The sequence below is a fragment of the Alosa pseudoharengus genome, unplaced genomic scaffold (genome assembly GCF_046254945.1).
Source record: "Alosa pseudoharengus isolate Yale_2024_CS ecotype anadromous, Long Island Sound unplaced genomic scaffold, YU_APseudo_1.1 YU_APseudo_1.1_scf_16, whole genome shotgun sequence".
In the NCBI taxonomy this organism is placed as follows: Eukaryota; Metazoa; Chordata; class Actinopteri; order Clupeiformes; family Clupeidae; genus Alosa; species Alosa pseudoharengus.
The window spans coordinates 26,202,758-26,274,846 of NW_027468630.1; the positions used below are offsets into that span (position 1 = coordinate 26,202,758).

The 72,089-nt window shown below is 41.1% G+C and overlaps 1 protein-coding gene and 3 long non-coding RNA genes across 4 annotated transcripts; all 4 read right to left on the reverse strand.

Annotated features, from left to right (window-relative positions):
• Nucleotides 1–1,074: 1,074 nt before the first annotated feature.
• LOC143125819 (uncharacterized) lies at nt 1,075–12,003 on the reverse strand. Its single transcript, XR_012987324.1, has 7 exons — nt 11,960–12,003; nt 11,062–11,125; nt 10,493–10,837; nt 10,336–10,401; nt 3,144–3,257; nt 3,006–3,058; nt 1,075–2,425 (listed from the first exon to the last, which is right to left on the reverse strand). It is a non-coding gene; the product is annotated as an uncharacterized LOC143125819 (long non-coding RNA).
• Nucleotides 12,004–15,411: 3,408 nt separating this feature from the next.
• Nucleotides 15,412–19,487, reverse strand: LOC143126290 (uncharacterized). Its single transcript, XR_012987444.1, has 3 exons — nt 19,476–19,487; nt 16,678–16,745; nt 15,412–16,000 (listed from the first exon to the last, which is right to left on the reverse strand). It is a non-coding gene; the product is annotated as an uncharacterized LOC143126290 (long non-coding RNA).
• Nucleotides 19,488–32,094: 12,607 nt separating this feature from the next.
• On the reverse strand, nt 32,095–43,905 carry LOC143126291 (uncharacterized). Its single transcript, XR_012987445.1, has 4 exons — nt 43,768–43,905; nt 41,733–41,862; nt 33,173–33,240; nt 32,095–33,062 (listed from the first exon to the last, which is right to left on the reverse strand). It is a non-coding gene; the product is annotated as an uncharacterized LOC143126291 (long non-coding RNA).
• A 1,489-nt stretch (nt 43,906–45,394) lies between these two features.
• Nucleotides 45,395–45,839, reverse strand: LOC143126294 (ribonuclease-like 3). Its single transcript, XM_076288187.1, has one exon. It carries the CDS (start codon nt 45,719–45,721, stop codon nt 45,395–45,397), a length of 327 nt encoding a protein of 108 aa, XP_076144302.1. The 5' UTR covers nt 45,722–45,839.
• Nucleotides 45,840–72,089: the final 26,250 nt, after the last annotated feature.

Consider the following 72,089-nt stretch of genomic DNA (forward strand, 5'->3'; position numbering starts at 1 on the left):
TTGTCCAGAATTCAAAGTAAAAATGTATTGAGACAAGGTAGCATCCCATCAGGGTTATCTCAGCATAGTATACTAGCCTATAATATACAAACCATAACTCATAAGAAACACTTAATTAACTAAGTGCATGCTGATCAGATAGGCTATCCCTATAGGCTATCCCCTCTGGAAAGACCCAAGACTATAATTTTACACAGTGTAGCCTAGTGCTAGTCAGATACCTTGAGTCTCACATTTTTAAAGTCTCAATGTGTCCATTAGTTTACACAGAATTCACTAGAAGTCATTATTTAAGGGGTTATTATTCAAAATTTTCTTCCGGGGGAGCATGCCAGCGGACCCCCATAGCCTTCCTGTGTGTGACACAGGGCTAAGCCTGCAATGTTTCAAATATCTGGCTCCGCCCCTGTCTATTACTATTAGCCTTTTTCAGGTGGCAGTATGACCACTTTAAACTGTTAATTTTTGGAGGGTGAAAGGGGATTTGGCATATATGGGTAGTGTATCTGTATTGGAGACAGTGTTTTTCTTGTGTGATGTTACCACCCAAATACAGTAAAGAATGAGTAGGGGAAATCATATTTAATGATAACATTTTATCATAACTATGCTTCCTACCTTCCAGTGTACACTTTTAGAAGAAAGAGAGCTATGGAATGTTCTATATATATTTTTTTGAACACCTGGAACGTGTCTTACAGAACATGTAGTCTATACAGAAAACCTGAGACTGTTATATCCTTATTCCATGCACACACAATCAGTGCTATTCAATCAAACATGACTTACCAGAGGCAGAATTAAGCGGACAATAAACTCACACACTTGAGCATACTATAACACAATGGCTGCCCCAGAACAGTAAGTGAATTCACCATCTTACAGGTTGGTACATCAGAGTCCTGCACGGGTCCATTTGTTTAGACCCGCCCCCGCCTGCACCCGAGAAGTTCAGCACCAGATCTGACCCGTCACCTGTGGTGATATTAAAATTAAATCCGCACCCGCCCGGACCCGTTAATATTTTGCCTGTTACCCGACCCGTGCCCGCGATAAATCACACACAAGCTAAAATCATTCAAATGAATGTGCTTTATTTTTACATTTTGCGTCAGGGATAAACCTTACAACAATGAAACATAGCCCAAACCTTGCTGCATCAGAACATTATTCTACATAAAATGGACCTGTTAATGAAACAAAGAGAACAAGAAAAAAACAACCTGAGCCTGCCACTAGCCAACTTTACCTTGACTTCATCCATTGTAGCCTACTCTCTTGCGCTCCAACTACGAGACGGTTATATTGTTTAATGTTTTCACACATAGATGCATCACACAAATAATTCAAAAGTCGCAGTAGCCTACTGATGTGATGGGTCAAGTGTCGTATCGTTGACTAAAACACATATTTGCGATGTGGTAATGGTAATTTAGATATACAAATATTTCACATATTTTTTTTTTTCAATGATGTTTTATTTCTATAGTTTTGGTTCTCATCGTATCCGCCCGCAAGGAGTTATTTTCCCGCCCGCATACCCGCCCGTAAATTTTAGGGACGTCATAATTTACCCGTTTTAGCAACTTTTCTGCGGGTACCCGACCCGTTGCAGGACTCTGTGTTACATCACATTGTGATTACAATTATTGCCTTTATTCAAATGTATTTATTAAATTTTTAGTCCTCTGTGGTAATGTACAAAAACAAGCACATTGCATAATAAGGCATCAAACTTAACTTATTATACAATAATACAAATGTTACAAGATTCAATAGTAAATATACAAAGAGGGAAGCTCATAGAAAATACTAATTCATCATCAGATAGCCAGTGCACAGGCTGTTACAACTCTATGTTATCAAATATGAGGAATATTCTTTTGCTATAAACAGCAAAAGAAACATTTTCCCGCTTTTCTGGGCAGAGCTGTTCTAGAAAATTATCATTCTACTACTCACTTGCTACCACAACCTAATAAAAAAAATTTGCGGAGTCCTGGACGTTACCCTTAATTACATAGATCTGGATCTAGCTATAACAGGGTTAAAAGTGCACTACTTGGCAGAAGACAGACTACATCTGAAAAAAATAAATGACAAAACTATCTAAAAAACAAAAATGCATATTTAGATCGGGCCCAAAGAAGGGTCCCTTTGTAAACGTGGGACCGGTTCCCTCAGCACCCATATCACAACCCCCCTCCCTCCCCTATTTACCTGAACAGCACAGCTGTAATCAATAATACATTTCATCATGATGAAATGTCTCACTACATGAGGTACCAGTCTTCAGTCTTTGCTTTCTTTTGCTTTTGACATCAGAGTAAACAACTTCTGGTTTTAACTCCTTGTCCTTTTTTCCCTTATTTTTTCTTTTTGAAAAATCCAAAGCAGCATAGTTCATTCTCTCAGCATCACTTTCCTGTTAATTCCAAATACACTGTCATCATACAGTACATTATCTTTCTACATAACTACTAAATGTACTGTTATAAAATGTTCTTCATGGGGAAAGCCCATGGTGCAGTTGAAAATGTACATCACAAAGCCTTATTTCATAGTTGCTGTTAATACATGTAGGTACACATATGTTTGTATAGGGTAACACAGTGATTTTATAGCGTCATTTAATTTATACATTCAGGAGACGCTTTTTATTCATCGAGACTTACATACAGTATGTCAATTATATAAAAAGAGCCACTGTCTCCAGAGCGACTTGGGGTTAAGTGCCTTGCTCAAGGCCATAACGGTGGAATCTGGGTATTGAACCCACAACTTTTCTGGCTACTGCATGCTAGCCCAGTTCCTTAACCACTACGCTACCACTGCACTGTTGTGTATGGTACAACTCAGTGCTTCTGAGATATTTTGACAATTTTTGCAAGGTGATGAAATGTACACTATTGTGATAAGCTTTGTCTTTTCATTGGTCTGTTTGGGTTGTTATAAACACTGCCATGAATATTACATTTCTTTTTACAAATAATTATTTGACTTACCCGAGTTTCCTTTACCACAGTGTTGTTACAGTGCATTTGCTTTTGAGCTCTCTCTGTTAAACAAACAAACACATATAAATTTGATAACAAAATGGCCTCTAACCCCTGACATATGCAATAGATGAATAGAGTCCTTACCTTTGCAGTGTTCACATGAAGGTCTTCTCAATTGGGAAGCAATAAAAAATGCCATCACAGCAACACATACACTTAATGCCACTCCCAACCCAACCACATAACCCATCAGGGTCTCTAGAAATGGCAAAATACAAACATGAAGGAGACAGTTTAAAAATATGGAATTACTCATATATATTTTATTTTCAATGGTTGTTTCATTGCAAATGGCAGCATTTCTTCATGTAAATTCCATATCATGTTAAACAAGAAGATACAACATGTGTTTTTTTCTTTTCCCTTGGAAATAAAAGGTGATAATTATGACCTTTTATGATTTTATGATTCCCCCCCCCCCCCCTGTCATCTACTACATTTTTGGTCAACGATACCCGGGACACCGAACCACCGGGGCACATGAAATTTGGTGGGTAGGTAGCCCCACTAGACTTTTACGGAAAAATTTTGTTTGGTCCCCGGGGGCCACTCCCCCCCCCCCCCTCCCCGCGCTGGGCCCCCGAAACCCCAAATATGCAGTTTTTCCTAAATAACTACCTGAACCGTGGCACCGAGGATGAAGACATTTTTATGGTATGTTGTTCTCAAGGGCCCACATCAACCTAGCCCATAATCACTCATTTGTGATTTGCACCCCCCCCCCGGTAAAAAATGAAAATGCAATATCATTCTGCTTTAATCGCCCCTCTCTTCAGTTAAGATGTTTAGAACTGCACCAAATTTTATTTGTATGATTAACCTGACATTCTCTGGGGGTATGCCAAGTTTTGTAGAATTTCATCCATGGGGGGGTCTAAAAAAATTAAGTTATGTGTACAATTAGTGACTGTACACTCATTGGCCTGTAGATGGTGGTGCACACATATACACACGCACACATGAATAAACAGGCACGCACATACCATCAGTATCGGCAATTACAACGGGCGATACATAATTACAAATTCAATAGGATTAAAGGAAAACCAAATATTCATCATAATAATTTGGCTGCATTCCCAGTATGCGTCACGTAGTCGTTTGTCCACCAGATGGCGCATCGTTGCAGTGAGACGTAATTTTGTTGGAAGTTAATCTAAAGTGGGTTGGAAAGACACTACGCTTCCTACAAGGACAAGACTGTAGTTCACCGCAGAGAACGTCTGGGTAGGATGATTTCTGCATGACATGAAATTCCCATTTCTTCTTGAAGCCGAAATAAATCTGAGAATGTTTATGGGACATGCTTGGTTTTTACTGCAGGTAGGCTACGGTAATCTTAAATTATATCAATAGCCTAGAGTAGGTCAAATAATGTTACCGTTAGCATTGGTTGAGTGATGGAGGCCAATTTGATTACTGATGTATTTGTAGAAAACCATGCGGTTATAGGCTACCAAGAAAATTGATAACAGCACTAATTGCATCTTTCGACTGTCATCTCATTTGCTTATGACCATAACCTAGGCTACTAACAGGAGCTAAGTGAGTTAGCCACAACACGTTCGCTACGTGATGGTTTTTTAATGGAAAATATATAGGCTACCTGAGAGATAACCTGTCTATGATGCATCCTAAACACCGGGCTGGGACATTTAGCTCAAAGTCTCAAAAAGCATCTGAGTCAACATTCATTCTCAAACACCCATATACAGTAGGCTACTTCAGGGGTTCCCAAACTTTTCAACCCGCGACCCCCAAAATAACCGTGCCAGAGACTGGCGACCCCCACTATCCCTGGATGTGACTCAAAAAATAAAATAAAATGTGCGCACCGGCCATACGCACTAGGCTTATCCAAACACGGGCTTAACGACAACACAAAAGAACAGAGCAGCCTGTTATGATTTTACATATAGAACTTTACTATATGATAAAAGCAGAATACCTTAGTCAAAAAATAATATCCATGAGTGCACATTATTGCTGTCATGTGCAAACTTTAGGGACCGTTCGTTATTTATAAACGGGGTCACCGGAGGAAAATAGGGGAGGGTCATGTCTTTTTATTCTTTGTTGAGGGGAGGGTCACCTAACTTTTTTTTGTCTAGGAGGGAGGGTCATCCATCTTTTGTATTAATGAAAACAGCAAAAAATCAAAGTGGCTTTGATTGTTGATTTCTGTCGCCATATAACGTTCTCTTTCGTTCCATAGCTCTGTCAACATTGAACAATGCAAATAAGGGAGATTTCCCGGGTTTCTCACGCAAAATACGGAAAATGTCAACATTCGTCCCCATTAACGTTGGAAGGGTTGGAGCAACAAAGTAGCCTACTTTATTCACGCCTAACAGCCTATATCCATTTGGTCAACTTTATCCAGCCCTAAAAAAGCTAAATTTAACTTTGGTTTACTTGTAGTTTACCGTGTAGCCTAACTTTAAACAGTGTGCATGCTTAACACAAAGCATACTTGTGCTTCATTCATCCACACATCCAGCTCCTAACGTTTTGACAAGCATTTCTACCAATTGACCTTGTTCCTGCCAATCTCTAGCTTTGCTGTCTCCATCCTTTCTGTTTTTGTTGTTTGCAAAAAATATATAGTATTTATTGGTAACCAGCAACAAGTGAAATTTGTTAATCGCTGTCATCCTCTCTCCTGCCAACAAAAATGTGTTAGGCTACGGCCGAACACTGCAAGCGCTAATGAATCTTGCTCTCACGACAACCACGTCGTTAACTTAAATAGGCCTAGGTTAACATCACTCTGAGTTCGCATTCAAGCAAGCAAAACGATGATTTGAATACATCTGTTTCACTGGAAGGGCAAGGGGTAACAACAGGACAACACAGAGACAGGCCAGAATGCAGGACTTATGAGTATTACAGTAATATGGGATATTCTACGGGAAAATATTAAAACGGCAAGACAGCAGGGAAACGTTAAAATGATAAACCCGGAAAAAGTTGGCATGTTAGGTATTTTTCGGTCCCTGTGATTATTTGTGAAATTGTGCAAACGGCCTTTTCAAGTCATTTGAGAAGGAAGGAGTGTAGCAAGCTCCCAAATTGACGCTCGTCTGAGAAATTGAGTTTTGGATAATGTTCAGCTTCGGCAGCTTTACAATGACTGAGGAAGCCAGAGACGAGTCCATAGCAACAAGTTCATGTGTTGAATTAGTTATTACCCAGTGTGCTTTGTTGAATGGTCTCAATGCTTTATTGTTTTATTTCATGTGAATACTTACTAGAGGAGTAACTTTTCAAGTAGGCTAATGCAGTTGCAGGAAGTGTGCATTTAGTTTCCATGCTTATTGTGTTTCCACAACAATGTTAGGGAGTAAATCTACTGAAATGGCCACCATCTTGGTGAAGTGTGATGTGTAAGATCAGAAAGCAGAGGTTGATTTTAGGACGGTAGCATAAGTTGATGTGTTACCATAGCATGTCAGAGCGTGGGTGGAACACGTTGACAATTGGCCGGGGAGGGTCATGTCATTTTTGAAAATGCTGCTGGAGGGTTGTTGAAAATTATATTGCAGGTAGGGGAGGGTCATGCAACTTTTGATCGAAGCACTCAAAATCCCTCCGGTGATCCCGTTTATAAATAACGAACGGTCCCTCACTTTAATTTCCATTTTAAAGCAACACCAAAGCACTTTTCCTGTCGCACACACGATTGTTTATCCAGCACTGGCTTTGGAAATAACGATGTCTACAGACAAGGTAGAGTACGTTGCATGATTTTATGAAAGTATAATGTATTGCGACATCAGAAGCAAGTCAAATTTGTAGTTTCTTATGTCTCATTCCATCGAACTACAGATCCGCTACCCGATCTGGCAAACTTGCATAGTGCGGTTATAGCCGATAGAGGGTCGCGAAGAGAATGCAGAAGTCCCGTTCACCCTGTTACGAGTTGATGATTTTGGAAACAGTATTTTAATGTACAAAAAATTCTTTGGTGTTGCTTTAACAGAAGAATATCTCAGTCAGGGTAATATCCACTAACTGTTGTAAACATATATTGTTGCTGCGCAAATTTACATTTTGGCAACTACGTTTCAGCGTTAATCTCATCTAATGAGATGGATGCGGGCTATGCGCGGAACACAGCAAGTCCATTCTTGGTTTAATTGTGGAGATGGCCACACGGAGATCATCCTCCACATTTAGACGCGATCTGTATTTGTTTTTAATATATGTCAGTGCAAAGAACGGCGTCAGTACGTCCATCGCGGCCTTGGATAGCTATGGATATTCCCTCTCGACTGAAATCCAGAACTCAGCAAGCGTCTTGGAATTAAAATCTGTCTTTAAAGTGCGGTCACATGACAGCTCAACCAGTGCGTCCTCCATGCCGGCTGACAGATGACTTGTGGTGGTTACAGTGAATGGTGATCTTATCCAGTCAGAATTTTTCAGAATTTTTTTTTTCCAAATTTATTTGATTTATGGAAATCATTTCGCGACCCACCCCTCGCCGTCCCGCGACCCCCACTTTGGGAACCCCTGGGCTACTTCAATCCTCTATTTTCAAAGGTGATTCAAGTAAGGAAGAGCATGGCTCAAAGTGAACTAACAAGGACTGAAACTACATAAATTCGTCAAAGTGAATAATTTGTGTCAACTCGCCGCAATGTAGATTTATTAACGCACCCGTGATCTACATCTCCATTTAAACCAAATGTTTTAGAGCGCACGTTGAGAGATGTATCCAGGGCAGGGCTGTACCTACACATATTTGTTGCACGTGCTACAAAAATAATCCTTTACGATGGATGATTTAGTACCAACATTATACCGGTCCAATACAGTTTTGCCTATGGCTATACCGTGAGACTGAGACGTTTTTTGTTTGTTCGAAGTGCGTGTTTAGGGTGTGAGAGGGGAGTCAATGTGCTTTGATTCCAGCTTGGTAGTAGTAGTCTATGCGATCCAGTGTGTGGATATCTCAATTGCAAAATTAAACAATATTTCTATCTACCATGGACTAGGCTGGGTGAACTCAGACTGATCTGAGAAATTAATCCATGCTTTTGTCACCTCAAGGATTGATTATTGCAATGCTCTATACGCTGGCTGCAATAACACCTGTCTAAAGAGCTTACAGCTTATACAAAATGCAGCTGCTCGCACACTCACTAGAACTAAAAAATATGAACATATTTCCCCTATCGTGGCATCTCTACACTGGCTGCCTGTTAAAAGTCGCATTGACTTAAAAATATTACTTCTAACATACAAAGCCATTGGCCAGGCACCAGAATATATTAAAGATCTCCTAGTCCCATATAACCCACCCAGACCGCTACGATCACAGAATACTGGCCTTCTTGTAATTCCAAGAATCTCAAAAACTACAGTAGGAGGCAGAGCTTTCAGCTATCGCGCACCCCTCCTCTGGAATAATCTTCCTACCTCAATTCGACCAGCAGACACCCTCTCTATTTTTAAGTCTAGACTTAAAACATACCTCTTTACTGCCTCCCATAGTTAGGTATGGTGCGGTGTGGAACTTCACCCACCTCAGGGATTTTTGGAATGGACCACCCTGCTGAGTCCTCGTGTGACTGGCACCCCAGTCGCGCGTGCGATGGTGGTCACTGACCATACCTGCGCTGGTGCCGACTACCCCTCACCATGCCTTAGTTATGCTGCTATAGCATAGTGCTGTCATGGATTTGTCATGTGTCACGCCGTACAACCCCCCCCTCTCCTCTCTCCCCTTCTCTCTCTCTCAACTCTCCCTCTCTTGCCTATTCTCACTATGATATACTGTAACAATATATAGTACCACTGATTACTTATTGACATTAACCATTTTGATTTTCAGTAATACTAACCCACTCTACATCTCTCTTTCTTTCCCCTTACTGTACCTCACTTGTGAGGTATATCATCACCAGTCATCAACCATCCATGTGTTGGCCCTCCTTTCACCCATCTCACCTGTCACAAGTCCCATCCTCGACTGCCCTATTACTGTCCCCCTATCTGGATTCCTGGCCGGTACAGCCTAGCGACCCATCACCTGCCTATGACAATTCTGCCCGGATTCCTGGCCTGTCTGCCGACCCACCACATGCCCCTTGACAACTCCCTTCCACTGGACAAATCCAACGCTGGACTATTTGAACTTTCTGTCACTAAATCAGGATTAATGAATTATCAAACCAGATACGTACTGTAATCACCCCACCTCTTGTAACTTTCAGCTCAAGTGCTTTTTAACACCATGTCTTATTCTCTACACCTGACTATCATATGCATTTGTCATGTATACAGACCTTACTGTCCTGTATTGACCCTAGGCAGATGGGTCAGGCCCTTGAGTCGTGGATCTGCTCGAGGTTTCTTCCTATATGCATCTCCAATTCTAGGGAGTTTTTCCTCGCCCCTGTTACCCATGGGCCTCTCTCTTTCTTTTCTTTTCTTCCTTTCTTTCCTTTTTCTCTGATTGCCTACATTCTGTAAAGCGCCATGATACATGTGTAATGTTTTGGCGCTCTATAAGCACAATAAATTGAAATTGAATTGAATCTGCCGGCAATTCCTTTTCAATTTCTTAAACGATTGAGCTTGGTCTGGCGAAAGCCAGACTAACCATGGACCTCATAGTTGCAAAATGCAAGGGAACATGAATCAGCATATTATTTGCACAAACAATAACGGACAGTAGCTCTTCAACTGTTTTAGACTACTGGTATTTAATTTGTGCATTGACAATAAAGCTGAATATCATATGAACTAGATGACTAAACTTATGCATGTAGAAGAAGAAACATTCACAAAAATCCATGACATGACCTCTCTTCGAAAGCTGTTGAAAACTGCATGGAACTGACAGGGATTGTTTTGTTTAATAATAAATAAATACATTATGCTGCTACCCTCTGCTTTTCCCAAATACAAGTTGCAATGGATGGACTGTGAAGAACTGCCCTACTTGTGATTGTTTAGATATTTTAAAGGTTTTATAACAATGCTACAAATTTTTTGGCAAGTGCTACAAATCTATTCACCTTTGCAGCGCCAGCAGGCTACTTTGTGTGCGGCCCGCAAACACACATTCCAAATAAGCATACACAAAAGTTTCAAGAGTGGGGGATGGAGTAGAAGATGGAGACAAATTCATTAATATAATTTATTTTTCGCGTAATGGATGTACAGGACTGGGCGGCGGTCATATTTTCTACCGCTATGCAGTACATCTAGTTTTTCATCATGACATACAGTAGTCAACAATTAAAGTGTCAGAACTAGTATTCACCTTTTTCAGCAGATATTTTACAAGCTGTGGTGTTGTCTGTGCTCTCTTGAAGCCTTGATTCACTTTCTGTAAAGTAACACCAGAATCATAACAACATCATCCACAACAACAACAACAACAATAATAATAATAATAATAATAATAATAATAATAATACCTTCATAATTCATAAGTGTCCCACTGCCAAACTTCACAACAAGTCTTGAACAATAGCCACAGTAATAAATGCCTGAATCTGAATCTTGAAAATCATAAATTTGCAAATTATATTTTCCATTTTCATTTATCGCTTTGAATCGTTGTTCACTGAAACCATCATATTGTGCAAAAGTTGTTGAATGGGGAAAAGTTCCCAGGACGTATTGGAGCTCTTTTGGTTGTTTCATCCTAATCCAGAAAATAGATTGAATGTCTGCAGATGTTACATTTATTTTGCATTTGAGAGTCACATTCTCTCCAGTCTTAGCTATTAATCTGGTATCTGACTGATGTGGTGTTCCATCTGAAGGAGAAACAGACCACACACACACACACACACACACACACACACACACATTTTAGTTCTGTTTGTGAAACCTTTTTCCCTAATTAATATGATGACTATATACTGTATGGTATGTGCCTGTGCCACACATAATCCACATAAAATAGATAAAGTATACAGAAAAAAATACAAAAATACAATGTATTGAATGTAATAAGATTTTGTGTAAGATATTGTCTCACCTGTATATACATAAATGATCAGTAACAGGAGTATGTACGGGAAGATCATCTTTCCTGTGTTAATCTGTATACACAGACTGAAAGTTAAGCCATTTTATTTGAAAGAGCATATATACATACAACATACATTTTGTGTTCTATGTGTTCTTTTAACATACTGGGTACCCCTTTAGAGTCATTTGTCAATGTGAGGGCATAGACTTTAGTGATGCCCTGCAAGTTGCAAAAATAATGCTTAAAGGAAGAGCCTCGGAGTCTCAGAGAAGTGGAGAAAAGGTTCATGTGTCCCACATGATAAACCTATGGTACATGCAATAGAAGGCGCTGCAATACCAGTGATAATGATTGAGACACTATTGGCCATAACTGTCCTGATATATTGCTGCTTTGTCAGAAAAAAAACAGGTCTGTTTGGAGTGCTACTGTACAGGGTGTGAGTCCTTTTCGGTGCTCTTCGGTGCAGGGATTCCAGATTTAATAAAAAGACAAATCCGAGGCACTCAAGGATGCATTAAAAAATATTTTCTTATTTGGCTACTTAAACATACCTATGCGTTTTGGCCAAACTGGCCTTTATCAGGGCAATTTGATATTGCTGCTTTGATACATTTGTGCATGTAACTTATTTAAATATTTATAAGCAATTAAATACTTCATATGACCGCTCATGCTATTTAGGAAGTTATTTACAATAGGAAATCCTATTTGGTGTGTCTATACTAATCTAATTGAATTCACAGGATACAGTAACCATGAAATAACTGGAAGATGTGAAAAAAAAAAAAAATCATTATTGACTTCAGCACAGTCACCACAAATACCATGATTACAAGCGTTGAATTTAGTCCCTGACATATTTCTCAACATGTGAGATCCATCACAAAATGCTTTTTCTTACCTGCACTCACTTAGTTGATCAGTATCAAAATCGCACTGTGTGATTACTGCGGAAAGAAATGAGAGATGTGCTGGGTGGTGCTATTTATGATCACGTGCAATGACGTGGAAATATCACCCTTTTTTGTGTGGTTTGATATAAACCACAATGGAAGCTTTAACCACCCACATCACCATTTCTGTTTCAAGCTCTTTTATCCTCTTTTGAAGACCTCTCACAGTTTAGTGACTCATATGATAGTATGTCATTCATTTTGTTTATCTCTATTGTAAAACAAAGTGGTATTACAGGTATAAGGTATGTGACTCCCTTAAATGCGAGACATATTCCCTTTGGGCCAATAAATGTTGTTGTTTTATCATTTATTCAAAGTCACATGTTCAAAGAAGGTGACTGCGGGCCCTGCAGGCCTCTCTGTGTTGTTTTCTTTTCATCCTGTGGTCACATCATTTCCTAGAAATGAGCTCTGCACTGAGGCCTTGGTAGAGCAGCACTGCATGCCTATGGCCTGCTCTTCCTGTCCCATATTCACAAACCCAAGGGGCTTGAGTTTTGAAACATGTCCACATGCATATATCAGACCACATCTTTAAACCAGGAAACAGTGCCCCTGTAGAGTAGGTCTGTTAGGAATGGCCATGTAGAAGATTAGGTTACTGATCCAAAATGTGGATGATTTGAATTGGACTAACCTATTAGCAATGGCCCATGCAGTATACATTGAGTCGACTTGGTAAAGGTGAACCCGAATTGTACTCCGAAAAACTACAATATCCCTTGAGCAAGTGGAAACTTTGAAGGATGCAATGGTATGTGTAACATAATTGTGGGACATGTCTGACGTTTTATTTGAGTTGAACACTACAAATGTATCAGATCAACAAATGTAAAGCACACACTGAGCATGTTTGCTTGGAGGGGACACATCAACATAATCTCATAGGATGAGCAGCTGAAGTGGGATACTTACTTATGTTTGAAGAAGGTACTGTACAATGTGACTAAGTGATCAGGTTTGCCATCAGGTTTCAGCACCTGATCATATCAAACTGCATGTAGGCATTACTACTGTCATCAATATTAGCATTTCATAATTGTGTCATTGTCACTGAGCTTAATGCTACTGATAAATAAGTTTTGACCTGCTGTGTATAACAGGAGGCATTAGCATGTATGAAATGAACAGTCGCAGGTCCATCCTCTTCAATCCACATGATTACATGGCTCTCTTCATAATGCTGAAGAATGCTCTATTCACTTGAATGGGCCTTCCCAACGTTCGGTGGTCTGCTATTTCTTGATAACAGACCGTTGCTAAGTATAACAGACCGCTGTCAAGGAAAATGAGTTTTGTGCTTCTAATTCACGTCTTTCATATCACTACACAAGGAGTGGAACTTCATTGAAAAGTGAAAGCAGACGGTTGATCAGCTGTGTTCTAAAGAATGTTTGATTCAAGTTCAGCGTGTGCTGTTGCAAACTATTTGTTTGTCATCAAAAGCTACGATGAAACGGCAACAAATAGGCCAGGGATTCCCAAACTGTGGTACGCGTATACCCCCGGTGGTACGCGAGCTGCTTCTAGGGGGTACGCGAGATGAAAAGGGCTATGGCGGAAGTTTAAATTTTTTGTCCATTTTAAATCTTTTGTAATTAATTCATGAATAAATACATTATTTCGAATCAGGTCATAATGATATGGAAACATGAAATTAAAGGATATCATTTATAAACTCTGTATGTGTTCATCAAAAAAAGGGCAGCTTATTACACATGACGCCTGGAATAATGCGTTACTTTTGAATGCGTTGGATGGTCCATGGGGGGAAAGTTTCGCGGATATAACAGGTTTTTGAAAACAACAAAAACAGAAAGGAGGGAAGGAGCAAAGCTAGGAGTTATTTCAGATGGGCAAGAAAGGTAACATTAAGCTATAGGCTTTACATTTAACAAACTAAAGGTAGCCTATAAGTTTAGCCTTTCTAGGCTGTATAGCCTAATGTTGTCCAAACGAATACATCCTTGTCATGCGTTGTTGTAGGCCTATTACAAGATATTGTATGTGGATGTAGTTAGGCTACTATGCAGGCTAATTTTCATAGTTTTTTAACTGACCAAATGCACGCACCTAAAACCGGGAAACGGAACGTTTTTATGTGTTTATGTGTTGGATGGTGGGGGTACGCGAGCCGAGTCGGAATGTAGGCGGTGGTAAGCTGGGGGGAAGTTTGGGAACCGCTGAATAAGCTATAGCCTACGCTATGTAGGCTAAAGAGTCGTATAGTGGGGAGTTTATTGTTTCGTTTTGGCAAGTAGCCGTGTAATAAGCGGGATAATGTATAGAACGCCGGTCATTATCGGGAAATAGGTACAGTCCCAGATAGCAAAGGGGCGTTGAATCCACGTTTGTTTGAAGCGGCGGAGGTTGATTCAACGTGGATTCAACGCCCCTGTGCTATCAGGGGTAGCCCTGTTGGGACCTATGTATGGACGACACGGTGGTCTGTTCACAGAAGTTAATGCACGGTCGAGGTTGTAAAACGGCCCCGACGCGAAGCGGGTTTAAACCTCGTAGTGCATTAACTTCTGTGAACAGACCACCGTGGAGTCCATTATCCCGCTTATTCCACTGTTGCCACTTGCGTTGTGTTCATTTCCTGTTACAATTTAAACGTTTTAATCGCTAAAACTGTCTTGTTTGTAGAACTAATTTCTTCCGACACATATCAACTAATTTCTCAACTCACAGGACAAACTGCCTTTACTAGTTCTAAATGGATGGTTGCTACCATAGACTGTATAGAACTTAGTTCTATACAGTCTATGGTTGCTACGGCCAAAGGCCAGTCGTTAGTTCTATCTCTCCCGTTGTCAAGCGGGCGTATCCCAAGATTCTGATGAACTTCAGCTTTGAAACATCGCTATTTTACTTAGCCTGCTGTCATCCATCTAGCTAAAAGCCACCTTCGTCATATGCTACAATGTTGCAATGTTCTGAACGTCTGCATTTTACAGCTCGGATGCAACGTGACAGTTCATTTAAACTTCACAACGAGTTTGGCGAATTTATATACAAGTGTGATACGGCCAAAAAATGGATCTACTTCATAGGTGTGCAGATAACATACGGTTAATGGTCGTTCTAAATTACGTAGGACAATTCGCTTATATCACCTAACTGCCATTATGAGCGAAAGCGAGGCTTGGGTTGGTAGTAACATGGGCGTGGCTTCGGTGGAGGCGAGAAAACACTGAGCTGTCACTGTCTGACAAGCAGCACGGTCATGGACATATGCTGGACCGAAAACTTACAGCTGGCCCCCCCAATAACTGCTGGACAAGTCGAAACTTGGGCAGATGAAGGGCATCCCATCCCTGGAAGTGTCCAAAAAAAGGGATACAGCAACTTTATCGAGGGGTATATTCATGACATTAAAGGTAATTAGCCTCACTGTTCCTCAGCCACGTGGTTCTAGTCCTGATACTCCATACAGGGAGGGGGGATTCAGTCCATTAGCAAGTAGGGTGGAATTCTTCATGATGCAAAATACCTGTAGAAAGTCTTATATGTATCTACTGATGTAAAGGTCATTGACAATGGGTAGATTGCTGCCAATACTCTGTACTGTTGTAACCACCTGATGCAGTACACCACAGGAAGTGAGGATGTGCTCCACAACACAGCTGTACATGGAAGCAAGAACTAAGGTGTCAAGGCCAGCATGATTCAGCCTCCTAAGGAAGTAGACAAACAAGGCGGGCCTTGTTTACATGCTGGCTGTCTTGTTGCTTGTGGAAGGACACCACATTATCAGCTCCTTTGATGTAGAGAGAGGGGATCTTGGGGGATTGAAGGATGATTGTGTTAATGGTGCAACTGATGAGCAGTCATTCATTGGAATCCTTGCTCTCCAAACATGCCAGAGTCAGGAGAACCACAGATGAGCAGAAATTAGTACTGGAACACTTATTTCTGTAGGTGTTCTGTTGGAGTCATATAATGTAATGCAACCCAAACATCAGGATATCAGGAGCAAGGATCTGTGAAAACATAAGTAGAGGGGACAAATTTAAAATAAGTCTAGAAAACATTAGGACAAATTTATACATGGTTCTATTTTGTATATTGGCAAACGAAAGGCACATATGATACGTTTTAAGCTCCAACTCAAAGGCAAAGAAATTTCACCTAACCAAACCATATATTTTCTGAAAGCTTTTCACTAGTAGATGTGAATTAACATACATTAGGACATATCCCACCTTTCTGCAAACTTTGGCGGCCAAAAATCTGTACATGGTTCTATTTTGTATGTATAAATCTAATGTGAAAATATAAGGATAGATCATCTTAAGAACCCTAAATGATATATTTTTGGAATTATTGTAGTGTGTAAATGTGATTTAAGATATAATAAGTTATATTCCACCCTTCTGTGGTCTTGACAATATCATATGCCAGGATGAGATCACTGTTCTGAGTGACGGATAATTTTGAGCACTGGTAGTTTTTAGGGTGAAATATAAGGATAGATCATCATGTAGTGTATAGATATGATTTAAGCTATAATAATCTGTATTCCACTGTTCCTGCAAACTTTTGTGCACATATACTGGTGAATGAAGGATATATATGACACGTTTCAAGCTACAAAACGAAGGAAAGGCATATTCACCGAACTGTACATTTTCTGAAAGCCTGTCACTAGGTGTCCCACCTTATTGAAGTTCACGGCCATCACAAAGCAGAAGGGCAGCACTGCACACATGGGACCCTCTCGAACTTCTGTAGGATGTAAAGGCAAGACTTTTAGAAAGTATATGCTTTAGGTGGTTGAATTACCTGTCCCTAATAGTGGAGTCCACAATGGCCAGGGTGGTCCATATCACAGCAAGGCCTGAACAACCTGCAAACGTTATTCACCTTATAATACAATTGCACTGACCTCATCTGACATTAGAGTAAAGAAAAAATGCTTCCCAATTATGTCAATGGAAGATTGTCAATTATCATTATTTAAGGTTTTGGAGTTAAATATTCAAAGTAGATGTTATGGCTACAACCCAATAGGTGTCCCTGGCATTGTTCATTGTGTTGTACAATCTAAACTCACTGATTAAAACACCTAATTACCAGTTAAAATCTATTTAGCAGGTTTTAAGTGCATTGTTATGCTAATCCCATCCCATGCAGGATAGTAGGCTATAAATAAATAAACAAATATATAAAACAAATAAATCGCCTATTAAGCAATTGAGAAAAATAACCCATTTTCGTAGGCCATCTGAGAATCAAAATTCTCAAGGTTCATGCTCATCTCATAATAATTAAATCCTTGTATTTGTATAACAACAGTATATCGTGCAGTAGCCTACTAACGTTAGTCCTTATTATAATTATTAGCCTGTGTAGTCGCTAACTTTAGTTGCCAATGTTTTGTTTGGCGATGCCAGCGATAGTGTTGGTGCATACGATTCATAAACGCCTCTTCAGGAGATTCAGTCTCTCATCTTCTGGGGTTTCAGAGTTAAACAAAAGTATTAAATTAATATAAATTGTAGCAAATGCCCGACTGTTACCTGTATTCTCCGCCATCTTTACATACCCTGTGTAAACAAGTGTAAGGGACAGCAATAGTTTCCGGATTGCCAGCCAATGGGAGCAACCAGTGCTAACGACCAATCATATACAGAATGCACACACTTTAAGATTTTAAAGTGATGAAATGAGCTACACTTTCTCTTGCAAATGTAGTTGTAGTCTTATCACTACCAATCAAAAGAGGGGGTTTGTTAATATTCTAATATTCTTTTTCTCTAGAAACCACCATAGCAACCAACAAGATTACCATAGTAACCAGCATAGCAACCAACATGATTACCCTAGCAACCAGCATAGCAACCGCTATGTTTAGTATAGCAGCCAACATATCTACCATAGCAACAACCCAGGAACCATCTCACTTACCCTACCATTGACCTAACAACCACCACCATAATGTCAACCTAGCAACCACCATAGCAACCAACATGATTACCCTAGCAACCAGCATAGCAACCGCTATGTTTAGTATAGCAGCCAACATATCTACCATAGCAACAACCTAGGAACCATCTCAATTACCCTACCATTGACCTAACAACCACCACCATAATGTCAACCTAGCAACCACCATAGCAACCAACATGATTACCCTAGCAACCAGCATAACAACTGCTTTGTTTAATAAAGCAACCACCATTTCTACCATGGCAACAACCTAGGAACAATCTCTATTACCCTACCACATTGCAACCACCATATCTACCCTAGCAGCACCCTAGCAACCATCTCAATTACCCTATGAACCACCATAGCAACAAACAAGATTACCCTAGCAACCAGCATAGCAACCAACAAGATTACCCTAGCAACCAGCATAGCAACCACTTTGTTTAATATAGCAACCACCATTTCTACCATGGCAAAAACCTAGGAACCATCTCTATTACCCTACCACATTGCAACCACCATATCTACCCTAGCAGCACCCTAGCAACCATCTCAATTACCCCATCAATAACCTAGCAACCACCACTACAATTTCAACCTAGCAACCACCATAGCAACCAACAAGATTACCCTAGCAACTAGCATAGCAACCAACAAGATTACCCTAGCAACCAGCATAGCAACCACTTTGTTTATTATAGCAACCAACATATCTACCATAGCAACAACCTAGGAACCATCCCAATTACCCTACCACTGACCTAACAACCACCACCATAATGTCAACCTAGCAACCACCGTAGCCACCAACATGATCACCCTAGCAACCAGCATAGCAACCACTTTATTTAATATAGCAACCAACATATCTACCATAGCAACAACCTAGGAACCATCTCAATTACCCTACCACTGACCTAACAACCACCACCATAATGTCAACCTAGGAACCACCACAGAAACCAACAGGGTAATACCCTAGCAACCAACATAGCAACCACTATGTTTAGCATAGCAACCACCATTTCTACCATAGCAACAACCTAGGAACCATCTCAATTGCCCTAGCAACAACCTTGCAACCACTACCTAAATGCCAACCTAGCAACCACTATTCTGCTTTATTTGCCCCATCATTTTATTTACATAGACTAATTGACTAGTCGCACAAAAGGCTCCTCGGTGGGCTCGTCTATCTCCGGTCGAGTGTTAGCTGTGTTGTAACGACATCCTCTGTTATATTCTGCTCCTTACATGTTCACTCCGACACTGAATTACTTGTTTGGCCAATAATAACAAATTTAACACATGCATAAATCCTTCTTTATTGTAAAGTGCTGATTCACTAGGTGCCACAACCAACCTAGTCGGTGTAGACACTAATTACATTAACAATAGTGGCAGGTTCAAACACACCTGGCTCCATCGGAAACAAATGAGCCCACCAAGAGCCACTCGTGCAACAAGCCTATACATAGTTGTGTATTGTATACCTGGATGTCATTTAATATTAGCAATACTCACAAAATGTATGTTCGTTTTGCCCTGCATGCATTGGGACAGGGCATGCCTCCTCTTCTTCAGGGCCAGGCTTCACAGATTGTGTCTTGGCATTGCTGAAGCACAATTAAGGTGTAACAGTAAACATCAGTAAAATTATTTCAAAGGTTTGAAACATGAAATGGCCAATGGTTATAATTACATTATCTCTAGCATGAAAAAGGAAGAGCCTATGCAAAAATGGCCTTAAGAATACATTAGGCCTACATAAACTGTTGTGGGTAAATATTCAAATACTACAATACTAAAAAATAACTCCTATAGGCCTACTTCAAATGTCAACACTGGTTTTGGAGGAATATTTGTAGTTCATATGCAGGAAAATACAAGCACATTAAAAGCTGCACTACATAGTAGCCTACACTGCAGAAATGCAATACTTTGGACACAGAAATGTTGGCTTTTTTTCAGGATAAAACGGTAATAACCTATAATAACAACATGTTTTGTCCCATGAGTTACCCAGACCCAAGGATAAATAACTTATTGTGAGATTGACCTGCTTAAAACAAGGCAATTTAAGCATAACGTGTCGAATAATGATTTATTTAGCTAATTCATGTAGGCCTATAATTTGACCATATCTTTTACACTTACAAGACTTTGAACTGCACTGAAAAATTGCACTAAAATCGCACGATTGTAGGCTTTGTACACCATGAAGGAGTGTTGTTCAGGATAACTAGGCTTATATTTTGTTCGAAAACAACAAAAAACAGCATTATTGTTTACAAAATGTACGTCGCTTAACTTTCTCCACATGGCTCGCTCTATGCCGCGTTTCCGCTTTCTTGTGGTTGCGTGTGTCACATGACCGTAACCAGCTTCGCCGTTACCGGATGTTTACATATCTCGCTACTGCTGTCTAGTATCGAAGCTAGTGCAAACACAAGAAAATGGTCCATTTGTTGATCAGTTGTGAAAGCACATATCGATTACATTCTGTATAAACAAACATAAATATGTAAAACAAGTTGTTTACAAAAGAAGTAGGCCTACCCCTAGCTCAGAAACGAATAAAATGGTAGTTACCTTGCTGGTTTGGTCCTTCTCAGGCAGAATGAGGGTCTGGCGAGCTACGAGATATCACGTTGCTGCAGCTTCAAAAGAATGTAACAGACATTTTTTCGCCATGCTATTTTGTAAGCCTGTTAGATTTTCAGACTGGGTTGCGTGACGGCATCACCTTTGATGGACATTTGATTTCCTTTCGTCTATATCTGACGGTGAGGGATTAACATGAATGTCTATCTGACGGACCCCCACGTCGAAAAACGACGCAAAGGGTACACCTTTCTCGTTGGAATTTGACGCCAAGGAACCTTGACCATGCGTCAGACCTTTGACGAGTAGGGAGTGAGACTGTGTTGGCGAGAACAAACTGCTAACGTTAACGTTAACTAATAAAGTGAGCTACCTAAAATGACTAGTGAACAACATTAGCCTAATGTTACTGTTATTATTTATTGTTGTTATAAATGACCAATATGTTCGTTTCGTTTGTCAATATTGTTTTGCCAATGTATGCACTGTCATATAGTTCGCCTGTGCTTTCTCTTTACGGTAAACAATACACCAATCCGCCGCGAACTTTATGGGCGCTGCCATCTTGCCTGCCGCCATTACTGCGTGCCTGCGGAGTGTGACGGTGTGACACTTGCTAATGGCTTTTCAATGAAAGCATCCTGTCAGAGAATATCAAATAGGAGATCCTGCTCATGAAAAAATGTTAGGTGAAAGGGAACATTGGGTAGATGATGTCAGGCAGTGGCCAAAACTTACCGATTAAGGTAATTTATTGACAACATAATGTATTAAGACGTGTATTAATTAATGACAACAATAAACCGAATGCTATCATTAGTAGCTGTGTTGCTAATATGTTCACAAGCTTCAGAAGTTGCAAATAACTATTAGCCACGACCACTTGTAGCAGTAAAATACATGTTCTTACAGGTATTCAGGATTATTTTATTAATCGTATGTATTTCATCCACTTTTAATGCTCATCTTGGTCCTCCACTCGACAAGGAACTCTGTGTAATCCGTAAGCCTGTAAACATGGGCACTCAATGTGCAACAAAGGTTTGTGAATTTCACAAACGGTTTAATTCTAGGTCTGTATATTCCTACTGTTGTTAAAACAGCCGACCACACAACACGCTTTTCCCGGCATCACTGAACAGCATACGTACTAAATAAAAATTAAGAAAAAGAAGAAGATTTCGCATCTACAGCTAACGTCTGCTACAGCCGCCTACGGGACCAACACATTATTTTGCTACTTCCTTAGCAGCAAGGCAACGCAGTAATGGCGGCGCTGTTTTACTTCCGTGTTTCGCCGGATTTGTGTATAGGTTGAGGACGTGGCAAGCTAGCTAGCCAGCGCAGCACAATTTAATGTAGCTAACGTTAACGGTGTTAACAGGTGGCAGACAGAAAACACGTCTTCCAAACGTAGCATTAACATGCGTCAACCAGCTGGAAAAATGAATTCAAATATATAATGTTAATCTTTATCTTCTTTGATGTGCTCATTTTGTGAATACTAGTCAGGAGGAGAGAGGATGGGTGCACAGTGAAAGCTAGGGCATTTCCATCCATGAGGAAGACACAGACACCCTACACAGTTCAGGTAGTCAGGCTAGCTATTCAGAGGCTGTACATTTCCTAGTGTAGAGCAGGAGTTCTCACTTCTCAGTCAATTTCAATCCCACATATTTATTTTCTGTACAGAATTACAATTTAAACAGGATCACATAAATTGTAATCTGTTGTACAGAGGTACTTGAATCAAAATAATGCTGTTTGATTTTTAACCAAAACAATCACCATTTGGAAGTAAACCCCAAAATCCTTTTTAAATGTGCCGAACTCCTGATTCTGGTACACATTACTATGGTATGTGTCAGTGCTTGTGTTACAGTTCTATATACTTATCCTTACTATATCATTTAAAATTGAACATTCAACTAATGTGACGAGAGTAGAATAACACTTTTTTACTGTATTTTTGTCTTTTTCAGGGGGACCTTTCAGCTGGAAATCCAGTTATCGGCGAGGTGATATGCAACTGCAAAGCTGGCCTGGGCCGTTGTGCACATGTTATTGGCTTACTGTACACATTAGCACACTACCAGAAGTTGGGATTGAAGTCTGTCCCCCCTGTGCAAAGCAAGACGTCATTGCCTCAAACCTGGCACATCCCTCAACGTTCGCTGGGTTTAACACCTAAACCCATTAATTTAGTGGAAATAAATCAAATAAAGCCACAGCAAAATGATCTGGCCCCTGCTACAAAGGTACGGAGTGAAGGGGTTGTCAGTAACCTTTATTGTCCAGTGTCACTTCCCCTTCCTTGTAGACTTTGCAGAGAGATTGCAAAGACATCTTAATGAAATAGGAAGCACATGTCAGTTGGCATCTTTAATGAACTCCCAAACGTATGAGCCACAGTATATTCCATCACCTTATGGTGACATTCCTCTCGGGTCTGTCCTGAGTTATCATATTCAGCCTGTAGTAATCCCCTCTGATAACTATCCTCCCTTTGCATTGCCTCTCCAACCTTGTAGTTTCACCACTGTTCTGAGTCAGAAAGAGTTGGATTATTATAATGGCATTTCAGTGACACAATCAGACTCTGAACATATAGAGAGAGAAACAAGGAACCAAAATGACAGCAAACTTTGGCATCGTGTACGGTCTGAGCGCATTACATCAACTACCTTTAAAAGGGTGTGCTCAAGACGAGGTGACTTTGAGAGTCTCGCTGTCAACTTACAGAGGAATAAAAGACCAGTACAAACAAAAGCTTTGCAAAGAGGCATCACAATGGAGCCAGTGGCTGCACAGAAATACACTTCAATCACTGGAAACAGTATCCTGCCATGTGGATTTGTGATTAACCCTGCCGCTCCTCACTTAGGCGCAACCCCAGATAGGAGAGTGATTGACCAATCTGAGGACTGCCCTTATGGCCTCTTGGAAATTAAGTGTCCGGATAAATATGCCTGTGTAGATTGTCCTTACCTCACACAAGATCTAGATGCCAATTTATCATTGAAAGAGGGCCACGAGTATGGTTTTCAAATGCTTGGACAAATGGGTCTCACTGGGGCAACCTGGTGTGACTTCTTTGTCATGTCTCACACTGACTTTCACTTAGAGAGACTGTATTTTGATGCAAACATGTGGGCGGATGTGAAGCAGAAACTAGACTGCTTCTATTTCCAACACTTCTTACCAGCTCTTTTGAAGTGAAGAAGATGTAGTTTAGTGCAGCAAGTGTTATTTTCAGGCTTGACTAATCAGTTCATCTTTCCTATTTGTACCACATTTTACACAACCTTTTGTGATTTATACAAATATGTAAGTAAAGAGCTGTTTGTACTTCATTATAAACGTCTGCTATGTTTTTTTCCACAAAACAAAATGTTACTACTCTACTGTAAATGAAAATACAAACACAAAGTCTTACCTTCTTTCTGCACATTTATTAATTCATTTAGGTGTAAGCATTTAAAAACATTTCATACAAAGTGACTTTAACGTCAACATATACAGTGCAGTACAGTGCGATGCACTATTGAATAACAAGTTATAAAAATAACATAAAATTGTAACATACAGTAACTTGAGCCCTGTTAAACATATGTACATGAATGAGACCAAGAATGAGACTAATGGCACGATTAGAATAATGGGCCCTGAAAAGTTGTGAGCAGGGCACACACCTTCCATACTTGGTTTATAGACCCCATAGTGGTCATGGGTAATGTTCTGTCAAAGATATGGTATTCTTTAATTCTTCTAATAGCCCTTTCAACGTGAATCCTAAGACGAGCGATTTCCTGAGTCTTTGCCACCTGCTCTGTAGTAAGCTGTCTGTCAGACCTTAGGAATGGTGGTATTACTAGACTGACATTCATGGCAGACAATAGGTCTGCAATAGGGAAGCCTTTGTCTACCATCACCTCGTCCCCTTCCTCCAGCAAAGAGAGAATGCCTGAAGACTTAGTGATTTCTTTGTCTGATATTGACCCTGTGTACAAGTCACTAATGAATGTTACTGCACCATATGGGCTTATGCCAACTAAAGACTTAAGTGTGGTGGTTCCTTTGTAATGGGAATATGTTTCAGAATTTAGTACTTTTGAGCTGGGCCTTTGGACATGCAATTCTGTGCAGTCTAAGATTATTCTGGTACGTGGGAAAGTATTTTTGAAGGACTGAGGCATGAGTTCATTTACCGTCTGTCGTGAGGGCCAAATAGGAATAGATCCCAATGTGTAGTAGAGGAAATTTGTCCAAGTGATGCAAATTCTACTGACAGTTGTTTGAGATACATTAAAACGGGTAGCAAGGTCCTGCACTAAAAAACCCTGCCTCAAGCGGCACAAGAAGAGAAAGAACTGATCAATAAGAGGTAGGCTTTGCTCTTGAAATCCCTTTCTAATGATGGGCTGATCTGCTTGTTTTAGTCTTTTTGCTTGACTCCAACCTACCATGTTCTCAGCCGTAGGTTTCAAAGCCATAAAAACAGCCATGAGAGTCAGATAGTCTTTAAATCCTGTGTAGAACATAATTAGCCTGTCATCACATTGGAATCGTTCAAGAAAGAACCGGTTATTTCTTAGTTTCTCAAGCTCCTCCTCTTTTGATGCGATGGTCTTGCGTGCCTCTTGAAGCTGTTCCTCCAGTGGCAGGGGTCTTTGGTCGTAATCATGATCTGCATGTGGTAAACTTGTCTCCACGGTGCTGAAAAAAGTGCAAAGAAAAACAATGTTGCAATGTTGTAGCCGTCTGAGTAGTGTATTATGTCTTTTCACCTAACTGAGCAGTGTTAAAGCTTAGTAAACAAACATATGGATTACCTGTATGTAGATGTCAGGTCATCATCAGGTATGTCCTCTACACATGTGATAGCATCTGCATCACTGAACAACAATAGATACATGATTTTCCTTACATCCGATGACATTTAACTGATAGTGACATGTTGGCAGGTTAACTGTTTAGTTAACAATTACCTTGAAAGATTTTTTTCATAAAGCCTAATAATTTGTAGAACTGAGTGAAGGAATTAAATAAAATTTCATAACTAAGAAACATGCTATTATTAATATTCTGCTGCCTGTCAGCTGACAATGTCTCAGTTTATAAGTTAAGTTTAAAGTTGTCTGGATAGATTTCAAAAGTGACATAAAAGGAAAAACAGAACAATCTCTCAATCTGCATTTAGCTTCAACATTAACATTAAGTGTTCCTGCTTGCCAGTCTTTAGTTTATCACGTTGTACTTTTAGTTAATGACACTTGGTGGGTGTATATGTACATTACCTTGTTCTGCTCAGTTTCCTCCGGCCAGGCTTAGAGGACCATGCAAACAGAGTCGGTACAGTCCCTTCCTTAAGCTTCTTGAGTCCGGTTATTGTTTTGGTGAAGCAGTTCTCCGTGAAATGATCAGCACATACTCTCGTGTTTTCAGTAATCTGTCGAACGTGCACATTAGCGTCACTACAGCTACCAGTGTGGTCTATGATAAAATCTCAACCAAACGGCAGCTAACATCTACCACCACACATGTACAGTTATATTAATTAAACGTGTTTGGCCATTACAATTAGTCAGAGAGTGGCTGGTAAGTTTAGGGCACTTGCCTAAGCTGTATATCAAGTGAACCCCCACATTTTCAGCGCATTTTACAAGATATGAAACTAGTTAGCCATCGTCATTATCTACCGCTAGTTGTTGTAGCTCACGTTAACGTTAGTCCCCGGACTTGAATATCTTACCTGAAAATGTGGACCAATGTCTCTTCTTATTTTCACAATCCACTCGCGGCGTATTTTAGGATTCACTGGAAACCGATGGAACGTTTTATTCCGACATGAATCCCTCCGTTTGTAAGAATTACAATTGGGCACGCAGCAGTACCATGACATGGTGTTTCCAGGTCATAGACAGTTCCAGGTCCGTGTCAGTACACGATCCGTACCGCCTGCCAGATCCGTTCTGCGCATGTGCATAATCTCGCGCATGCGCAGAAGTTCAACGTCTTTTACGATGGTTTACGACACTACATGATCGGTTCTACGCTTGCGCGATTGTCAGTATTACCTATCCAGAGAACGAGAATGTATAATAAGTCAAGTTAACATTGTTTGTAGCAGTAATAAAGTTCTAATAGTTAAATGTACATGTTTTAAGGAACCAACGGAAATGTATGGAGGCTACCCACATAGCAAAGAAGGTCGAATCAACGTTGATTGGTCAGGGTTGCGTTTCCTAGCTGCTAACTAAGTTAGCATCTTAGCTGGTTGCAATGCAATTTCCGCATTGCCAACCAACTAACAGGTTAGCAACTATTAGGGAAACGGTTTGTCAGACGACCGAAATTCAACGATGAATCAACGGCATGAAAACGTGAAGAACGTAAAAAAATATTTGTAACTTCTACAGACCAAAACCCTGGATGAGATGTACGAAACAGCTTTCTAGTTTACACTTAAGCTAGGTTACACAATTGACAGCTCTCATTAGCCTACATGCCATCTCCTCACGCTAACTGTTAAGTCTTTGTTTTCACATATAACATTGTTATACTTTAATAATGAAATAGGAACTGATCTGGGAACTGGATACTTTCATTTAGTGGCCCATAACGTTTGCATGCATGCACGCACGACACCTGCGTAAGCGTTTCAGGAGGCAACACTGCATCAAAACGAGAGCACACATTAAAATTCACACATGGAATGATCAAATCAGTCATTCCTTTACTGTGAACTTGCTAGCCTACGTATTTGCCTGTGTAAATAACTCGACTGAATCAAAGACAGAATTGCAAAGATGAGTATGGTCACCTACATTTAGATGTATGCTATTACAACCATGAATAAATGCATTGAGAGAATGAGCCCTATAGGAGGAGAGAGGGGGGGAGGGCAACAAGTAAACTAACTTGCTGTGTTGAGACAAGAACATGGACTCAATGACCGTTTATCAATATCATTTTATTGCATGCATAAATAACAAATCCTTCAAGGCCATAGAGCATGAGTGTTCATCCTTTTGAAGATGCTCTGCAACTTCTGACTTACCACACTAATAGGCTACAAGAGACTATTCACCGTTCAATATTTTTTTTTAACTACATAAGTACGATCTTATATAAATAACACTTAATTTTAATTCATGTAACATGAAAAAATACATCAGGTATTGTATGCAATTTCAAGCCCATAACATTTTCTAATGTTTTCACAACTATAACATTAAGCAAACAGCTCACGATTGCTGCCCATTGCATGAGTACACTGCAACTGCAAAGCTGGCCTGGGCCGTTGTGCACATGTTATTGGCTTACTGTACACATTAGCACACTACCAGAAGTTGGGATTGAAGTCTGTCCCCCCTGTGCAAAGCAAGACGTCATTGCCTCAAACCTGGCACATCCCTCAACGTTCGCTGGGTTTAACACCTAAACCCATTAATTTAGTGGAAATAAATCAAATAAAGCCACAGCAAAATGATCTGGCCCCTGCTACAAAGGTACGGAGTGAAGGGGTTGTCAGTAACCTTTATTGTCCAGTGTCACTTCCCCTTCCTTGTAGACTTTGCAGAGAGATTGCAAAGAAATCTTAATGAAATAGGAAGCACATGTCAGTTGGCATCTTTAATGAACTCCCAAACGTATGAGCCACAGTATATTCCATCACCTTATGGTGACATTCCTCTCGGGTCTGTCCTGAGTTATCATATTCAGCCTGTAGTAATCCCCTCTGATAACTATCCTCCCTTTGCATTGCCTCTCCAACCTTGTAGTTTCACCACTGTTCTGAGTCAGAAAGAGTTGGATTATTATAATGGCATTTCAGTGACACAATCAGACTCTGAACATATAGAGAGAGAAACAAGGAACCAAAATGACAGCAAACTTTGGCATCGTGTACGGTCTGAGCGCATTACATCAACTACCTTTAAAAGGGTGTGCTCAAGACGAGGTGACTTTGAGAGTCTCGCTGTCAACTTACAGAGGAATAAAAGACCAGTACAAACAAAAGCTTTGCAAAGAGGCATCACAATGGAGCCAGTGGCTGCACAGAAATACACTTCAATCACTGGAAACAGTATCCTGCCATGTGGATTTGTGATTAACCCTGCCGCTCCTCACTTAGGCGCAACCCCAGATAGGAGAGTGATTGACCAATCTGAGGACTGCCCTTATGGCCTCTTGGAAATTAAGTGTCCGGATAAATATGCCTGTGTAGATTGTCCTTACCTCACACAAGATCTAGATGCCAATTTATCATTGAAAGAGGGCCACGAGTATGGTTTTCAAATGCTTGGACAAATGGGTCTCACTGGGGCAACCTGGTGTGACTTCTTTGTCATGTCTCACACTGACTTTCACTTAGAGAGACTGTATTTTGATGCAAACATGTGGGCGGATGTGAAGCAGAAACTAGACTGCTTCTATTTCCAACACTTCTTACCAGCTCTTTTGAAGTGAAGAAGATGTAGTTTAGTGCAGCAAGTGTTATTTTCAGGCTTGACTAATCAGTTCATCTTTCCTATTTGTACCACATTTTACACAACCTTTTGTGATTTATACAAATATGTAAGTAAAGAGCTGTTTGTACTTCATTATAAACGTCTGCTATGTTTTTTTCCACAAAACAAAATGTTACTACTCTACTGTAAATGAAAATACAAACACAAAGTCTTACCTTCTTTCTGCACATTTATTAATTCATTTAGGTGTAAGCATTTAAAAACATTTCATACAAAGTGACTTTAACGTCAACATATACAGTGCAGTACAGTGCGATGCACTATTGAATAACAAGTTATAAAAATAACATAAAATTGTAACATACAGTAACTTGAGCCCTGTTAAACATATGTACATGAATGAGACCAAGAATGAGACTAATGGCACGATTAGAATAATGGGCCCTGAAAAGTTGTGAGCAGGGCACACACCTTCCATACTTGGTTTATAGACCCCATAGTGGTCATGGGTAATGTTCTGTCAAAGATATGGTATTCTTTAATTCTTCTAATAGCCCTTTCAACGTGAATCCTAAGACGAGCGATTTCCTGAGTCTTTGCCACCTGCTCTGTAGTAAGCTGTCTGTCAGACCTTAGGAATGGTGGTATTACTAGACTGACATTCATGGCAGACAATAGGTCTGCAATAGGGAAGCCTTTGTCTACCATCACCTCGTCCCCTTCCTCCAGCAAAGAGAGAATGCCTGAAGACTTAGTGATTTCTTTGTCTGATATTGACCCTGTGTACAAGTCACTAATGAATGTTACTGCACCATATGGGCTTATGCCAACTAAAGACTTAAGTGTGGTGGTTCCTTTGTAATGGGAATATGTTTCAGAATTTAGTACTTTTGAGCTGGGCCTTTGGACATGCAATTCTGTGCAGTCTAAGATTATTCTGGTACGTGGGAAAGTATTTTTGAAGGACTGAGGCATGAGTTCATTTACCGTCTGTCGTGAGGGCCAAATAGGAATAGATCCCAATGTGTAGTAGAGGAAATTTGTCCAAGTGATGCAAATTCTACTGACAGTTGTTTGAGATACATTAAAACGGGTAGCAAGGTCCTGCACTAAAAAACCCTGCCTCAAGCGGCACAAGAAGAGAAAGAACTGATCAATAAGAGGTAGGCTTTGCTCTTGAAATCCCTTTCTAATGATGGGCTGATCTGCTTGTTTTAGTCTTTTTGCTTGACTCCAACCTACCATGTTCTCAGCCGTAGGTTTCAAAGCCATAAAAACAGCCATGAGAGTCAGATAGTCTTTAAATCCTGTGTAGAACATAATTAGCCTGTCATCACATTGGAATCGTTCAAGAAAGAACCGGTTATTTCTTAGTTTCTCAAGCTCCTCCTCTTTTGATGCGATGGTCTTGCGTGCCTCTTGAAGCTGTTCCTCCAGTGGCAGGGGTCTTTGGTCGTAATCATGATCTGCATGTGGTAAACTTGTCTCCACGGTGCTGAAAAAAGTGCAAAGAAAAACAATGTTGCAATGTTGTAGCCGTCTGAGTAGTGTATTATGTCTTTTCACCTAACTGAGCAGTGTTAAAGCTTAGTAAACAAACATATGGATTACCTGTATGTAGATGTCAGGTCATCATCAGGTATGTCCTCTACACATGTGATAGCATCTGCATCACTGAACAACAATAGATACATGATTTTCCTTACATCCGATGACATTTAACTGATAGTGACATGTTGGCAGGTTAACTGTTTAGTTAACAATTACCTTGAAAGATTTTTTTCATAAAGCCTAATAATTTGTAGAACTGAGTGAAGGAATTAAATAAAATTTCATAACTAAGAAACATGCTATTATTAATATTCTGCTGCCTGTCAGCTGACAATGTCTCAGTTAATAAGTTAAGTTTAAAGTTGTCTGGATAGATTTCAAAAGTGACATAAAAGGAAAAACAGAACAATCTCTCAATCTGCATTTAGCTTCAACATTAACATTAAGTGTTCCTGCTTGCCAGTCTTTAGTTTATCACGTTGTACTTTTAGTTAATGACACTTGGTGGGTGTATATGTACGTTACCTTGTTCTGCTCAGTTTCCTCCGGCCAGGCTTAGAGGACCATGCAAACAGAGTCGGTACAGTCCCTTCCTTAAGCTTCTTGAGTCCGGTTATTGTTTTGGTGAAGCAGTTCTCCGTGAAATGATCAGCACATACTCTCGTGTTTTCAGTAATCTGTCGAACGTGCACATTAGCGTCACTACAGCTACCAGTGTGGTCTATGATAAAATCTCAACCAAACGGCAGCTAACATCTACCACCACACATGTACAGTTATATTAATTAAACGTGTTTGGCCATTACAATTAGTCAGAGAGTGGCTGGTAAGTTTAGGGCACTTGCCTAAGCTGTATATCAAGTGAACCCCCACATTTTCAGCGCATTTTACAAGATATGAAACTAGTTAGCCATCGTCATTATCTACCGCTAGTTGTTGTAGCTCACGTTAACGTTAGTCCCCGGACTTGAATATCTTACCTGAAAATGTGGACCAATGTCTCTTCTTATTTTCACAATCCACTCGCGGCGTATTTTAGGATTCACTGGAAACCGATGGAACGTTTTATTCCGACATGAATCCCTCCGTTTGTAAGAATTACAATTGGGCACGCAGCAGTACCATGACATGGTGTTTCCAGGTCATAGACAGTTCCAGGTCCGTAAACAAATAGCGATATCTATCTACTTCCGGAGAAGTTACAAACCGAGCCTCGTTCTGGCGCCAATAGTGACGTAGGTGTCAAAAGCGAATGGGAAATTCAACCAAGCAGTGGAATAATTCCCGATAATGACTGGCGTTCCCTTACTTGACTTTATATGCAAACTCTAAACCTGTGAAGTAGTATTAACAGTGTATGGACGTGTTATACTTAACATCACACTGGTGTGACTAATCGATTTGTATATGAATGCAGGCATTTGATATCCTCATAAAATGTTTCAACAACTACATTGTATTAAAGTAATTACAGACTTAAAGCAAAATAACATTTAATTTAATTACAAGGCAGAATACAAGCATATACTGTAGTTTCATCAAAGCTTCAATGACAATGAACAAAATAATTTCAATTTATGATGCTTTCATTTATTGTTCATTTATTGCATACTAGATCTATCATGTGTGCTGGTTCCATGTCAGATACAGTTGTTATTAGACGTATTTGCGGCTACAGTGTGAATATGTTGTTAATCTTCTGGCCCTAAGAGTTGCCTAAGAGCATACTGTAACTTGCAGCTTGCCACTTCTTGTCAAAGGCCTTGTGTTTAAAAATGGAGTGATGCTGCCCTCTCCTGGCAATCATACAATGAGATTGCAGCTGAAGTCACAGAGGGCAGTATTGAGTCTTACTGGGAATAGAAAAGGCAAACTGACATCAAAATGTGAGACTGGGAGAAGTTACTATAAAACAAAACAAAACAAAACAAAATAAAGCAGTTATATAATAATTACAATAAAACATTGTAACACAGGTAACAAATGTGCCTCTAGTGCTATATAGCATTATAATGAGTAACACAACTTGATGTTTTTGTTATGAATATTTTTCTATCAATTATTGTCTTATTCAATAACTGTCAAATGTGATATTATGCAGTCACTGCTCTCATGGTTTGAATGAATGGAACGCTCACACTGGATAATTCAGTGCAAAATGAGGATTGATTTCGAGCAGTGTAAAGCCTGAGTGAAGATGTCCTGTCATGGAATACCTCTCATCCAATTACAAAATAAGAAATAGTTTGCCGGACCTAACTATTGTATAATGTGCCAGTGCCATGTTTTATATATCACAATATCAATGTCAATATGCAACTCTATGTTATTCCCATCCAAAATGTTTTACATCAGAATATATGCTCTTTTCAGCTTGTGTCTTCTGTTCGTCTGATGGCTTCTCTTCATTCTCTGGTTCCTCTTGCTGTGTCATTCTTTTTGAGAAGGCCAGAGAGGAGTACTGGACATCTTCATTTTGGATCTAGAATTACACACACAGAACACAGCATATAATGCTTAATTTCTGTTGAATCACACATTAATCATCAATATTACTAATGTATGTGTGTACATGTATTTTGTCTGCAATACCTGGTCCTCCTGCTGGTCACTGGCCTCCTCATCCATTGGTGGGGCACAACGTCTGAAAAGACTGAATCCTGTCGGAAAACCCCCAGTTTACACACAATATCCAGTATTCAATGTTTTCCATAATTGTGTATGTTTGATTATTATACGGCTCTTCACAATGCTAGTAGAACGCTCCATTGACTTGAATGGGATTTCCCAAAGTTCTAGCGGTAAGATATATTCATGTAATTACCGCTGCAAACATATAATTACCGCTGTCAATGACAACGGGTTTTGTGCTTCTGATACGTCTTTCATATCACTACGCAAGGACTGGAACTTCATTCAAACGTGAAAACAGACGGTTGATCAGCTGTGTTCTAAAGAATGTTTGATTCAAGTTCAGCAGCGTGTGTTGTTGCAAACTATTTGTTTCTCAGCAAATGTCACGATGAACGGTAACAAATAGGCTAGGTTATGTAGGCTAAAGTGATATCGTGAGGAGTTTATTATTTTGTTTTGGCAAGTAGCCGTATAATAAGCGGGATAATGTATAGAACGCCGGTCATTACTGTGAAAAAAAACCCCTTCAGGGCGGAACGGTTCGCCCTGTCAGGACTTATTTTCCCAGTAATGACCGGCGTTCTATACATTATACCTTACTTATTGACCGTGGAGGTCACTGATGAAGGGGGGTTAAATTAGAACGATTCTAAGGGCCCAGCACTGACACGGGCCCCCCAGAGAGCCCCCCACAATAATACTATATATTATCGGGGGGCCAAGAATTATTGTCTGTCATATGGCCCAAATTATCTAGCAGTGCCCCTATATGTCTAAGGCTTCCTATAATGTTTTTTTAAAAGGAAAACTCACATAAATCTCCCTTTCTCCAGGTCACAGAGTATTGTCAGTATACGGAAAAAAACAAAAAATTAAAACAATCGGTTTTATGTAGCTCGCGCTGACAGGCAGCAGCTAAGGCTGACAGGCAGCTACAGCGCTACACTCATGAGCATGGGCCTCACAAACATGGCCCCAGAGTGTACCGGAGTGTACCCCATTTCCGAAAATAGTTTGCATCATATGCAGTGTAAAAATATGAATATGAAAATCTCAACGAGATTTGCAAATCTCTTAAACCCATATTTAGTTGCAAAAAGAACACAGATAACATATCAATTATCAGTTGTTGAAACTCAAAAGTTTGACTATTGCAAAAAAAAAATGATTTCATTCATTTTAAATTTTATGCTGGCAACATGTCTCAAAAAAGGTTGGGACAGGGACAACAAAAGGCTGGAGTAGTTGTGTAAGTAATGCTAAAGAACACACAAAGAGAAACATTCCACAATCATTCCATCACCATGATTGGATATAAAAACAGCATCCCAGAGAGGCAGAGACTCAGAAATAAAGATGCGGGGGCATTCAATACCCTGTGTGAACCTGTGTGAGCATACTGTATAATGCAGCAATGTAAGACTGATTCTGAGAAATGTTCAATTGTGAAGAATTTCGGAACTTCATCAATATTTAGGTGCATAATATCATTGAAATATTCAGAAAATTCAGAGAAATATTTAGTAACAAGAGTCAAGGCTGAATATTGGATGGCTGTCATCTTTGAGGCCTCAGATGGCATTGTGTCAAAAACAGATCTATTTCAACCTCCCTCAGACCGTCACCACGGTCTACACCTTGAATGATGCCATCCTTCTACATTTTCTCGAGACCATTATATCAACAATGTCATGTGACTGACCTGGAGGCTGTCCCGCCGTAATATAATGCATTCAGGGACATGCCTTTTTCTCTTTGCCTTTCTCGCCTCAATTCTGAGACCGGTGAGTATGATTTCATTAGAAGCCAGTAATCCGCCACGTTATCGTGCAGGTGCCTTTGGTCCGATTCAAACTGGTTTTCCCTTTGATATTCGTTCTAGTGAGGCGTTTACTTTCGCCTTCACGGTAGAACGTTACCGGCGGCTTGTTGAATCAAGCTAGTGTAGCCGGTTTAATTGTTGACACATGTTGTGTTTCTCTCCGCGCTTTTTGATCTTACAAGCCGCGTGAATGATGCTTTGTTTAGAAAACAAAGGCTGATAATTGGCAGGGTGGTCAAGACTAACATTCGCCCTGTTAAGGATTTACACACAGGTGTGCAGGGATGGTAATCAGCCTAAATTCATTACGAAACGTAAGGGCTTTTGGAGTTGTATAGCTAAAGCAGTGTGTTCGCGCACAGTGAGTCTTTACTAGCTTACCGTGTGTTCATGCAGTAGGTTAGGAGAAAAGGCTTGTTCTCCAAGCGGTGCGTTCGCGCACAATCAATGGTCGTGCATGCACTTCTGGTCTTCCGACCTAAATCAACAGTATATGGGAAAAGATGTTCTCCTGTCTAAGCAGTGCGTTCGCGCACAGTTAGTCTTTCTGTTCCTCCAGCCTAAACGGCATGTTCACATGCAGTATGAGAAAAGTTGTTTTGTCTAAGCAGTGCATTCGTGCACAGTGAGTCTTTCGGTTTGCTGGCCTAAACAGCGCATTTGTGCGCAGTGGGTATACAGCTTGTTTTTCTGTCTGAGTAATGTGTTCGCGCATAGTAAGGATGCAGTGGGAGAAAAGTTTGTTATCCAATCTAAGGGGTGCATTGTCCCACCTTTGAAGGTTTAAGAATTTCTGACTAGCATAGTTTTAAAAATATTTAAGCTTCTATAACACACAATGATCTGGCCATTAAATAGCCTTAGTTGCTGAAATGGCCTTAAATTAAAAAAAAAAAAAAAAAACTAGCCTAAGCGGTGCATTGTGCACAGTGAGGCTTTCTGCTCATCCAGCCTAAACGGCGGTGTTCACAGGCAGTAGGAGGAGAGCTGTCCCCCTGCCTAAGCAGTGCGTTGGCGCACAGTAACCCTTTTCGGTCCTGCAGCTTAAAATAACTCAGGATACATGACATACAGCAGTAATAAAAAGGAAGCAGTGTGTTCGCGCACAGTAAGTCTCTCAGTTTACTGGCCTATACGGCGTGTTCGCACGCGGTGGGTTGCAGCTTGTCTTTCGTTTCTAGTCTGCTAACCTTAACATTTCCCAGTTTAAGCAGTGCTTTCGCGCACGGTAAGCCTTTTTGGTCCGGCGGCCTGAACCGTCGGCTCAAAAACAGCAGGAGTAAAGAAAGCAGTGTGTTCGCGCACAGTAAGTCTTTTTTGTTTACTGGGCAGTATGTATCACTGTCTGAGCAGTGTGTTCGCGCACAGTAAGTCTCTCAGTTTACTGGCCTATACGACGTGGTAGCGCGCGTTGGGTTGCAGCTTGTCTTCGGTTCTAGTCTGCTGACCTTAACATTTCCCAGTGTAAGCAGTGCGTTCGCGCACGATGAGCCTTTTTGGTCCTGCGGCCTAAACAGCCTTTTCAAATGCAGCAGGAGTAGCTAGAGCTGTGTGTTCTCGCATAGTAAGTCTCTCTGTTTACTAGCCTAAACAGGGCGTTTAGACGCAGTGGGGATGTTTGTCTGCCTAGGCAGTGTGTTCACGCATGGTGAGTGTTTCTGTTTTCTCAGCCTAAATGGCGTGCAGGCCAAGTGTTCACATGTAGTGGGAAGTCTTTGTTCTCCTGTCTAGCAGTACGTCCGAGTACTGAGAGTCTTTCTGTTCTCCCATCCTAGACGGTGTGTTCACATGTGGTGGGAGAAGATTCACTTTACTTCGTTTTCCAGCGTTAGGGCCCAAGCACCGGAGGTGCAAAGCCCTTTTGTTTGGTTAAATTACTATCTCCCTTAACTGTTGTGCGCAACTGGTGAGATTGTTGCTATATTCCCCTCGCACATCCGTGTGCAGGAGTGGACGTCTATTGCCCCTTTGTATGATCACATACAAGAGTGAAGGTGTGTGTGATGTAATTGTAATTGTAACTGTTCATATTTTTCCGTCAGGGTCTATACCCCCGTCCTTTACACTGTGCGCAGCTGTTAAATTGGTTGCTATGTTCCCCTCATACGTTTTGTGAGTGGAGGTTGTATTTCTCCCGTGTATGTACACATACATGAGTGGTGAGTTTATTTAACTTTGAGTTTACAATCTTTTAAAATAGTTAATTTTAACATGGGATTAGCCGGGATGACGAGGTGCAAGAAGTTCTGGTGTTCATCCAAACGCCATTGTTAGCTGTAATCAATGCAACAGGAAATAACTCATTTAAACACACGAGATGTGTGGTCTCATGATGACATGAAGTCGCATGACTGCGTGACAATCACACAATGGCAGTCACATGACCGCTGAAAAGAAGTCGCACGATGACATAAAGTCACATGACCGCCGGAAAGAAGTCACACAATGACCGTCACGTGGCTGCTGGGATGTAATCCATGTGGGATTAAGTTTACAATATTTTAATGTTACACTTAATATTCTAACATTAATACTCTAACATCTCCCGTAACCTCTGTTCTTGTGGGCCAGTGACTCAGTGTCAAATTACTGTGTGCAGCTGGGCTAGGTTATGTTAGAAACCATTTCACAGCAATGGTGCAGTGGTAAAAGGGTTCTGTTACCATCTGACAATACTATGGCACCAAATACTTGCTCCATTTGCGGCACAATCATGGACAGACAGGAAGTGTTAACCATGTTTGGGCAAAGTGCATCTCACAGAAGATGTGGAATGCCCATGTCCGGCTGGTATCGACCATTTGAGGAGTGTGGTCTGGCCTGGTTGAACATCCCCATGCAGTGACTGTTCCTCCTCCCACCTGTGATGGAGAGCAGGACAGTATCCATGATCGTCACTCACGCAGACAGCATTGTGTGCACTCCTATAGGTATAGGAGGAAAAGAGCCATAGAGGGCCGTAGCTTAACTCCCCCCCTCTAGGCAATTAGTAGGGAAAGAGGACATGCAGTTAAAGATTCCGGCCTCTATTTGGGGCCTGATTGACTGAGTGGCCAGGGGACGCTCACTCCCAAGGGCCAGCTCCATCCATGGCAGGTTAGGCAGCAGGAACTTTCCCTGTCCACCTGCCACCTTTCCAGGAACCACATATGGCTGATACAGAGTCCATATTCCTCTGTACACTGGCTCTCCGGATGTACTTAACTTTAGTTCCTTCCAGCTTCAGAGCTCTGGGTCTGCTAGTGACAATGTGTATAGTGAAGCCTGGGCTGAGACTGCTTTGGCTGTTTTGTTAGCAGCTATCAGAAAGTCTGGTAGCGCTAGTGGTCCAGACACCAAGAACTTGTTGGATGCTGCTGTCTACCCATTCCTAACTCACCCGTGATATTGGAAGGGCCATGTCCTCATATTGGCTAGGAGTCTTGTCGGGCTGGGGGCTGCTGCTGGCTGGCCCAGCTCTTTGGCCACTACGTTGCCACTCCCCCACCCATTGGAGTTTCCAATATCGGCCTCCATCTTGTTTTAGGGTCCCTATAACAGTAAGGGGCCTCAGTCCAGGCAAATGCTTTGGCAGAGGAAATAGCAACGCCATTTCAGAGGGGCGCCATTGTCACAGTAAAGTCTAAGCGAACAGCAGGCTGCCTTTTACTCAGCATATTTCCTTTTTTCCAAAACGGGAGGGGCGGGCTCAGACCCTTCTTAGTCCTCCGGCGCTTCAACATGTACATCAAATCTTACCCGTCAAAATACTAAGGAAGTGGTTCACCACTACCAACTTGCGATACACTTTTTGGGTACAGGTCATGTAGTACACAGACACTGTGCTGTACCATGTTCAGTCCCTCAGCTAAAACTCAACTGAAGGAAAGAAACCTTCAACCAATGTCTTTTAGGGCTCCACCTGAACCCACTCACAATGAGGGCCACTCTTACCCCTTAAAGGATAGCAAGAGTTCTGGCAGTCCTACATGGCATTTGCCTCAGCAAACATTAGATTCGATTGGCTTTTAGAGAATCCAGGGGATGATCTCTGCAGCAGTGATGGTGTTCCCACACAGTCTCTTCAGAGCCAGATCTCTGCAGCACTGGCTGACTGCCTCAAACCAGCGTTCATGGGAAAAACAGGCATGTTAAGATTCCACATGGGATGGTCATGTCTGCAAGCTCTGCCCCCATGACTGGGCAGCAGGATGTGTGTACAAGAACTTGGGCAGTCTAGTACATTTGTGTCAATAGATACCTCCCAGACAGGCTGGGGAGCAGTTTGAGAGGGCAGAACCGTGAGCCATGAACCGTCTCTGCGAGCCCCCATGGAACATGGGGCACATCAGTCTTCTGGAGCTGGGGGCAGTGCATTTCACCCTGAGGGCTCTCTTCTCTTGTATACAGGGCAAGCATGTCTTTATGCGGACAGACAGCTCTGCTGCTATGTACCATTATCAACCACAAAGCGGGCTTAAGGGCTCAGCGTGGCTGCTAAGTTACTCAGAAACCTCGGCTGTGGACATTTCCATGCCTGGCCTCACTCAAAGCAGTGCCAGAAGCTCGGAATCTCGAATTCCTGTCAAGCTGTCATCTGGTCCCGCTATCCTCAGCCCTTCTCAGGGTTAAAACTGACTGTAACTGAGCCCATGAGTATTGCCAAGCATTTCCAGCAGAGATGGGAATTGTTCTCCTCATGGTGGCAGGGCCTGGAGTTAGATCCAGTGACATCCAATGCTTGGTGCTACACTTTCTTCACTCCCTTTGGGATGTGGGAAAGGCAGCTGATCCAGTATCCTGCAGTCTATGCCTTGGGGTCCCATGGCACTGTAGAAGGTTTGTCTGTTGGAGAAGACCCTATGGGGTCGCAGTTCCTGAAAAAGCTGACTACCTGCATCCAGGCAGATTTTTGAGAGCTCAATCCTGCAACCTCCCCTGGGTGGTGAGGCCTTTGAGTGCAACCCCAGGTGGACCCCTGGGGCATCAAGTTTGTGTTGCATAAAACCTCATGTTTGGCCACCTGCAAAAATAAAACTGCATCTTTGGCCACATGCTCTGCCAAGATGGCAAGTGAGCTATGTGCACCCTCCATGAGTACTACATGCTTGAGGTGGAAACCATTATTCTTCCCTTAAGGGATGAACCCTCAGTCAGTTAACCATGTCATTGAACTGGAGCTATTTTGCCCTGAGCCAGCTTGCCAAGCTGAGGGGGCTCTTAATGCTCTATGCCCAGTCAAGTCATTGGGAGCTTGTGTTGATCACACGTGGCTGCGTTGACAGGCGCACACACAGCTTTCGGTGCTATGGGGGTAAGTTGCTGGTTCACCCAGTGTCTACACACCGTTTGACCCACCAATTGGTGGAGACAATTTTTCAGGCCTTCTCTGGGCAGTGTTTTCTAATCTCTTAAAGCCTGGCGGCTCATTCCACACGGAGTACGGCCGTCTCATGGGAACCATTGAAAGGGGTTGCTCTTGGTGGCATGTGCAGCGGCATCCTGGACTACTCCATGGATCCCTGCCAGACTTTAACGAGACAATGTGACATCCGCTACTATCGGCTCCACTGTTATGTTGGTGGCCGACCTGACTGGTGATGAGTAGTCTTCTGTCCTCGCGACACTGTTGGGACTAGTCATCCAAGGTGTAGACCGTGGTGACGGTCTAAGGGAGGTCGAAATAGATCGTAAGTTATGTCCATAACTATGGATCTATGAGACCGACCGATGACCGTCACCATCTCTTGTCGCTCGGAACGAGCTGAGGCGTTCCAGGCAAGAGAAAGAGGCATGTCCCTGAATGCATTATATTACGGCGGGACAGCCTCTAGGTCAGTCACATGACATTGTTGATATAATGGTCTCGAGAAAAGGTAGAAGGATGGCATCATTCAAGGTGTAGACCGTGGTGACGGTCATCGGTCGGTCTCATAGATCCATAGTTATGGACATAACTTACGATATGTTTCTGTAAAGAGAAGAGGGACTATACAACTTGTTATTAGTGCACGGTTCAAAAGCCAGCATCTACAGTATGATGATATGGGTGCATTAGTGATGGTATGGGTAGCTTGCACATCTTCAAAGGCACAGTTGAAAATGAATGATATGTACAGGGTTTGAGAAACATATGCTGTCATCCACAACAATTTTTCAGTGAAGATCTTTAATATTTCAAGAAAAATAAAGTGTCAAACTGCACTCTGCACATTACAACAGTATGGCTCCATAGCAGAAGACCGGTCACACTGGGTGCATCATAGAACAAAAAACACAATTACGAAGACCCCAAACTGTTGAGCAGCTAAAATCCTATATTTGTCAAGAATGGGTGAACATATACTTTTCAAAACTTGTCTCCTCAGTTACCAAACGTTTCCAGACTGTTGTTAAACGAAAAGGTGAAGCAAGAAAGCGGCAGACACAGGCCTTTTCCAACTTTTTTGAGATGTGCTGAAGGCACCAAATCAAAATGGATATGCTTTTTTCCAAAAAATAATACAATTTCTCTGTTTCAACAATTGATATGTTGTCTTCTCATTAAACGTTTTTCGATGTAATACAGGATTTACATAATGTGCAAATCATAGCATTCTGTTTTTATTTACATTTTACACAGCATCCCAACTTCTTTTCAGAAATGGTGTTGTCATCATTTAGTTTAGGTCTGTTTATTTCATTCACTACCCACAGACACACTTTTCTCTTACTTACTGTGGCAAAGTTGGATTAAACGCCTCTTTTTCCTGGTGCATATGCAGTAGATATTCAATATTACAGATAAGAGCAATGCTTCACTTAGACAGAATATCACAGGGATGTGTACGTTTTCCATTTGTCTGATCTGAATCAAACACAGCAAAACAAATATGAATGAATTACAACTGAAAAGGTAATTTGAATAAAAAACTTTAAACAAAATGGCATAAAACTCGTTTCCACCCGGCGCAAAGTTTAATTCCTTATTTTGCACGTTTATTTTTTTAAACAATGCGCCCAGGGGTGTGGCAATTAACAACTTAAAAATCCCCACTTTAATGTCAAAGTGAAAGCAGATTTCTACAAAGTAACAATAACTAAAAATATATAATGCAAAATAAGTGACTGCATAAATATTCACCCCTTAAGTCAGCATTAAGTAGATACAACTTTGGCCGCAATTAAAGCATGGAGTCTGTGGACAGGTCTAAATTAGGTTTGCACATCTGGATACTGCAATTTTACTCCATTTTTCTTTGCAAAACTGCTCAAGCTCTGCCAGGTTAGAAGGGGATCGGGTGTAAATTCAGCCACTCCAGAACATTCACCTTTTTGTCTTTAAAGCAACACCAAAGAACTTTCCCTCTGTCGCACGCATGCTATTTGTTTATCCAGCACCGGCTTTGCAAATAACGATGTCCACAGACAAGGTAGAATATGCTGCACGATTTATGAAAGTACGATCTATTGCGACATCAGATGCAAGTCAAATTTGTAGTTTCTTTTGTCTCATTCCATTGAACTACAGATCCGCTACCCGATCTGGCAAACTTACATAGTGCGGTTATAGCCGATAGAGGGGCGCAAAGCGAATGAAGAAGTGCCGTTCACCCTGTAACAAGTTGATGAACGACTGAAACGATTTTGGAAACATTATTTTAAGGTACAAAAAACTCTTTGGTGTTGCTTTAAACCATTTCCCTGTAGTTTTCGCTGTAGGCTTCATTGTCTCCTAGAAGGTTAAATATTTTCCCAAGTCGTAGTTCTCTTGCAGACTGAGTCAGATTGTCCTTCAGGATTTCCATATATTTTGCTAGCTGAATTTATTTTACTTTTACCTTTACAATCATTCCAGGGCGAGTGAGTGAGTTGGTGAGTTGCACAGTTTTGAAAACGAACGTTAAGGGTTGTTTTAGGACATGTTTGAGTAGCCTACAGTATGCCTGTTGGCAGCCACCCTGAGCAGTCAAAGGCGATTCAAAACGAGTCAGAAAAGACGAGACAGGACCAATCGTCAAAATTTCGGTGTCCACCACTCTAGTTCATCTAAAACAAACCAGAAAAGGGCCTTAAAGTGCTAAAAAACTGAATTTTCCTTTAAGAAATCATAAATCATAATGATGGACGCACTGTACCAAATGCTTTAGTTGATATGTTGTTCATACATGAGGTCATTAATGAGAGACTATGAACTCATGTCAACTCCTGATGATTCATAAGATATAAAGGAATGAAGTAATGTACAATTCATGAATTAATTCAGGCATGAATTCAGGATAATTTATGCACCCTTACCGTAAAGTGTTACTAATATTTTAATTAACATTACTTTGTAGAAATTTGCTTTCACTTTGACATTAAAGAGAGGATTTTGGTAAATTATTAATTATGATTGTAAAAAAGGCCAAATTAAATTGACAAAGATTCCATTTTTTAAAGCAATAACAGGGTAAATATCCAAGGGGGTGACCATGCACTGTACACACACACTGCAACAAAATAAATTCCAGCTGAAACTGTGATTTGAATATAAAACTTTTTTTTAAAATCTTTTTTAAATCTACCAAATGGTTTGCCATATGGATTTATATAAATTCTACTCTAAAACTACCTGGAATTGTGGGATTTTCATATACACTTCTTAAACCATTATGTCCTTGTTGACAAGATTGACTATTCTTGTCAAAGTGAAAATTCCACAGCCCCTGTCCAAACTACAGGTAGGACTGCAATGTAGAACATAGAATATTGGAGAAAAGGCAATTCTTACCTTTGCATGGGCTAGCAGTTGGATATAGAATAATGTTGCTTGAATTCATAACCAAACAAATGTATTCATAACCATAAGCACAATTAACTCGATGATCGGAGGTCAACATAGAGCATAAATGTTATACTAACGGATTGCTATATCGGGGGGGGGGGGGGGTTGTGGTGGAACGGACATGTGATATATGGTCAAAAGCTACAATATAAAAATAGACACATTTCCACTCAGAGCTTTCTCCAACAACCTTTTCTTAAAGTGCATTTAAGAATACACACAAACCCAAACACACACACACACACACACACACACACACACACACACACAAGCATGCATGCATACACATACACACTCTGCACACACCACATATAGAACAAATAACCTACTAAAAACCACGTGACCAGTTCAAAGTGGAATGTGAAGTAGCTCACCTGTTTCTAAGTTGGTCTGCTGTTTCATGCTGTGTTCCAACTCTTGTTGGACGTTTCCATTGTCCCTCTTTTGTACTATGCATTAGATTTCACAAAAACAAAACATATTATCCACAAATACTCGTTTCAAAAACACTCTATTAGCAAATATTAGTTATCGTATTATAAGTCACCAGAACAAAGCTTTTAGATGAACTTTTTTCCCAGGGTTTTTGTTTGCTATTGAATTATTGCTCATATTCCAAGCAAACTAAATTAAAAAGTGGTGAGAGCATCAATCATCTATTACCTTGATGTGCAGAAACATATTTATCGGAACGTCACATATTACCAACCGTCCCGTATTTCCAAACTCTTGTATGTGTCACTTAATATTCATTTCTATACAAACCAAGACGGCGGATTCCTAAAGACACGCAAGCACCCATGCCATAAGTGCATCTAAATTAGATATGTACCAAAAAATACATTTTACTGTGACTCGAAGAGCTGTAAACAGTGTTGTAAGGCTGCGTGTACAAATCCGCTTGGAGCTCCAGTGGAATTTTGATTTGCGACTAGAATTCTCGGGCTAACCGTTGATGTGCCGTGAGAAAGGTTGGGAATAGGCCTAGCACTAAACTCTGAGCGTGGTAAACAAAATTTCAGGCAGTAAAAGCCCCGGTATAAACCAAACTAGTTTTTGTTCAAATCTACACACCAATGGCTACTGAAAAATTTAAGGTTTATTCATCAAATGTTATTTTGAAGTATTAAAAAACATCGTTGTTTTAGAATTTTCGTACAAAATGGTTGGTAATTACGTTAACATATGTTAATTATCAGATATTTTATCAGATATGCAAATATTGTGGGCACAACTTTATCTTTATCATGATGATACATTTAACTAATCAGGACATTTTGTCATGATAAAAACAACAGACACTGGCTCAGTAAATTAATTCTACTTTTATTGTATTTTATGTAATACTTACATTTTTTAAGAGGATCAATCTGAAAATCTCCCTTTGAAAGTATTCACGTCTGTTAAATGATAAATGTGATTTAATAAAAATAATACTTACAGTAATCTTTATATTTATATTACTAAATTGAATTGAAAAGATCAAACCAGAAAACTGAGAGGCAGAAAAATCTAGGATGACCAAATGGGATTGGAGTAGGGATTTATTAAGACAAAGTCCCAATGCGGTGGGTCACTGCTGGACAATGACCAGGTCGTCGTCCTCGTAGTGCACTGGCCAGCCGTCTTCGCAGGCGATAGCGATGTAACGTGTGCTCTTGTGGCCGCGGTACTCGCACTTGGGGTAGCGCGCCCCGCCGCGGTGTGTGCAGCTGATGATAGGAAAGGGCTGGTTACTCTTGAAGAGGTTGCCATGGTAGTGTGTGCCCGCCTCGCCGCAGATGCGCTTCACCAGTTGTGCCGAGGCCTGGATGAAAGTGTTGGTCACCTTGCAGTCGTTGCTGTCGGTCTGAGTGATCTTGCGCGAGCGCATCTCTTTGTCGCAGATGTACTCGTTCATGTTGCCGTTGATGTGTTGGGTGACAAACTTTTGGTAGCGCTGCTTGACCGCTGCAGACTGGCTGTGGGCACACAGGGAGGCAGACAGGAGAAGCCCCAGGGCAAACAGCAACCTCTGGGACGTCATCGTGGCGGCTAAAAAAAATCAGGAAGACCAAAATCGCACTTCAGAAATTCAATTTAAGCTTAGTTTCAGTTTGAGTCATTTTGGTTCTTTGACATTAAGTCTTTGAAACCATCTCAGAAAACTCATCAAGAAACTTCTCTGGGCCCAAGGCCTGAAACCCCTTAGATCACAGTGACGCGGCAAAGCTCTTTTAAACAGAGAGAAGCCTAAACAGAGAGAACCTTAGCAAACTCGTTTCAAACAGAAGATAAGCCCTGATGCTGAAGCTTAGGACACTGCACCAGTTGTTGACTATCTATATCAAAACAATGTCACAAACCATAAAGTTGAAAATACTATATCTAAAATGGGAAAAGTAAACCATAGATTGATCTACAAACATTTTGTTTTTTAAAAAATACTCTGTACTCTGTCTGAACTGTAGGTGTCTTCTTCTTGGTGATATTCAGGTTTTGATGCCACTCACCTGGGGGAGATAACTGCAGTCCAATACTTACAAGTTAGTATTGCCCTGATTTGGCTTGAAGTAGTTGACAGTTTTATGCACTTCTGTTTCTACTGTAGACTGTGTGCAGTGGATACTCTCTGCCTCTGATGCAATGCATCTGGACTTTGAATGCACAAAGCCCTTGTAGAGTAAACACTGCAACCAGGTACAGCTGCAAGCAACACTCTGAGGACATCAAGGAGCTTTAGCACCACCCTGTGGTAAAATTAGGTTAAATAAAAGAAAAAAAAAATTATTTGATATACAATAGATGGATAGAGCTCTCCGTGACATGTCCTCACCTCGTGATTTGACATATCTTTGCCTTGATTCTTCAGTTTGAAATAAAAATGCATCTAAATGTGAACCCAAATACAGCCATGGCGAGGTCGTGGAGTTCACTTATGGTCTGTTGTTTCTGTTTGTTCACCTGATAACCAGCCAGACTGAAGTAGGTTGGTCACCTCAGATGCACTAAAGAGTAAATATTCTCTCCTGCAGTGAAGCATTTTATTGGCCACTAGATGTCACCATGCAATCTTCCTTCTCCATAATCTTAGGACTCTTTAGGTGAATACGCACCAAAATACATAATGCTCACAATGTTTGTGCATAAACATAATGCAAAATATACTAATTTTGTTAATCTGTGTGTGTGTGATTGTATATATGTGTGTGATTGTGTATGTGTGTGTGATTGTTTATGTGTGTGTGTGTGTGTGTGTGTGTGTGTGTGTGATTGTGTATGTGTGTGTGTGTGTGCGCACACACATGCATATGTTCATAATGCACAGTGCTCCCATAGTTAGTTACACAGCACAGAACCATGCCTTTGATAAGAAATCCAGTGCTTGTCAAATTATTATTATCATTATCAAGTCCTACTTCTACCCATATGAGATTACACAAGAGCATAATTGTGTAAGGACATATTCATCCTCTCAGGAACACCACTAATATTTGCTACTCTTACTAAAGTGTAACAGCCGAGGCCAAGTGGAAGACAAACTATTCCCAAGACCTCAATTACAGAGAAAAATGAAGAAAGTGCTCAAACAAAGACAGAACAACTACTGTAAACGGAGAGCATTAGCACCAAAGACAGCTAATACTACAAGCCCCTCATCACCACCTTACTCAATAGCTCCATTTACAAAGCCCTGTTAGACAATGACAGGTGCGTGTTGCCTGAAGCAACTCAAAATGGCAAGACTAGTCCAGAGGGACTGAATTCCTGTGCAAAAAGTAAGGCAAAAAGTAGCTCCTACCTTGCAGAAAGAGGATCAACTAAACATAACGGGTGTATCAGTTTTAACTTTTATGACTCACAAAGTATTTACTGTAAGCGCTAAAGTATTGGAGAGCCTAGAAGTAGTCGAGAGGGAATGCATTTCAGGATTCTCTCCAAATCTCGACAAAGGTAGCAGGGCACTAGCTCACCCACACAACCACCCACCATCATCCAACCAACTCTGCTGCTGGTGATTGATTCACTTTGAGATTCAGCTGTGTCTTAAAAAAACAAAAAGACTTAGATTTTACTTTTTAATTAATCTGCTTCTGCTGTGTTCTTAGAGTTATGAAAGGGGCAGTTTGAGGCTTTCATTTTATTGTCTATTTTAATGTAATGGCCTGAGAAGAATCATTCTGAAGATGGTGAATACACTCAAGCTAAGCTACCCAATTATTAATTTGGCAGAAGCTTTCAATTATTGCAGTATTCCAGTATTATTAGAGTTGTAAAGCAACATATTTATACTAATCCAAATGACTATGCCTCTCACCATTGACAAAGTAGTTACATTTATAATGACACTTTAGTCTTAGCAGCGACTGACACTAATGTTTTTTCTATTTTATCTGACATTATTCACTTTTGTAGAGGGGAAAAAATGGATAGACAGTATACAAAAGCCAGCATTATGCGAAAAACAGTGTCAGAAGACACACAGCCAACAAACAAACTGTTTGAATATTTCAAAAGGACGCCCCAGCCCTGCCTCATTAAAACCTTCCTCTACGAGACTCTTTTCCTGAAGTGATATAAAGAGAGAAAAAAAAAGTGTCCGCTTTTGCTGTCAGATGGCACCCTACACCACCCGGCTCGTCTGCCTATGAAAGTAAGAGTTTCCCCCAGGGAGTATTGACAAGGCTGCATTGTCCGGCCTAATTGCGGAACCCATTAGCGATCTCACATTCGCCCGATGTGCTGACAGGGCAGACTCTAACAGCCAAGCCTAATTGTTCCTTCTCATGTTTTTTGTGCCACTGTTTTTATCTTTTCCACTGTACTGTACTCTCTCACTGTGATTTAATTCCTGCTATCGCATTAAGGAGATGTGAGAAGTGACAGACAGAGGAAAAGACTCATAAGAAGAGGGGGGGGGGGGCAGTGGATTGATTGACTGGACTGATTACAGGACTGATTCTTTCTTCAAAGGAGGGCAGTATGACAGGGCTGTAGTTTAAAGGTGCGATTTGTAGGATTGTTAACGAACGTTCTGTAGGCCAAAATCAAAACACTGGTGAAGGTTCTCAAGACTACCAGACGCGAGCCTGTTCTGGGTTGCCAGATGTAATGAAGACTTAGCTAACGTTAGTTGACCTGCAGCTGCTTTAACGTTTCTCCAACCATGACCCAGCTACACATTACGGAAACAGTGAAAACAAAAAATACCCTCTAACCAACGTAACATATTTAGCTGAAGTTAGCGATGCAGATGAAGTTTAGCATAGGCTACCTGTTGTGGAGAAATATGGCCAGCTCTGCGTCAGACTTGATATTCTTAGTTTGACGAAGACGTCACCATCTCAGGAAGCTCCTCCGATGTTAATTTGTTTCTTGTTTTAATTTAGGAAATTTGCCTCTTGTAGGCGTTCATGACTACAACTGACAGCTGTTGACAGTTGGCCTTTGCTAATTTGGCAACCCAAATAGGAGGACGCGCTATCCCATTATTAATACGCTATTCTAGAATTAATCGTTCAAAACATAAATGAAAATTCCAAGAGATTCCGCCCCGTAACTGATTTTTTTCATGGGTTTTACGGGGTTTCACGGGTTAGAGTAATGTTGTCAAATAAGCCATTACTTCAATTCATCGTGTTTCCTCACTCTCTGACAACATATGGTGATCATTTTTGGAATGGTTACAGTTTATTTTCCATTATTTCCTACATACTGGACCTTTAAGCCCTACACTGTTGAACATTTGAGTTTGCAAACACATTGCGGGTCCAGGACTCGTTGGTTTTGGTGTCACAAACGAAAGAAGGTTTGCGCCACCACAGAATGTACTGTACAGTGCAGAATGTACTGGCACATTTTTGGCAAGAGATTGAAAGAGAAATTACAAACTACTGTAGAAAGGTAATCATCTGTGTTTGCAGGAGAGACTGGCCCCTCTAACAATCCCTGATAGTTCACATTCACTTATAGTCATTATACTAGTGAAGCCACTCAACAGTAGGGGTTTGAATGGCCCAGGTAGCCCCTAATTGAGATGGTGCCACTTAGCCAGTACATACACACACACACACACACACACACACACATACTGAATGGACCAGGCTTTTTTTCTTTCCAGCACATAAAGTACAAACTGGATCCATCCATCACCTGGTGTGCACCTGTGGTCCTGCGCTAGAGCCATGCAAGAAATCTTTTGAAATGACCTTCCATCTGGCCGTAGCCATATTTCACACACTCTCTTTTTTATCTGTATAAATATATAAATATATATTTTTGCATATGTTTTTTTCCTTATCTACTCATTAGATTTAGAGAATAGCATTTCCGCAAGGATCCTTTTTTGTGTTCCCTAATAGTGCACCCATTACCCTCTTAACATTTGACATTGTATTTCAGCCTGACAGACTAAATGGTGCACACACTCATTATAGCATTACAGAGCAAAATGTTTCACACTGATGAATGGGGAAATGCGCCACAATTAAAAGAGGCCATCCATGCAGAAATAAGCTATTATGACATGCAGCTTACTTTCACCCTTCTAACCTCCTGTAATGTTTTAAACAGCCTTGTGTATATTATCTATAAAGGTAAAAAAATTGTTCGTCAAGGACCAACAAATACAGAGAAGGACGGACAGATTTAGAGGGGGAGAGAGGGGGGGTATGGAGAAAGAGAGGACAGGGAGAGAGAGGGAGGTATGGAGAGAGAGAACAGGGAGAAACAAAGAGATGGAGGAGGAAAAGAGAGAATGGGGGGCAGAGAGAGAGAGAGACAGAGGGGTGGTGTGTTGAAGACTAATGAAAAATTAGCTACCACCAGGCGATGCAAAAACTGTAATTATCTGACAAAATATCAAGGCAAATGCACTCAGGGGCTTTGTGCTCGTGAGCAGCCCATGCTGGAGGGAGAGGAGCGGTGAGCAGAGCGGAGGAGAGGAAGAGGAGCACGTTTTAATGAAGGAGAGCATGTACCCGTGGGTCAGTCTCGTCTCAGAGGGATCCTGCACTCCTCCGATGATGCCTCACACATTCCTCTCTTCCTATATCCAAGCTGTATCTCCCCGTTCTCCTGCCCCCCCCCCCCCCCCCCTTCATTGATGTGGCTCCACAGGCCTGTGTGTGCACCGTGCGCAGCTGTGATCGTATGCTTTAAGCCCAGACTTTGGCTTCATCTTCATCTGCTTGCTTCGTTTTTCCACCCCACATGGCTGGCTACTCCCCCCCATCGTTTTTTGCTCTCCTCCTTCTTCCTTCTGTTCCTGTCATCCCACAGTGCTCTCTCTCACCCTGTGACTGTGATGTGTGTGTGTGTGTGTGTGTGTGTTTGTAGAGGGAGAGAGAAAGAGAGAGATAGATAGACAGAGAAAGGGAGAGAAAAAGAGAGTGGGAGAGAGGTAGATAAAGAGAGAGAGAGAGAGAGAGAGAGAGAGAGAGAGAGAGAGAGAGAGAGAGAGAGATGGTGGCCAAAGTAGCATTAGAGAATGAAATATTTATCTGATTTACCCACACCAGAACATTCCCTTTTGAATCCTTTGTGAGGCCATTTGCTCATTACGGATCCAACATTCAAGTCTAAAGTAATCAAACAAGTTGGCATATAGTAGAATATGAGACATTGCCTCGTGTTACACAGTCATTGCATCACTTGCTGGTATTTTACCAACTGTCTAGAAAATTGTAACATGACTGGCTTTCAGAGGCTACCCTCAGACTGGGATTCAGTGGAAGGGACACACTCTTTGATCTACTCATATACAGACATAATTAATGACACAATACAAATTATGTCTGCTTTCACAAAGCTATAATGCACTAGCACATGTGAACACATTTGGCCATTATTAAATGATGAAGACCAAAACCACATTAATGGCAAATGAAGACAGAAATGCATTGCCTTTGGTGTGGTCTCTCTCTCTCTCTCTCTCTCTCTCTCTCTCATAGTGCATAACACATAATTAATATTTTTTATGATATAATATGTAGATAATGACATAGTTATAGATATTTTATAGACATATAACTAATAAAACATGTACTAAAACATGTACTAATACAACATAATGTTTGCCACATCTTTGATAGTGACTACTTGTCCTTGAACCTTTACATACATAACCTCTTCACAGCAAATGTGCTTGCAGTGACATGGTGCTGATAAAACAGCTCATTCACACAGGACAGAATATGTTGATAATCTAATAATCTAATCTAATCTAATGTCGTCTAATCTAATCTAATGTTGACCTGTAACCCAGTCAAAGCAACACAGCATAGATAGTGCTAATCTTTTTTATTGTTTTATTTTCTAAAGTGATACCTGTAATGATGGTCAGAGATAGGAGCTGTCCAGAGGCAGTGGCTCTGCGTTATAGAACATCTTGTTGAATTGTTCCTCATACATAGCATTGTGTTCAGCATAGACTTCAAACACACCACTGTGTTCCAGTTGGTCCTTAAACTCATTAAACACTTAAATTCACCCCATAATCCTCTGCATTGCAGCTCCCGGATTAATGTGAAATAATCTTCATGAGCATCAGTGGCGTAACTATAGTAGGTGCAGCAAGTGCAGTCGCACCAGGGCCCGTGACCTCCCGGGGCCCGTCGCTACCCCCGCCCTGCCTCCTTTTTTTTTTTTTTTAGAACTTTAGAATGTTAGAGCACGGAGAGTGAAGCGTCACTTTGACGATCTATCGGAAGATGAGCGCTTAACCGATGCAGAGAGATACTTCAAAGTGCAGGTATTTAATAAACTCTGGACATCATAATCAGTCAGCTCTCCCAAAGATTTGCAAGTATGCGAGAAACTTGTCATGTGTTTGAGTCTTTACGTCCTATGACCCTTCAATTCGCAGGTGATGATGAACTGCTTGAAAAGGCAAGACGTTTGTCAGACTATTATAGCAGGAACATTGCACCGACATTCCCAACACAACTCCTCTCATTCAGGTCTTGCTTTAAAGCAGAGATTTCACAGAAGTCATCTATTTTTCAACTTGCCAAAATGCTGGTGGTAGATTATGACAGTGACAAGTTCTGAGTGTGCCACGACACTTATTCTAAAGATTAAGACAGTGCAACATCCACATTCGGGGAAGTGTGTACTCATGTTGTTTCTGAAAATACCTGTAGCTGCGCAACAGCTAAGCGATCTTTTTCCAAACTCAAACTTTTTAAGACCTATACCTAAGGAGCAGCATGGGGCAGGAGAGGCTCCGTGGGTTAGCTATCCTGTCCATTGAAAATACGAGAGCCAGAGCATTAAAGGACAATTCCGGCGCAAAATGAACCTAGGGGTTAATAACACATGTGTACCGAGTTCGACCGTTCGCTGGGATTTGTTTTCATGCTAGTCGAATGTGACCAGTTTTATTGCAAACCGCTTATTAGCGGTTAACGCTAGCCTTCGGGGCACACGTACAGTAGAAATAAATCACTATTTCTATACCACTAACAAGGCTCAAAATAGCACCACACTTACACAGTAGCATAATGAGGGTCTCTACATGTAAACCGAAGCATTGAGAACTTTGTAAGTGTACAGGCAGTTTATTAAAAAGAAACACATTACCGTTCACGTCTGGTTCACATATACAGGCAGGCGATGTGAACTAAAATCAAACGTAATTTGCTCAATATAGGCCTATCAGAAATAATAGCTCCGATGTAACATAACTTGTGTAGTGTAGGCTACTTACTTAGTGGATCCATGTCCCTCTGGTAGCCTATGGATCGCCGCCGCCTGTGTGTGGTATTGACTACAGCTTCTAGCTCTCTCTCTCATAGCCCTTTCACGGAGCTCCCGCAGCTCTTCGTTGGTATTCCGACTCGAAAAGATAAGGACGTCCAATAAGGGTTCATCCTTGATGTCTTCAAATTCGTTCAAATAACCTGCCATCTCTTATGTCTCCTGTTGCGTTCAGTGCTTCTCTTTTGCACAGTCCTTCTGCAACAACGTTTCACCCGAGATTCACTTCACATCCCAGTTGTAACCAAGGCGCCTGCCTGTATGTGAACCAGACGTCAACGGTAATGTGTTTCTTTTTAATAAACTGCCTGTACACTTACAAAGTTCTCAATGCTTCGGTTTACATGTAGAGACCCTCATTATGCTACTGTGTAAGTGTGGGGCTATTTTGAGCCTTGTTAATGGTATAGAAATAGCGATTTCTTTCTCTGTACGTGTGCCCCGAAGGCTAGCGTTAACGCTAATAAGCGGTTTGCAATAAAACTGGTCACATTCGACTAGCATGAAAACAAATCCCAGCGAACGGTCGAACTCGGTACACATGTGTTATTAACCCCTAGGTTCATTTTGCGCCGGAATTGTCCTTTAAATATTGAGAACATCGTTGACGATTTTGCACAACGAAAGGCTCGTAAGATGGCCTTCTTCTAATGGCCTAATTCACGCATATTGGGGATTGTATGCATATGAATGATTTTATTTGGTTTCTGGACGGTTAAATAAGTTAGGCTACATTAAGTTTTGTTTCTGCGCAGTGCGAGTTTATAAGCAAGCAATCTACGCTTACAGTTTCCGCAGAGGGTTGAAGAGGCGCATTGAGTGTTCCCATAATTCCATGCGAGTTGATGTTAATGCAGTAATATTAGATTACCTTGGCCTGCAGGCTGTTAATAAAATTATTTTTTAATGTTTTCACGTGTAATGGATATATAGTCGTTTTATTTGAAATTGTAATCTGTAACTGCTAAACTACTTCGGTGCCTCAGGCCCTTTGCATAAACAATTGAAGTCACCCTTAATGTGTATTGCATGTATCAGAGCTAATTCATCCTGGGCTAAAGGTCGTCTGTATAGGGCCCGCGTAGCGCTCTCGCACCTGGGCCCACCAATGGCTTGTTACGCCACTGATGAGCATCCTAGCCTTCCGTGAAGTTCATCAAGCTCTTTGGACACCTGGGTATTCCGGCCGAAAGCGAAATTTTCTGGGAACTCCAAAAGTTCTGTCCTTGGAGGAACCAGCCCCTGCTCCTTCAGAACCCACTCCATCAGCAGACCTCAATCCACCGGCAGCATCTGATCCACCTGCTCCACGTAAACTTATACGGTGAATAAGTTAAAATCCCAAAAAGTTGGCATGTTCATTTAAGCAGCTGGATGCAGGCCTCATTTTACCAGTTTACTTTGGGGTTAAAGAGTTATCTCTCTGTGACAATTATGCACGTATTATGCACGTTCATGCAAGTAAACAATATTAGCATAATGTATTCAGGCTACACAGTTATATAGCAAGCCAACTGGCTACAACGTAACTTAAATTCACAACTGAAACGAAAGTAAGTCACACACTCAGTAACTCTATATTTACGGTTTTATTTACAGTAGGATATGTACTAAGACCTATTGCCTCTTGACTTCAACTGCCAACACTGCAAAGAATCACTGAATTTAAAACTCTGATCGCGACAGGCTGTCAATCAAAAAGAGTCCAACCACTATGATGGTTCCTCCAGTCATCATACAGAGCCTCGGCGTCCTGGGCATCCCACTCATAGATATTAGAAAGCTAGATACCACATTATCTGTCGAGTTCTATTAATGTAGGTGACATTAATATTGCTGGGGGCAACACCTTTACTGTCTATGGGCAACACTTGCCGGCAATCAGAGACACCTATCTGATTTCCAATCTGAGACACCTGTTTCTTCACTGGCCTCCAGTGATTGTTGCCCCCACCTAGATGATGGCGCTATTTATGTACGTTCTGGAGCCCAATGTGGTATATAGCTTTCTAATACAGTATATGATCCCATTGCCCCATTCACTCCATGAGATTGGGTGTTTGTCCAATAAACATCTAGCTTTTCTGTACTGAGATCAGCCCATTTTGAAGTGACATTGAAAGTCCAGTGAAGCCAAGCGTCTATGGGGTTTTTAATAGATTGTGTCACAGCAATGTTTTAATGAGAAAAATCACGATAGATGACTGACGAAACCTTATTGCTGAACGAACTAGCCATGAAGTTGAAGATGTTTTTAGCATGCTCTAATTGGAATAGTAGGCGAATATAATACAGTAGTATTTGATGACAGGCGGAGAGACCTCCCCTGTAGTCTTAGAGCAATCGCCTCTGCCTTATTGTGCATATTACCTTATTTTCGTTATTATTTGTAGGCAATAACCAACATTTATATCTGCTTAACGTCTCATGCAGGCATCAAATCATTACGAAGTTACCAACTATAAAGCACACAGATACAATCTATTAAAAACCCCATAGACGCTTGGCTTCACTGGACTTTCAATGTCACTTGAACTTGACAGATAATGTGGTATATAGCTTTCTAATTGACCGTTCGCAAAAGCCACACCCCCTAGTTATTGTTACTACGCCGGTCAAACTCAGACCGGAGTTGTCTAGAAATTCAATGGTAGCTGTTAATTTACTGTCTGTAAAAGTTACAGCACAAGAGGCTCTTTTAGAGAGCCACTGACCTAAATTAATTTACAATCATTTACAATCCGGTGAAAGACTGCAGTATGACATGGAGACACATGTATAAAAATTCATATTTGTTGGGTGACAAGCTTAAACAGGAGGCGAGTGTGATTCACTGATATTAATATTAGCTGTGCTAGATAGCATGTTACAAGGACACTGGGCCATGTTATGTAAGGAACATGGTGCTTCCAAAAAACGGAAACATAGCCTACATTGTAGAGCCACTTCAACTTTATTATTTTATAGTGAATAACAAGAGAATTTAATCTGATATAACATAATTACAGAAAACTTAATCAAGATTGAAAGGCATCTTTCTGTGTATCGGTGTTGCGCTAATCTCACATATGTCATTTGACTGTCCTTTTCAAGTCATATCACTATAAAATCCTCGCCTAGAAATCTAGACGCGCCCCTAGCGGCAAGCTGGCATTTGCTGCCAGGGCTAGTCTAGCAACTCGCCGTTGGCTTGTGAGCTCCAGAAATCGAAACTCAATCAGGCCAATGAAATCGTGTATAGAGTCGTTAGGTGGGCTTAACATAATGATTGATGGCAGAGTTGCAACGGTTTGCCTTGAATTCCCTGCTACTTGAAAACAAATAAGATGGATGTTGCTGTTGGCGAACAGTGTGACACGAGTTAAGCTTTTATTAAGTTGGCAAACGTTTGAACTAGACAACTAGCTCCGCTGGTGGGAAACGCATGGGACTCATAGCGCTGCCGATGACCTATTGCGTGCAGAGGGAATTTGAAAGACAACTGATTATCCCGCCCCTCGGACTGAGCACTGCGAACGGTGAGTGCCCAGACCCTACATTTTAATGTGGGTCTGGCTCGTCAGGCTAATAAAATCCCATAAAACCGGACAAAAATCAAGGCTCCCAATACATTTCTATGGAGCCGTAAGGTGAAGTTGATGGGCCATGTCTGCCTGCATGTAGCTACTGGACTGTCATTGGCTCATCTGCGTTCGATGGGCGGGGTTTTGCGAACGGTCAATTGAGGGACAAGACAAGACAAAACACAAGACGCTAACAGCGACAGTCAAGACAAAAATACAAGGACATAGGATAGTGAAGTGTGTGAGGCAGTTAAAAATGAGCTTTTTTTCCATGAGCCACAATGAACATGAGTCTTAAAGTTTATATATGATACGTTCCCTTATTGTGGGGGCTACAGCAAAGACTTTTAATCAATTGTTTATTTACCAAACTTGTACTTTTCTACATCATGCAATTAAACCTTCGAGTCACATGCAACTCTTCTGAGTCTTTCTGAGAGAATGAGATTTTTTTCAGGATTTTCTGAAGCATCATGAATAGGAATAGCCGCCTTATGACTATGAATAGCCCAATTACTTGGAAAAAAAACTTGCTATAAATTAACACATAACACCTCTCCATTCATTTTATGGTCTTTGTGAGGGTGGAGCGTGACACTGTCACATTATGTGTCATTACAGTCTGTCAACATGGGATTCTGCAGTAATTATCTTGATCAAGTGGAGTGTTGTCAGTGCCTATTATAATGTTCAGTGAGGGAATACAGATGTATGATGATTCTTTTAGTGCTAAGGGACAAACCACGTAAACATGTTTCACACAAACTCAGTGTATTGATTTAGAAAAATAACAACCAAATTGCCAATAATGCAGCTATACCCACCACATAGGCAAGGTACTTTGCAGTCGTAGGCACTGTTTTAATTTGTTTGCTGGTGTCCAGAGGTGTTGTGGTGGTTCTTAGTACTTCATTTTTCTCCTCACAATTTCTCCGCATTAAATCTGCAAATCACACACTAATTATTAGTCATAATTAGGTATAGCGAGTTGTAAATGTCAGAGAAAAAAACAATGGCACAGATCAATGTGCCTACTGAATAAGATCCCAGTGTGAAGCTCAGGGGCGTCACTAGACCTTATTCACTGGGGCACGTGCCTTAGTAAAAGTCTCCAGTGCCCCAGTAAAATTCTAGCGCGGCTCTAGCTGGAAACGGCATTCATGAGCGCATCTCCGTGCCTGCTTTAATCATGTCTCGAGTCTGTCACTTACCAGCCAATAATAAAAAAAAAACAAGGAATAAAGAAAGGGGCCATAATAGCCAATCAGGAAATAGCACCTCTGTAGCTGGCTAAGATTGAACGCAACAACCAATGAAAATCGTTCACATGATTCTTCCGAGTGTTTCGTTGTACTGCACACACATACACTGTGGATTGTGGAATCACTTTGAGCATAGAGTAAGTCGTCCCCTGTTTAATGTTACAACAAATTCACAACTTGTTTGACAGAAAAAATTACAAGTTGATCGCTGTTAGAGAGTGTTAGGGTAACATAACATAACTAGCATCTGTTTTTCAATGCTTAGCGTCATTGTAGCCTAAATTTAGCAACAGTTTACCAGCTTGTGCTCTCTCCCTCACACACACACTCACACCATGCGTAGGCTGCATGCACACATGCGGACAATTAATAAGGATTTATACGTATACTGTAGAGACTCCTGTAAAAGTAGCCTATACTGTTTGTGAAGCTGTCCTACTGTAAAACTAAACACAGCCTTCTGACTATTCAGAGATGGACATCAGAAAATTCTTCCTGAACAGAGGGAGAGGAACAGTGAGGAGGATGAGGGAGGTATGATAATTTTGCCCACATTAACGGTAACATTAACATTTATGCTGGTAATAGCCAGTGCTGTGATTTGATCAATGGTTTAATGGCTTGCTGCATTTGCAAATGTAGCCTATAATAATACACACAGAATCAGAATAGCCATCTGTGTAGATTATTATAGGCTACATTTGCAAATTATCACCAAAAGTCAGTATGAGAGCTTTAGTAGGCTATTTAAGCTACAAAGAACTGCAGTATTGCCAGGATGTATATAGGACCCTGGGAGGGAAGTATATCTCACTTTTGACTAAAAATAAGCTTCCCTTGTGTTAGTAGGAAAGCCTATTAAATTAATGCATGTGAGTATAGGCCTACTTATGCCTATGTGTTTGGATGTTGCTGGATAGTGGCTGCTACAACAATTGAGGGAGAGAGTGCAGGAGGAGGAGGAGGAGAAGGTCGAAAAGAGGGAGAAGAGAGGGGAGAAAGAGCACAGGCTGGGCAGTCCAATACCAGGCAGGGGGAGGAGGAGGAGAGAGACAGGCAAGAAATGGATGAGGACATGATGGGGGCTAGGCGTAAAACTATTCAGAGTATGGAGGAGGATGTCTGTGACCTAGGGGAGATATGTGATGGTCCAAATCAGGCTAGCCATTTATTCATATTGCGCGCACAGTTTTTTTTTTTTTTTTTATGTATTGGGAGTTGGGGGCCTGTGCCCCAGCAAAGCTCTAGGTCTAGAATCGCCCCTGGTGAAGCTGCCAGTTGGGTACGACCTGCTGTTGTGTGTGTCTGATTGATTTCCTGTGAGGCCTGAGGGGTTGATGGGAGGGTGAAGCCCATTTCTGCGGCCAGCTCCCAAATCCCCGATATCTCACTCAGCTGCTTCACCACGTCATCCGGCAGGATGACCTCCTGACTGAAGCCAGACATCCAACGCAGCTCAGCAGCGGAAAGACCAGCCATGTATTTACAGCTGACGTTAGGTGGGTCTTTATATTCTAAGTCAAATTTGTTGCACGTGCCTGTGAAGAAGGTATGTAAATGAGTGACAGACTAATTAAACATAGAGTGCCCTACAGAAAAATGAATAGAGATGGACTAATAGATTAACAAATATACATTCTACAAACTGTTTTTGAAATAACTTTCAATGGCTACAGGCACAAGCATTATCATACTCACCATGAGAGTTTCTGAGAGGAATAGCTGCCAGTCTTCTTGGAAATTCATGCCTTGTCATGAATTCATGACAGAACCATGATGCTCAAATTGACATTCTACAACAAACATTATGACATCATAATGTAATATGTTGACAACATTGTATAAATAGAGTACCGAAGCCATGACGTTTTCAAGGCAGCAATTTCACGGGATTCAAACAAATCAATCTAACCATAGTGGTGACCATAGCGTTGGCTTTCTTAAAGGGCAATTCCATGGGAAATTACGTTTTTTTTGTAACATCCATAACGCCAATAAAATGTGATGGTATGGTATGATGTGAATGATTACATGAAATTTGAGCATTTGCTATTTTTGGCTGAAGAATGCACATGAGAAAAAATGCACAAAAAATGAATGCTATCATTCACATCATACAAATGCCAAGGCATTTCACTGGCGTTACGGATGTGACAAAAAGTCAATTTTCTGTGGAATTGCCTTATATATTTTTTTACACTGTAGGAATCACATACTATAACATATTATTCATACCAACACAATCAAATTAGTGACTACAGACTACAGAGACTTATTTTAGCATGGGTTTCTTCCGTAAAAGAGACCTTCATATAACTTCACAGCATGCAGTTAAAGTCCTTAAATTCACGGACGTGTCTTCTTAACAGCTGTGCATTTGATAAGACATGAAATATCCACTGGGATTTTGTTTCTAACTATTACACCTGACAGGGAATCTGTGTTACAGTATGTGGCTGCTTAGCAGGTAAAACATGTTTAAACAGCTATAGCCTACATTTAAAAACAATTTATGAGGTAGAAACGATGCCACATGTCTAAATGAATGCTGTCGATGGTCACAGATGCACACACCAGAGTCCTGCAACGGGTCGACGGATACCCGCATAAAAGTTCAAATTGGTGAATTGTGACATTCCTTAAATTCACGGGCGGGGTGCGGGCGGATAAGGAACTCCTTGCGGGCGGGTAGCAGATGAAAACCAAAACAGTATTTTAGTTTGCTGAATTAAAACATAAATTAAAAATATGTGCAATATTTGTATGTCTAAATTGCCATTACCACATCACAAATACGCATTTTAGTCAACGATAGCCTACGACCTTTGACCATCACGTCACTACTTCGACCTTGAATTCTTCGATGCATCTCGTAGTTGGAGCGTAGGCCTACATATAGCTATTGTTTGTGATGCTCAGGTTGTACTTTTTCTTGTAATATTAATAGGTCTATTTGTGTAATGTTCTGATGTAGCGAGCTTTGGGCTATGGTTCGTTATTGTAAGATTTAGCACTAAAGCAGAATGTTAAAATAAAATGCACGAGTTATCAGGTTCCATAGCCTATTTAAAGGTAGGCCTACCGATGGCTACTTGAATAGCACAAAAGAAAGCGCACTTTAGGCTATATTGTTCATTAGCTTTAGATTTAGATTGAATGTGAAATACTCAAATCAAATGTGAAAGTTGACAGGGGGCGTTAAATATTTGTATTAGGTGATGTTTGTAGCCCTACGTGGTCCAATAACGCGAAAGAAAGCACTCGTTAGGCTGCAGGGACGTGCACAGGGGGGTTGCTCAGGTTGCCCGGGCAACTGCCCATATGCCCTTCTTGACTCATGTTGCCCTTCCAAGGGGGGAAATTAATAAAAAAAAATGTACAATGGATGCAGAATTTTACGTAGGCCTAGATTAAAAAAAAAAATCGCAAAGCCTCATTCACTTCCATTCGGGCACCGAAAATGAAAGTCAGTAGGGGAAGGGCAAACTCTGTTTACGTGGCTGCATGTGACCGGCACCTTAACTGAGCCTGCATTAGCGGCCCTAGAAGGAGATTGTCGCGGTTGTCGGGTGAGACAACTCAACGTTGTCGGAAAAGGTGAGTTTGTGATGTATAACAAACGAACGATCATCATCATCAAGTTTTATGAAATTAATTAAAATATTCATAAATCCAGGCTGAGTTTGCCACGTTTAGCCTAAATAATCAGACAGATAGCTTGCAGACAAGCAGCCCGTTATCACATAGCCTATAGGCTACTATCTTTTTGGTAGGCATTAGGCAAACATGTCTGCTGATAGTTTCTCACATTTCGTTTTAGCAAGAAGAATGAATGATGGAAGTAATGCATCACATTAATTATTTATGCCCACTGAAAAGAGTCAGATTCAGGAGAGGGAGAGACAATTCAGGGAGGCAGCAATCACTGCAGGGTTGGCTGGGAAAAAGCCAACCAGCAGGTGAGACAGAGACTTTGCACTGTGATAAAGATGACATGACACTGTGTAGACAAATTGATTAATTAATCAGACTCATATTTTAGCCTACTAATGGCATTGTTTCATAATTACATTACATTTAAGATCACAAGCCTCCAGACTATGTGAGGAAAATGTGGACAAGGAGGAGGCACAGAGGCCTAAGTGATGATCACCAAATATGAGATGAAAGGATCATGCTAGAAAGTACAGGGTTAAAGAGCTGCATGCTAAATCATTGTAATCTAAAAAAACATAGGCTATTTTAGAGGTCATTTCAAAGATCTTGCCTGAGCAGAACATAAATACTAGTGGGCATTAAAATAATAATGATAAGTTAAGGTGATTGAGTGCTGTATTTCAGTGTTTTACTTCTTTATATATTTTGAAAAAGACGCTGTTATTCTTAGTCCTGCATATAGCCCGTGAGTTTTTTTATTTTGGGGGGGGGGGGGGTTGCCCTTTTTTCAGGTCAGAGCAACTGCCCCTCAAAATTCCTGTGCACGTCCCTGTTAGGCTGTTTTATAGAGAGCCTATATTGTGATGTTGAGAGGTGCGAGATAAAAATAAGCTTGTGTGCGATTTATCGTGGGCACGGGTCGGGTAACGGGCAAATATTAAGGGGTCTGGGCGGGTACAGATTTAATTTTGATATTATAACGGGTGACGGGTCGGATCTGGTGCTGAACTTTGCGGGTACGGGTCTCCAAAAACGGACCCGTGCAGGCCTCTGGCACACACACACACACACACACACATAGAGAGTCAGAAGGAGAATGTTGAGATGGAAAGACAGATATAGAGAGAAAGTGAGTGGAGAGAGAGAGAGTAGTGAAAACAATCAAAGATGAATCCTTATACCAAAGATCCTTAATATACCATCTCTGCTTATACCATAAGGGTTGTAGACCTCTAATTATCATAGGGGGGATAATTCCCTCAATCCTTTAATGTGCCATATATCTTTGAAGGGGGATGATCCGTCTGTCTTACAGCCAAAGCCATCTTCACGCTGTGCCTTCCCTGCTCTGCCAGACACGTTTACGTCATCACTCCACCCATCATCAGCTGCTTAGTATTAAATACAGTCAAAATGATGAGAAGCACAAACACACACACACACACAGAGACACACACACACACACACACACACACAAGTCTGATTTAGTACCAGATTTTATACCCACACTGTAATCTGTGGATCTTCAGTTATTCAATCCAGAAGCTGTTTTTATCCATTTGTCCCCAAAAAACCTGCCTCAGTAGCAATCCTTGCCAGACAAATGAGAGTTTGAACGATAGATGTCCACCTAAAACCATCTGAGGCTGTTTCGCTTTAAGTGCAATTCCTTGTAGACTTGACAGAGGTTTTCTTGAGACAAGATGCTTTTTCATCTGATGTCTGTGTCCTGACTGATAGCTAAGGATGTCCCAATATAAACACCATACCTACAGTTATTGCTATTGTTATGTGTTCTGTCACATGTCTCTAGCGGTACAATAACACATCTATTCTGAGAAACTCATTGTAAGGAAACCCTAATTCATTGTTATTGTGGGCAATTCCACAACAATTCAGGTAATGACACATTCATGACAATGCTGTTCACACTTCCTTCCTGAAAGCTAGTATCAGAAGAGGAAAAACGGCATTGGCTCACATCTATGATTGACAGTCACAATGGCGGCTCTGGCAGCAGCGCATCTTTGTCTAAAGTTTCTGCTTGACTTTGCCTGGCAAACGAAGTGGGAGGTGTGCGAGAACTGTGTCTAAATCCCTAATCTCAAATTACTAATTTAACACTGAGTGCACAACCCCAATGCAAGCTAAGAGAAGACAAACTTTGTGGAACTTTCCAGAGGGATTCTCAAAAAATATATATAATTTAACCTGCACAGTTCCCTCCCCCCATGGTAAAACACCACTGCTTTCACCTATGCAGGTGCCGACACTTGAGGTATTTGTTATGGTTGTCCGACGAGGAAAATGATTTGCTAAATCCCTGTATTAGGAAAGCTGAGCCCATTTGCATGTGTTCTCCATAGCTGTCTTGACTTGTCAAATCTGGATTGCATACCAAGCAGGAAGCGGGTGAGGGAAACACAGAAGGCGGGGATGAGAGGCAAAGACCCCCTCAAACCCTCACAGGATGCTACTGTTTTGTTTTTTCTCCACCCTCCCCCTTTTGCAAATTAAAGCGTGCTGCATTGACAAGTATGTGGGTAGAGTGGTTCCTTGCTTAATTGGCCAGTGGGATTGACAGAGTGTTCCTGCATCAATGAGGCCGAGAGATGCATCTCTGGTGCCCCAGGGAGACTGAGATTTGGCATGGCAATGACAACATTGGATACGAGACGGAGCTGACGGGCACCACATTCACGGGCTAATCATCAATTGACATTTTTCACTGTGAGTTTGGAGTGTATAGCCATGCTTCAGTGAACGTCCAATTTACATGCCAAGGCACCGGTTTTGCTGTAAAGGCAGTTCTTCAGATATTCAAGTCAGTAACTGACTCTTAACAAGTCACGAATCAAGTAACGTGTCCCTGTGTGTGTCAAAAAAAACAATTACCGGTACATTGAAACATTCATGTAAGGACAGTCAATAATGAAAAAGGAAATGTAACACCTGCAATTATTTTGGCTAACTTGACAGAAAGTACCACAGGAGCAAAATATATACAGAGAAGAACTAGGAATAAGCACACATTTATGTAAAAACCTGGTGACAGGAATCACACGGTGGTTAAACAGGTAGCACAAAAGGAAATATGATTTTGTTTTGTTTTGCATTCAGTCACAGATACCATCATCAGTGATGGCTCCTTATGGAAGCCAGGGTAAGCTAAATTCCTCAGAATTCCTCAAGATGTGGACATTTCTATAACAATATAGATGAAAAATAATCATTAGCAGGGCCGCAGATTTGCGTGGGGACCGAAGGACGTGTCCACACAAATGTCAAATTACGACTGAAATGTCCCCACCAATATTCAGGTTGAAATGGGGAAAAAAGCGCTTACATGCGCTACACAAAGAGTTAAATCATTTCTCACTTCAGTGCTGCGGATCATGTCGTACAGATCTTGTAATGTGCAGTAGCCAATAAGGGTACACTTTCAATTTCGTGCAGTTTTGACCATGTCAGCCAGAGATATTGTGATGAAAACACCTAATTTTTTACTTTTTTGTGTTTAACTAGGTGGCGCTATACATGAAATGAGTGGTTATGGAATGGGTTGACATGGCCCTTTGAGATCAACATACAAAAAAAAATGGTCCTCCTAAACCCTACGGTTCTCGAGATATTCACAGAAAACTGTGTCTGCCCTACCCTCCTTTCGGGGGGTCCAGTCCAGCGGGGGGGCTACAGATCAAAACGAAAACAGGAGGTTCCATGCTATCCATGTGGGGTTACATGCCCACCATGTTTCGTATACCCCGGTCCTACAGTGTCCCGGGAATCCTTGACGGAAATTTGGACATGCGAAAAAGAAAAAGAAAAAAAAAATCTGACTAAACCTATATGACCGCCGCTTCGCTGCGTGGCGGTCATAATAAGGGAAAAAGGTTTCTCAATGTGCAATTGTCAAAAGTTTCTCTCTCTACAAATGTTTGCACATAATATAATCAGTGCCGCTGCTACCACAATGCGCAACACTGTACATAGGGCACCAAGGGGCAGAGGGGGCACCAAATTGTAACCAATAAATATGAGTACCTCTATACAAACTGCTTTTCACAAACGTTTACAATGTGCAGCATGTTACATGCAAAGATGATACTTCTTGGGTCCTCTCAATCTCCACTATGCACCGGATCTAATTTGAGCGTGCATTAGAAGGGAGAGAGAGAGTGGCAGGTTTCAGCTGGCTTGTCATTATTATGACCGCCGCGCAGCGAAGCTGCGGTCATATAGGTTTAGCCAGATTTTTTTCTTCTTTTTTTTTTCTTTTTCGCATGTCCAAATTTCCGTCAAGGATTCCCGGGACACTGTAAGACCGGGGTACTGCACGACATTTGAAGTGTAGGATCATATTTCGTGGAATTCCGTTCATGGGGGGCCACACAATAAATACATTTATGTTACTATACACCAACTGGCCTGTAGGTGGCCGGAGACAGTTTTCTGTGAATATCTCAAGAACCGTAGGGCCTAGGAGGTCCACCTTTTTTTTGTATGTTGTTCTTAAGGGGGCATGTCAACCTATCCCATTACCACTTATTTCATGTATAGCGCCACCTAGTTAAAAATTAAAAAGCAAAACATTAGGTGTTTTCATCACAATATCTCTGGCTGACATGGTGAAAACTGCACGAAATTGAAAGTGTAGGATCATTATGACACCCTCCGAAGGCATGCCAAGTTTCATGGACTTTTGTTCATGGGGGGCCTTACAATAAAATAATTTATGTGTACATTTAGTGACCGTACACCAACAAGGATTCCTGGGACACTGAAAGACCGGGATACACGAAACTTGGTGGGCATGTAACCCCAAATTTTTTGCGTATGTTTGCCTCCAGGGGTCATGTAAACCCATTCCATATGCACACATGTGCATAAACAGATACACACGCACACACAAACATTCACAGTAATCCTACGTATGACACATACTCACACAGTAGACATATATACGCATGCATGCACATGCACGCACACACACCCACACACACATAAACATAAACATGTACATGCACACAATTCAAGAATTTCTCAGAATTATGTACAGGCAAGATGGGGGTGGGGTTGTATAAAATGTATATTACATGTGAAATCTATGAACTAATCATGTTTTGGTACTTGTTGTCTAGCAGATACCATTGAGAATTGAGTGTGCATAATGCAATTCAGTGAGACAGTTAGAATCATATATGCCTTTCAGCGTGACTTATTTTTGTGGAAAACATGTGCTGGACTGGGCGGCGGTCATATTTTGTACCGCTCTGCGGTACATCTAGTTGATAATTAATTGATATCTCCTTTTGGATAATAAGAAACGTTTAAAAGGAATTCATGAAGGCAACAGAGATGAGGCTAGAGGAGTTGATTTCATTTCAAGTTATCCGGTTCCACTACTGACCATTTGAGAGGACCTGTGAGAGGACTCTTTAACATAGACTGCACACACATTTGGAACAAGAATATAAGGAGTGGTCTTTGCTTTTGTCTTTTGTTTTTTGTCTATTTGAAAGGAAAAACATGTGTTCTGTATTGAACTGATATGGAACACATTTTGTTCCATATCATTGAGAATCAACTCAGTGCAAATCCATGACAGAAGACTATAAGTTAGACTATGAACGAAGAAACCTTGCTGCTGTCATTTCCCTCTCGTTTTGTCTGTCATCACTATCCCGGCAGAGAATGCACTTTTCGTTTGAGCCACTGTGAGTCACGTAGGTCTTTATTACGCTGATGGTAGCATGAGATGATGTCTTTCTCATCTTTTACAGTGCATCTGTGCAAAATAACCAACTAGGCTAGCCTACTTGCTGCTCAGACAGACAAAAAGCCAGAGATAATATAAGGCTTCACCAAATTCAACTGTTTTCTGTGATATCTGCCAGTTCAGTTTTAAACATTTCAAAGGTTGGTTTGAGTAGAATATAGGCCACAAACAGTTGTTTCTTTATTAAGTGTTTTTGCATCGAAATGATTCCTGTTTTGTACCGATAGAAAATTACAGTAGTAGGCTAGTAGGCTATACATTAATTCAATATGGAGCCCTGGAGACGTCATTGCAAGAATTTTGTGTGTGTGTGTGTTTATCATGAGAATGTGCACACATTTAACCAAATTGTGCACTCGTTTTACTCAATTATGGTGCATAAAATGTAGTATATTATGCGCTCATTTTAATACATTTTAGTGCATTCATTTGACACAATTTAGTAAACGGGCCCACAATTTTGTAAAAAAAATGTTTATATACATCTTGCATACACACACACAGACACACATACAGTAGCCTATATCAAATGTTGTATATCCTATATTATTGGCTGGTTGCTGTTGTGTTTTCCTTGGTGGGTAAACACATGTCTATGAGAGGTGGCAGCTCTGCCATTAGGTCTCACTCTTTGACCCTCTGTGTTAACTCATGCAGAAGTAAAGCTCATTATTATCCAGGAGGCCCCTGGGCTCGAAGCACACTTCTCCCAGTGTGGGAGTAGCTTTTGCAAATTAGCTTGTAGCTATAAATATTTCGGCACATGACATCAGAACATTTGTCAGATGTTCTGGGTGCCTGAATGAAATAAATTGGTTGAAATTCTTATAGGAACGTGAAGAGAAAAAGATAAAAGAGTGCATGAAGTAGTTAGAGTGTTGGTAATATAATCTTTCCCCTCGATAGCAGCCGGTGTTGGGCAGAATTTGGCCCAGATGTGACCCAGATGTTGTAGACTCATTTCAGATCTGGGCCAGACCCAGGCCAGATAGGATCCATCCAGCTGCTGTCTCCATCCTCATTATTGTGTGAGTGGGAAGAATGGATGTTATAATGGAGAGAGAGCGAAACTAAAATGAGTGCCACAGGGAATAAATACTGTGGTCGTTTTCTCTGCTTTTCAAGGCACAATTATCTCCGAACACCTGTTGTGTTACATTGTCACCACTGATTAAAGGATGAGATGAATCCGAGAGACCCCAAGATAAATTATATAATGAAATGACTATGTAAACACATATATTAATAAATAATAATGAGTAAAAGTCGAAAGGCACACCAGTGTAAGATGAAACTTCAAATCATTTGCTCACCCATGATAACAAGTGTGAAACTTTTCTCGCTCTTGTCAAGGCGGTGAGTGGAGAAGCAGGGCCAGCCGAAGCTAACTCTGTTGATTTCTCCTCAATCCCTGTGTGATGGGATCTGCCTGATGCTAATGGCCCCTTTTACGCTGATGGCCCTCCGCTAGCCCACCAGTGTCACTGCCCTCAATTTATTTGAATAAGGACAGGCGCCGTGACTTGTGTGATTTGAACGCCTCTCACTAAGAAAGGCAGAGATGGGATCGGACCTGTTCTGCCTGAGAGCCTTCCCGGTGGGTCAGTGAGCCTGCTTTGCTCATGAGAGAGTGAGAGCCCTTCTCCTTCTCTGTGCATGTAATGTAGACCTGGTCCATTTAATCAGTGTTTTTTTATGTTAATGAAATTAAAATGGCTGCATGCACTGAAAACAAAAAACAACAACACTAATATAATATTCCATTCACATTCAGCCCACCACAGGCTGAGATGGTGAATGTTGACATGAAATGTGTTTCGGAAAAAATCACCCTGTCACTATGTTTCTCATTTGCTAGAGCTCTGATTAAGATCATATTTAATGAATGAAATAAAAAAAACTGTACATTAGGCCCATGTAGATTTTGCATACAAAACTCCATTTCATTAAACTGACGTTTTGCGTTGCTACTTTAGGAATATCCCTGTAATGAGATACAATCACTCCATCTCAGTCAGAACATTCAAAACCTGATCCCCTAAATGCTTTATGACCTAGGGCAAAGTTCCTTCCAAAGTTTGCATGAGTAGTCATGTCACCAGACACATTTGACAACCAAGTGAACGAGCCAGTGAGGCTAGAACAAAAAAAGTTTGAGCGCTTTCCTGTCCAACTTTGTGGCTGTGGCAGAGAGGTGTCGTGCATTATACTTAATCCATCTTAATGGGCATCAGATGGAAGGAGACAGGCAGCCACCAGCAGCCACTGGCGGATGTGGTTCAGTGGGTCTTTAGAGACTGTAACTTATCCGCTCTAATCCAGCGCATAAGATGGTTCCAGCTCATCAGACACTGCACTGGGAAGGGGATAGGGAGCTTATATGCATACTGCCCAATTAAATGTGCTTTTATAATTGCTCGTCTGAGGGTTTTTTGGATATACACGCTGGGTGATGGTTGGCTCTGCCTGACAGAGCAACTTTCATTCGTCCTATCTGCCATTTATTTTATCTTGTCTATCTATCTATCTATCTATCTATCTATCTGTCTATCTCATATTGTTTTGAGTGTTTGGCTTTATGCCATGTTATTGCCTGCATAGTGCATAAAGATCGGACAAGTGGACTCTACCTTCTTGCAATCCGATATGGTACAATAAGACAAAATAATTCACAGCCACACTGATGGCTATGCTCACTTAATCAAGCCCTTTAAGGCATTCAAAATGTTAATTACACTATGCACAAATAAACAGTCCCATCACATTAATATGGAAATGTAACCTGACAGAGAGGAGACACTAATAATGCAGTTAGAGGCAGCTAACCTGGCACCTCACATGATACATTTTTTGTGGAGGTGAGATTCTTATGTTCATTTTGGGATGTGATTATAATAGGGATGAATTTCATGGAAAAGCCTAAAAGAGGTGTTACGTAAAGCTATATGGGTGTATTGGTGGAATTGTCTCCAAAAGGTACCTGAGCTCCAGAACTGCTTGGCACTGCCTCCATGCAAACGATGCAGAAGGGCGTAGATGAGCTTCCTTATGAATGCTGGGTTTCACCCATACCTTACAGTACATTGACCTGCACCAAACCACCAACAACCTATTTCACTAACTTTCTGTAATATAATGTGGTATTGTTCATACTCTATGAACATGCACAGTTCATAGAGTATGTTCTTCTTGTAAATTGTACATACAGCAGTACTGAATGATTCTCTGAATGATGTTTTATAAACATCAGATGTTGCAGGAGGAAAAAAAAACCTAAATAAACAGATGAAATGCCTGCCAGTGTTTTTGAAGGTTATGGTGTGCACAGGTGGTTCGATACACATCTGCGACTTTGTTTTGAAATAGTCCTTGCTTGCTGAAGGACAGATAAAGGGCTGCAATTTGCAGTTTTGAGTCACTATGACCATGTTGAGAAACCTGTTCAGAAATGAAAACAGGTGTTGGAAGCCGTTGGTATTGATTGGTTCTCTGTAGATGGAGGAAAAACAAATTACTAAAAAGTGTAGATGTACAATTTCTATATGCCCTCCCAGAATCCAAAGGGAAGAATGAATGTACAAATGCATCTACACATTTTCAGACACATTTCAGACCCCAGACAATAACATATCCCATGTTATGATCTCATTGAAGACATCTTGCTTTGAGAAATTTGCTTTTGATCACCAAGAGCTAATTGTGAAATGTGCAACATGAGATACAAGTACTCATGCAACAGCAATAGTAGAGACTATGTTCTGAACTACAGATTACTAGTAGGATCACAGCATCAGAGTTTCGGAGCAATACCAGTCCCCACGCATCAGCTCAGAGCTGTATTTTAACCCGCACCGCCCTTCCCATCGCTCAAGCGAAATGGAAAAAGCTGAGCTTAATTTGATCATCTGCTCTGAAGCAATTATGAGTGAAAGCCGGTGACACCGTGATCCCGGCACCAGGGATCCATTTGACTGGGACGCGCGGCGCTGATGAGAGGAGGCAGCCGTGGGATTTCAGTGCGGCGAGACGGAGACGGAGCATGGAGACGCGTTGCCACGACAGCAGTGGTGGTGGCAAAGGTAAAGACAGGTTCAGACAGACGCATCATGCTGAATTCACCTAGGCGCTCGGAGACAGACTCTTAGATGGAATCCAATCTCTCAGATATCCAAAGGATGTGGTGTGTGCATCTCCTCTTAATGACAGTCACCTCTGAAGTTAGGAAGAGAGTTATCTTTGTGTAGAAGTGATTGACAGTGAAATAGGGTC

Bases quoted from the DNA above. Each gene is read 5' to 3' on its own strand.
- LOC143126294 (XM_076288187.1), bottom strand. From the start codon at position 45,721: ATGAACGAGTACATCTGCGACAAAGAGATGCGCTCGCGCAAGATCACT.